Here is a 72089-nt window from a genome sequence, read left to right on the forward strand (position 1 = left end):
GGTATGATTCCTTGGGTCCTGCCTATAAAGGTGTAGCAGGTGGTTTCACTCACTGTTGGTGATATTGGTCTTTTCCCACCATCCTTGGTGAAGAAAGGAACTTGAGAAGAGTCCCGAGCAGCTCAGTCAGAATCCTGGAGTGGCAGCTATGGTGTCAGCAAGGAGTTCTTGCAAAGCTTGGAGGAGTGGCAGCTATGGTGTCAGCGAGGAGCTCTTGCAAAGCATGGTGGAGTGGCAGCTATGGTGAAAGCTGCACTCAGATGCTGGATTCTGTTGCTGGAAGAGAGTTGCACTCAGATGCTGGACTCTGTTGCTGGAAAGCTGTACTCAGATGCTGGGCTCTGTTGTTGGAAAGCTGCACTCGGATGCTGGACTCTGTTGCTGGAAAGCTGCACTCGGATGCGGGACTCTGTTGCTGGAAAGCTGCACTCAGATGCGGGACTCTGTTGCTGGAAAGCTGCACTCAGGTGTTGGATCCAGTTGGAGGAAAAGATGCACTCAGGTGTCGGACTCTTTTGCTGGGAGCATTAGCAACAGAGCAAAGCTAAGTGGTGTTTCCCTGTTTGTCACTTTCCTCAATGTGTGTTTTAGTGCAGTGGTGGCATTAGTTTCTGCACCGTCCACTTCACTAGTAAGGGATTAGTTCAGGGCGAGCTAGGGATTTCAGGTATCCTGATCGGCGCCCGGTGCGGAACCGGCCTAGGGATCGGTAGGAGTGTAGAGACACTGACTCAGGGGAGTGCAGGAGGTCTCCATGTCCCCATTCCCTATCGCAGGGCCACCATTGTAATTGTTTTCCTGGTTTTCCCCCTTTATTCTGAAATTCGCCCTGCTGGAGGCGATGTATCCAGACATATGTGTACTACTGAAATTCGCCTGCTGGAGGCGGTGTATCCAGCTGCATGTTCTATTATTTAAATTCACCCTGCTGGAGGCGGTGTATCCAGGGTCACGCGTGTCACATAAATTTGCCCTGCTGGAGGTGGTGTGTCCAATCACACGTGACCATGACACTAAGTCAGTTATGAATCCACCTACCAGTTGCCTTGTCCATTCCATAGTTAGCCATTTTTTCAATAAGGATCTTGTGAGATACTTTATGATAATAATAATAATAATAATACTTTGTTAAATGCTTTGCTGAGGTCAAGATATACTATATCTACAGCATTTCCCTGATCCACTCAGTGATTCTGTCAAAGAAGGAAATTAAAATAGTCTGACATGACTTATTAGTTACAAACCCATGCTGACCCATGTTTAATCACTTCATTCTTGTCCAGGTACTTACATACATGTTGTTTAATAATTTGTTCAAAGATCTTTCCTGGTATAGAAGTCAGACTCACCGACCTATAGTTGCCTGGGTCCAATTTCTTCCCCTTTTTGAAGATAGGAACAACATTTGCTCTTCTGCAGTCTTCTGGGACTTCTCCTGTTCTCCAAGAATTTTCAAAGATTTTGGAGAGGGGTTCAAAAATTTCTTCTGCTATCTCCTTCAGTACTCTGGGGTGTAATTCATCTGGACCTGGAGACTTGAATTCATTTAGGTTAGCTAAGTGTTTCCTCACTATCTTTCTGTTTATAGATATCCTGGATTCTTCTATTCCCTTAATAAGACAGTGAAGAACAGTTGATGCTACATTTCCTTTCTGAGAGAAAACAGATGCAAAATAGGAATTTAAAAGTTCGGCCTTCTCAACATCCTGTCTTACCATTTCATCATTTTCATCCTGTAAAAATCCTATAGCATCTTCGACTTTTCTTTTACTTTTGATATATCCCCAAAATCCTTTATTATTGCTTTTGACATCTCTTGCAAGCCTCAATTCATTGTCAGCTTTAGTAATCTGATTTGTGCCCTGCAAGTTCTGGAGACAGCATTATATTCTTCTTTTGATATGCCTCCCGCTTTCCATTTTATAAACATTTATTTCTTCCATTTTAGCATGTGCTTAAGTTCTTTGTTCATCCATCCTGGTTTCTTTAAATGCTTCCTATTCTTCCCTCTTTTCGGAATTATTAACAATTGTGCTTTGAGAATGTCATTTTTCAAGATTTCCCATCCTTCCTGGACATTTTTGTCCTTAAGGATATCCAGCCATTGGATCCCTCCAATTCTCTTTCTGAATCCCTTAAAATCTGCCTTTCTGAAATTGAACCTTGACGTCTGAGTCTTCACAGGTCTTCCTCCTCTAGTTATCCAAAATTCTAAAATAGCACGGTTGCTACCTCCTAGGGTTCCAGCCACTTTTACCTCCTCAACCATTTCCTCCCTGTTTATAAGGATTAGATCCAAGGTAGCAGTTCCCCTTGTTTTCTCCCCTACCTTTTGGAAGATAAAGTTGTCAGCAAGAGAGGATAAGAATTTGCTTGACCTGTTAGTTTTGCCTGAGAGTACTTCCCACAGGTGAAACAAAATACCTGGTGAAAACATCACGGACTTTAAGCCCTGTGGGCTGACGACAGGGGTGGAATAACAGGGGGTCTAGGGGCCAATAAATTGGGAAACGCAAGTTCCTCACCATCAGAAGCTGCACAGTCATGTATTCTGGTGAAATTGTGCAGGATAACACATGCTTGTACGACCAAATTAACATTCTTTTCACTCAGCTGAATGGCCGACTGGAGAACTCGCCATTTGGCACAAAGAATACCAAAGGTGCACTCCACCAGTCATCGTGCACGTGAAAGGCGAAAGTTAAAGATCCTGCGCTGGTGGTTCAGGGATCTACGAGGATATGGCCTCATAACGTTCCTGGTTAATTGGAAGGCCTCATCTCCAACAATCACGTAAGGCACCGCATCCATTGTAGACCCTGGGAGCTGACGTGGTGGTGGGAGGTCCAATTGATTATTGCGCAGCCGCCGACCCATAATGGAAGACTCTAGAGTCTCCAGTTCTTCCATAGGCCCCAATATCTACAATTACAAACCTGTAGCGACTGTCAACCAGGGCCAACAGCACTACAGAGAAAAAATGCTTATAATTATAGAATTGGGACCCTAAGTTCAGTGGCTTACGCACACGGATGTGCTTCCCATCCAAGGCTCCAATTCAGTTTGGAAACTGACGTGTCCTGAAATCCCTGGGCTATACGTAACCAGTCCTCCATTTTGGGCTCTGACATTACATCTTGATGGAGTCGGGACCAGATTGCGGAGCAAGTAGAGGGACAATGCCGGAGATGGTAGATTGTCCTATTGAAAACTCTAAATGCAGTGCAGCATAGGACAGCCCAGTGGAAAGGAATCTAAAAAAAAGAAAGTAGCCAAATGTGAAGCCAGGGCAACTAATATCTGGTGACGCTTTGCACAAATCTATAATATTCACATTTAAAGGCAGACATTACCAACCAAAAATTCCATGCTAGGTTTTGTGGGTTTAGTGAACATTCATATAATGTACAGGGTTAAATGTTGCTGGCGAAACATATTCCAAATGTTAACTAATAAGTTAGGGATAAGGGATTGAAAATCAGTTGGCTTGGTAAAATTTGCTAAACAGATATTTTGAACATATACCGTAAAGTAAGGAGAAGGCGCTCCTCTGCAGAAATACTTTTGCGCATCCTGGAGTCCTGAAAGGTGATCCCAGGGCTCACAATCTCCAGCAAATGATCAAAAGTACCAAGGCTCATCCGGCAATATTGAAAGAACTTGTCCGGATGGCTACACAGAGAGGAATAGAGCCGATGGAAATGTTCTTTTATGAGCCGGCGCCTCAAAAGTGGATAAACCCACATTCTTCTTCTCTGCCTCCTCGGATCCGCAATTCCTGAGTATGGCTCCCCATAATGTTGTGATAATACCCAATTGTAAAGCACCCGCTCGGTGCTGTTAAATGTCAGTCTGTAGGACGTTTGTCACAAAGATGAACTAACACCAAACAAGCACGAACTCTACTGCAAAGTGGGGAGGCTCCCACATGTTGTTGAGAAAATAAATAAGGGTCTGGATGGTGATTAAAATTGCTTTCAGAAAATCTCGCCATACGGATGTCACACGGATGCTTAGATACGAGAACATCGCATCCTCACATGACAATCGGATGACATACGGATCACTGAAACATTAGTGCGATTTTGGTCCTTCAAAAAAGGACCGATTTTTTTCATCGTTGTGTGTGACTCCGGCCAAACAGAATAACGGCGCCGACCTGACACTGTCTGTACGTTACTATGCACAATCCTGCTGACAGGTTCCCTTTAAGTTTCAGAAGGTTAAAGGGTTATTCCCACATTATCACTCGCAGCTCAGTTGCCTACAACCCCAACATAAGTAACATTGGTAAATCCAATCCATTTACAAGAGTGCTCACTGCTTCAGATATCGCCTTCTGGAAACCACCATTTTAGAAGCCTTTGCCTACCTTGTTGGACGGATACATTTAGCCTAAGTGCACACGTAGAAGAAAATTTCTGCTTGAAAACCTGACTCCCTTCCCAGAAACCGCACCTATTTTTCCGCTGCGTTTTTTGCGCGTTTTTGATGCGTTTTTTTCCGCAGCGGTTTCTAAACGCATGGAAGAAGCCAAAATCGCGGAAAAATCAGCAAAATTAATGTGCATGCTGCGGTTTTTACCGCGATGCGTTTTTTTCGCGGTAAAGACCGCACCAATGTGCACAAAAAGTGCAAAATGCATAGAAATGACTGGGAAGCTTATTTTTAGCGGTTTTATAGCGGTTTTATAGTGAAAACCACGGTAAAAACCGCTAAAAAAATGCTGTGTGTGAACACAGCCTTAATTCTTTCACATGCCGAACCCTTCTAGTCTTCATTCCAGGTGCACTAACAGCTCAGCGTTGCATTGATTTGGCTGTGGAACCAGTGATGCGGACATATCTCCAGTCTTCCAAGAAATAATTTTCAACACAACTCCAGGCCACATGGTTGCTCGTACTACTGCAAGCAGCCTGCGCAGCCTAAACCTGCTCCCATGGCTGCAGCGTCTCCGGACTTGTCTCCCATTGTGTAAATCTGGGAGATCACTGGTCAGTGATTATACAGTAGCTGCCAGCAGCGCATCTTGATGATTTTTCCATGTGCATTCAGAGTGGAAGAACATTGCTTGGACGACCATTAACCCCTTTGAGACGGAGCCCTTTTTCATTTTTGCGTTTATGGTTTTTGCTCCCCTTCTTCTCAGGGGCCATATGGCCATGTGAGTGCTTGTTTTTTGTGGGATGAGTTATACTTTTGAACAACACCATTGGTTTTAACATATCATGTACTCAAAAAAGAGGAAAAAATTCCAAGTGCGGTGAAAATGCAAAAAAAGTGCAATTCCACAACGTTTTTTTGAATTGTTTTTATACCATGTTCACCAAATGCTAAAACTGACCTGCTATTATGATTCTCCAGGTCATTATGAGTTCATAGACACCAAGCATGTCTAGGTTCTTTTTTAGATTTTTTGGTGAAAAAAAAACAAAAAAATTGCGCCATTTTCCGATACCTGTAGAGTCTCCATTTTTTGTGATCTCAGGTTGGAGGAGGGCTTATTTTTTGCAGGCCAAGCTGACGTTTTTAGTGATACGATTTTGGTGCAGATATGATCTTTTGATCGCCTGTTATTGCATTTCAATGCATTGTTGTAATTCTGGCGTTTTTACTTTTTTTCTCGTTATGCCCTTTTAGCGATCGGGTTAATTTTTTTTATATTGATTGGGCGATTCTGAACGCGGCGATACCAAATATGTGTATGCTTGATTTTTTATTGTTTTATTTTGAATGTGGTGAAAGGGGGGTAATTTAAACTTTAATTTTTTTTTATATTTTTAAAAACTTTTTTTTACTTTTGGCATGCTTCAATAGCCTCCATGGGAGACTAGAAGCTGCCATAACCCGATCGACTCTGCTACATAGAGACAATGATCAGATCGCGTCTATGTAGCAGAATTACTCACTTGCAATGAGCGCCGACCACATCGCTGAATAGGTCACGGTTCCACCCTTCAATGTATTTGGGATGCAGTTACTGGCAGCTCAGTCATCCAACCTGGTACATGGGCGTGCTGAAGGTGTCAGAGTGGTGACCAGGGGCGTAACTATCACGGTCGCAACAGTCGCCGCTGCGACCGAGTCCGGGGGGAGTTAGCGGCCCGGCAGTTCAACCCTGACAGACCATGATATCTCCCAACCGTCCCAATTCTCACGGGACAGTCCCGTTTTTGACCCCGCCACCTGTGTCCCACCCAGGACTCTATTCTTCCTGCACTGCACTGAGCCCCCCATGCACCCCATCCTTGCACTCCCAGATAGACGCACCGCAGTCAGGAGCGATGCTAATGCTATCGTACCTGCTGTAAACCACTGCCGCAAGAATGAATTCATTTCTGCGCAGCCTCCCTGGCTGAGCGGAGATGAACTCATAAGCGTGGGAGTTTCTGAACTTTTTCCAACGCTCCTGAGTTCACCTCAGGTCATCCGGGGACTCCGCGCAGCCTCTGTGATGTCAGCGATAATCAATGAGGCTATGCGGAGTCCCCACCTGACCTGAGGTTAACTGACAGCGTGGGAAAATGTTCAGAAACTTTCCCACACTAATCAGTTCATCTCTGGTCAGGAAGGGAGGCTGCACAGACATGATTTCATTCATTCTGCAGTGGTCTACATCTGGGATGGTAGCATTAGCACTGGTACCGGTTGTAAACTAGTTAACCCCTTGTGATGGATTGCAGCGGGGGACCTGACTGAATGGCGGAGAGGTATGGATATTGTTGGTTTTTTATTTTGTTTTGGTTACAGGAGAACAAGGGATTCTTTTGGATTGGCAGCATACATTTTGTCAAAAACTTTGTGTAATTATTTCATTAAAATAATTTTTAATGTGTCCTTTTTAACCCTTTACTACTATAGGATTAATAATGGATAGGGATCTTATCGACACCTCTCCATTATTAACCCAACTTAAAGGGAATCTGTCACCTCATTTTTGGCATATAAGCTGCGGCCACCGCCATCAGAGGCTTATCTACACCAGGAGCCGCGGCAGAAGTACCGTATATACTCGAATATAAGCTGAGATTTTCAGCACATTTTTTTGGCCTGAAAGTCCCCCTCTCTGCTTATATTCGAGTCATATACACCAGGGGGTCGATGAGGGAGGGGGGGCGGGGGTGTCAGGTCATACTTACCCATCCTGGCACGGTCTCTGCAGCCCCAGCTTCTCCGCGATCTCCCTTCCTTCCTTCAGCGGTCACATGGTACCGTTCATTAAAACTCATGAATATGTGCATATTCATGAGTGTAATGAGCGGTACCACGTGACCGCTGAAGGCAGGAAGGGAGATCGCGGAGAAGCTGGGGGCTGCAGAGACCGTGCCAAGACGGGCAAGTATAGCGATACTCACCTGTCTGGGGTCCATCTCTGCTTGCTGCTGTCTGGCACGTCATCTGTCAGTGACGTTCAGACAGCAGAGGGCACGGTGACGTGGTTAGCATGCGCCGCGCCCCTTGCAGTCTGAATGCCACTGACAGATGACGTGCCAGACAGCAGCAAGCAGCGATGGACCGGGGGACAGGTGAATATCTCAGGTACCAGCAGTGACACCGGCACCTGTCCCCAGCGACGGAGAGGTGAGTATGTCATTTTTTTAATTTTTAAATGCAGCAGTGGCAGCACATGGGGGCATAATCTATGGAGCATCTTATGGGGGCAGCATATGGGGGCATAATCTATGGAGCATCTTATGGGGCCATTAGTAACCTTTGTGCAGCATTATATGGGGCGTATTTTTTGTATGAAGCACCTCATGAGGTCCATCATGAACTGTATGGAGCATTATGTGGGGCTCCTGATTCAATATGGATATTCAAAAATATTTATCCTACTGATGTCTCAATTCATTTTACTTTTATTGGTATCTATTTTTATTTTTCAAATTTACCAGTAGCTGCTGCATTTTCCACCCTAGACTTATACTCGAGTCAATAACTTTTCCCAGTTTTTTGTGGCAAAATTAGGGGGGTTGGCTTATACTCGGGTGGACTTATACTCAAGTATATACGGTAAGTAATGTGCTGTGTATTGCTCTAATCCACTATCCTCCTGGTAGTCGGACCTCAGAACATTACCCGACTAGGCCTTTGTCGCTTCCTTCTGTTTATGACGTACCTTCCTGGTTTCTGACCTCAGACTCCTTGACGATCCCATCGCATGGCTTGGCCGTGAGAAGTGACTAGCGTCATCGAATAAATCCAGATCAGCGCATGTCTATCCATCCTGTGATTTTCCTTTTAGATAATGCTATTTCAATATTGAAGGGGGAGGTGGTGTGTGTGTATAAATTATATATTTTTTAAAAAATGAGACAAGGCTGTGCCCATTACTAACAATAAAAACAACCCCTTAAAGTTCAGAGTAAGTCCTCAAATGAAATTTATTGCTTCATTACTTTAAGGACCTTAAAGGGAATCTGTCACCCTTTTTTTCGACTATTTGCTGCCGGCACCGACATCCGGGGCTTATCTACAGCATTCTGTAATGCCGTAGATAAGCCCCCTTTCCTTCCTGTCATGGCTCCGGCACAGGCGCACTGCTCTGTCCTGTTGAGGGCAGAGCAGAATACGGCGGTGCGCAGGCGCCGGACCTCTCTGACCTCTCCCGGAAAGAGAAAAAGTTGTGTGTGAGGATGAATCTGGTAAGTGTTATTACAGACTCGGAGGGGATCCCATTGGCCTCAAGAAACACTTGGCAGGCGGTTAGTCCATCTTCGTGTGGGATGTTGGAATATAAGGATTCGACATCCATGGTGGCTAAGATGGTGCTGTCGGGGAGGGGACCTATCGTGGATAGCTTATTCAGCAGGTATGTGGTGTCCTGTATATAGCTGGCTGTCTTCCTTACAGGCAGCTTGAGGATGTTTTCTACCCACCCTGAGATTTTTTCAGTGAGTGTTCCCACCCCTGAGATTGGCCTCCCTGGGTTGCCTGGCTTATGAATCTTGGGAAGCATATAGAAAGTTCCCATCCTTGAATTCTCGGGTATTAAGTCCAGAAGGTTTATGGCGTCTGTACTTAGACATTTGATGACTCTTTTAAACTCCCTCAGATATTTTGGAGTTGGGTCATCATCCAGTTTGGTGTAGTACTGTATATCCATCAGTTGTCTGTGTGCCTCTTTGATGTAGTCGGTTGTATTAAGGAGAACTATGGCACCACCTTTATCCGCAGGCTTAATAGTGATCTCCCTGTTGTTCTTAAGGCCATGAATCGCCTTTTTCTCCTGCAAACTGATACTAGATGTTTCCTTTTTTTATCCAATATCGTGGACTGCATCGAATGTCTAAATGAGTCAATATATTGGTCCAAAAAGGTGTTGCGGCCAGAGGGAGGTGTCCAGTCAGAGTTTTTCTTATTCTCTAGTCTGACTTGAGTTTGGCTGCCCAGAAGCCCCAAGTCCTCTTTGACAGAGAAGAACTCCTTCAGTCTAAGTCTCCTGAAGTATTGTTCCATGTCACTACAAAGTTCTGATTTGTCTAGAGGTTTTGTAGGACAGAAAGTGAGACCTCTGGAAAGTACATTGGGTTCCAGATTAGTGGGTTTGTGAGATGACAGATTAATAACACAGCTGACTGTACCTGTGTCCTTCTGGCCGTTTTGCCCCATGCTGTAGTTTAGAAGGGTCTTGACTGGTGCTGGAATGTAATCCTGCTTTCAGTCGAAGTCTGTGGAGTTTCTTTTTCTTGTTGTATATTAGGTACGACAAATCTGCATCGGCCTTGAAATAAAAAGAGACTAAATCTTAAAATGTTTGAAAATTTCAGCTAAGTTAACACAACACCTGCATGGATTCTTACACGCGAGCACCCTGCCCAATGTGGGTCTAACCAGGTCATTCTAGATGAAAACAAGGAAGAAAATCACCAGTCATGCTGCATGCATAACATATTTATACAAAACATATAACTTCATTGACCCCCTTTTTTTTTTTTTTTTTTTTTTTTATGCAATGCGTTTTGGGAGTTTTTAAATCACTGTTAATGCAAAATGTTCTTGGCGATCAATTACGCTATATCGTAATATTTTGTTTAGGGGGTGTTGACGCCTCATTAGTGCAAAGCGGCAAATTTGATCTGGCTGGGTCTCTCCTTGTAAAGAATTCCAACTGCGTAAAGAGACTTATAGCCCATGCAATGCTCCTCTGGGAATGTAAATATCCTCTGCGGTAAGGCACTGATGTCAGGTCTTGTCTGTGGAGTAGGGAGTTCTTGGTTCTAGTCCGTAGTACCTACTAAAAGTGGTCCAAGGAAGGTCAACTGGTGGACCTGTAATAGTGTCCAGGGGTCTCTGTTCTGAGCGGGTACGAAGACTTGACAGTCTGCTCTGATCCCACAGAGGAGCTACTGTATAGCAAATTGCTAAACATTAAATCAGGACCCCTTCCAAACGACTTGTGGAATCCATGCATTGAGATATTTTGGCAGTACAATGGAGAAACACAAAATAAGGCTTTATGGTTACGGCTGATCAGTGTAAGCCCCTTACTATCACGAATGACTTTTTTTTTTTTTTAAATCAGTCTTAATAAAAGTACACTGGACTAGATGTTGGCATAAATTTACACTATAGATTGCCAGAAACTGGTTCATAAATTCTAATAAAATTTACGGGTCCAACTTTATACAAGCGTTCAGTATTAGAAACAAAATAGTTACACATTTGTGGTACAAATACGGCATGAGACATTATGAGGGACTGTTTTACACCAGAAAACGGAAGAATTCCTCCCTTGGAATCTACTCATTGGTCATCACAACAAATTGGTGACATTGTGGCTTCTGTTTCCTCTTGGAGAGATGTCTTCACTGTCCATTCTCCCGAACCCTTCACATGGTGAGCACAACCCTAGACGTGATTACTCCCCTCGATTCCTATGGTCATAAGCATTGACAAGTCGATATTGACAGAAGCTCAGACATGTATCAGGAAATAGTTTTAGAATTCCCCCCTTTAGTTCAGACTCCGCACTCAGATAAACTCACTGGAGAGCATCAAACATGTGGAGATAGCGACATTCTAGTCATGCAACAGCGTGGAAAATGAAAGCTAAAGACCCTCCTGAAGACTTGTTTGCGTCAGACATTGGCCCCTCCAGGAGTCAAGCTTCACTCTATAAACACAATTGGTTAATTACAAAATAAGGCCCCGTTCACATATTGTGGCTGCGGAGAGAAGTTTTTAAATAGAATCATGTGCAACAAAACAGCACCGTGTAAACGTAGCCTAATATTAGGCTTTCACCTGTCAATTAAAAGGATTGTCTCATAAGATGCATTAGGGCATATTGATATTGACCCCGTGCCCTTGGTTATCAAGCCAACATACCCTTCGCTCTTGATGTATATGGTCTTACTGAGCGAGGTAGAGAAAACTTACAGAATTAATGGGATCTTCGGACATCTGTCCTAACGTTCTAGAACAGGATCCCATCAGTGCGAAAGACAGCGGCCATAATAATTCTATAGTCATTACATCCCCAGGAAAAACGATTGGGATTTGCTAAAGAAAATGTATTTATTTATAATTACTTTTCCTTTAGGTCTTTAAAAGGTGTTTTCCGGAATTAAAATAAAGTTCTGGTACAAGAATCTAATAAATAACAGAAGCACAAAGTCTTGTTCTGTGCGCCAGAAAGTCAGATCTATGCAAACCGTGGGCCCGCAAAGTCCAGAAGGTTGCACCAACCACCACTGGACAGGCAACACCTAAAATATATACTTCTCATATACCACAGCTGGAGAAAAGACGAGGGTCTCCATTAACATTCTGATCAGACTGTATGTGGTCCTCTGCCATGTCAAGAACTCTTTGGTGTGTTCCCAACCTTAAAAGAGCCGTGGGGGCTTTGCCTTGCAGCATGGGCGCTGAGCGACACCAGGTCGCTCCCCTCTATGGTATCGCTTCAGCACCGCACCTTTAAATAGGTCAGGGAATGACAAGCTTATGATCAGTTTTGTACATTTTTGCTTATCCACAACGGATGCGTTTTGGATGTGCACTCAGTGACTTTCTTCCAACATAATTCTGGAACAGCAGGAACGAGGTGAGAAAACTCTGACCATCTGAGAATTTTATTTATTTTTTTTTTATTTTAAAAGGGAATCTGTCACCTGTTTTTTCATATGTAAGATGCGGCCACCGCCATCAGGGGCTTATCTACAGCATTCTGTAATGCTGTAGATAAGCCCCCAATGTTACCAGAAAGAGAAGAAAAACAAGATATTATACTGACCCAGGGGCGTTCCGGGTCGAGAGGGTGTCACGGCCCGGTCTGGCGCCTCCCATCTTCTAGCGATGACGTCTTCTTTGCTTCCCGTAATGCTGTAGATAAGCCCCTGATGGCGGTGGACGCATCTTATATACGAAAAAACAGGTGACTGACTCCCTTTAATGGACAGAGAGCTGTAATGTAAATCATCATCTGAGCATGCCAGACAGACATAAGCTCAAAAAGGTAAGAATTTTATTTTCAACAAAAGTAGAATCATAGAATTGTAGAGTTGGAAGGGACCTCCTGGGCCATCTGGTCCAACCCCCTGCTCAAAGCAGGATTCGCTAAATCATCCCAGTCAGATGTCTGTCCAGCCTCTGTTTGAAGACTTCCATTGAAGGAGAACTCACCACTTCTCGTGGCAGCCTGTTCCACTCATTGATCACTCTAACTGTCAAAAAGTTTTTTCTAATATCTAATCTGAAAAAGCAGCTGTCAGAAGTGGGATTTGAACCCACGCCTCCATTTGGAGACCAGAAAACCCAGCTCTGTGTGGGGAAAGAAATCATTCTTGAGTCTGGCGCCTTAGACCACTCGGCCATCCTGACCAACTGACCAAGTAGAACAGAAAAGGAAAAGACTAGGGGCATGGCCTGGCTATGGAGGAGTGAAGTCGCATGGATAGCTGCTCCTGACCCCGAACATGCCTAATTATTAAAACCAAGCCAAAACACAACCAATAAAAAGGAAGGACAACGCAGACTGACGAAGAAGCGAAACGTGCGTTGGGGCGACGGGGAAGCCATTGAGCCTATCTTGTATCATGCCCTCTTAGTTTTGTTCTTATATGTCATGCCTTGTAAATGGAGCCGGTTTCACACTTGTGACAGCTTTTATGATCAATTTGCAGTATTTAGTTTGCTCCAGAGCTATTGGTTTGGGACATATTTGTATGGTTATGATTGCAAGCTAGACTTGCTATAATTAAATATATATTTATGCCATATCCATTTAAAAATGTATATTTTGGGCAATATGTAATATGGCTCCCTATTTTGGTAGCAGTATCCCTGTCATTGGTACTATGTATAAATGTTAGTTAAATTATATTTAATAAAATTCTTTGATTATAACGGCAATTTAGATTGTGGTTCTTGTGGTGTTTCAAGGAAAATTATATGTCCAGACTGGAGTCCTCTTACAGGGCTGAAGCAGCTTCCATTAGAGGAGAAATGCAAGAGCTAACAAAAAAAAGTGTCTGCTACTGAATCACATACAGCGTCCATCGCTCAACAAGTCAATACTCATGAACAAACTGTCTTCTCATTCATATCATTTGGAATATCTGACAGATTTGATAGATGATATTGAAAACAGAGGAAGGCGCAATAATATTAGGATCAGGGGACTCCCAGAAGCAGTCGAACACCACAAACTGGAGGAGACTCTGCAACACCTTTTTAACTCAATCATGGGGCTACCCCCAGAGAATGAGATAGAGATGGATAGGGCATATAGGTCCTTGGGCCCCAGATCCTCTGATATAACAAAACCTCATGATGTGATTTGGCGAGTTCACAAATACAAAACGAAAGAAAGTATTTTAGTCAAAGCCAGAAAAATGGACTCTATTGTATATCAAGACCACCCTGTTCAGCTTATGTCTGACCTCTTGCGCCACACCCTGCAGAAGAGGAGGGCACTAAGACCTTTATTGGAAGTACTGAGACAGCAGGGCATTCTATATTCTTGGGGACTCCCTTTTCGCTTACAGGTCCACCATTCGGGGACTGTGCATGTGGTACGCTGCCTGGGAGACATTCCAGCTTTTATTGCAGGTTTGGAGATTCCCCATGTTTCTATATCATCAGAGAGCTGGCCGAGTCTCACAGAAGGCCCCGGGCTGGATCTCAACGTACGACCGCAAAGAATGTCAAAGACAAGCTCAGAGGAGAACATGGGAGAGAGCGACAGAAATCAAGTCCCTCATCCACCGGACTGAACTCCTTCCTCATAAAGGGATCCTGTGGTTAACACAATAGCCATTAGAGCTAGTCCATTTTACAATAGTCTAATGTTCATATAGGAAATCTATATCTTTAGTGGTGAGTATAATAGCCATTACGATAATTCATCTATATAATCAGATCATAATACTGAGTTCATATTCCAGTATGTCGATAATATTGGGTCTTTGGTTGATAGTAACAATTACTTAGCAAGGATATTTCATTTATATTTAACTCGATAAATGAAAAAGTGTATGTTATTTCCAGAAAGGTTTTTAGGCTGCCAGTCTTTCTAGAGATTAATGCAAAGTGGTATGGCCTGATGTCTGGTTTGGGGGGCTCCTCAGTGGAAAGTCCGTCCTTACAAGGGGTTTACACTCTGCTGCACAGGTTTAAAATTTCTATATTCCCCCTCACTAGATTGTTATATTTTGTTACATAAGTTAGTTTTAATTTTTTCTTTTTCTTCTGTTCTTGTGTTTGTTTTTCACCTTTCCTACGCCTCACCATCCAATGACCAATCATGTCCTCTGTCAAAATAGGCTCTTTGAATGCAAGAGGCTTTAATGTCCCACAGAAGCGCTCACAAATTTTGTACTCGATGCACAGAGTCTAAATTCTTATGCTACAGGAAACGCGTTTTAAAGACGGGCACACGCCGGCCTTGAGGGATAGATACTCTCGGTGGGTTCACAGCGCTGGTCCGGATTCGCGCTCTAAGGGTGTGTTCCACAGCAATTCATAAGTCACTGGCCCATACTCTCATAGATTCTCTTATAGATGATCAAGGCAGATATGTTATTCTCAAACTCAAAATAGCGGAATCAATATGTACATAGCAAATAATAAGACTCAGATTCCCACACGTCGGTCTTTTCTAACATCTCCATCTGATTTTTCAGAAGGAGTCATGATTGTAGGTGGAGACTTCAACTTTACATGTAATCCCCTGCGGTAGATTCCTCTTCAGGTAGAGGCGCCATTCCTCTTAGACAACTTTCATCACTGAAACGGGTGATCCACGCCCTCAAGTTGACAGATGTTTGACGCATTTTGAATCCTCAGGGTAAGTATTATACATATTTTTCGCCTGCACGTGGCTCATACAGTCGTATATATTTTTTTCTGATGCGTCATCTCAAAAAAAAAAAAAAAAAAAAAAAATGATATCATGTAACAGCTGCACGGTAATCGCACGCTACTGGAAATCAACTCAAACCCCTCACATTTCAGAACAGTATAATGAAATGGTTAATATCGACCAAACCGCTGCACGACCAGCTCTACCCTCGCCTACTGTATTATCACCCATCCCTTGAAGATTGTGAGCCCTCGCGGGCAGGGTCCTCTCTCCTCCTGTACCAGTTATGACTTGTATTGTTTAAGATTATTGTACTTGTTTTTATGTATACCCCCCTCACATGTAAAGCGCCATGGAATAAATGGCGCTATAACAATAAATAATAATAAATAATAAATATTTGCAGAATGGAGGAACTCTCTGCTGACTAAGGGCCGTGCCGACAAATTTAGAAGGACGTGGAGTGAGTGGATTCTGTTTCGGGATTTACCTTAGTTTCATAGGCTGTTGGAGTAGGGGGCGGATCGGCGCTGGGGACTGATTAGAAAGCAGAGCAGAGCCTTAACATATACTTCCCTTTCCCCAACCTCTATATATATATATATATATATATATATATATATATATATATATATATATATATATATATATATATATATATATATATATATATCTCCCCCCCCCTTTTCTTTTTTATTTATTTTTCTTTCCTTTCTTTTGTTTTCTTATTGGTCCATACAGGGGTCTGCAGTACTGGTTACTTGAAAGTGTTTGTCTCATTATCAGCTAAAAGGTGGAGGAGTCTAATCAGGAAATATTAGAGAATGTGGTTTATTATTTACACTATGTACGTCACTTGTAATACATGTTTATATGTTAAGTTGTTAATGTCCTTTTCTCTGAAACTAATACAATTATAACAGAAAAAGAAAAGACTATACACAAATATTACACACCTATTTTAATAGGAGACAGTTAGGAGACTTTGTACACAAACGTGATGACGTCCATTTTGACTGTCTGCTAATTTCACACTGGTGTAACACGGGCGCATTTCATCCCCTGCTCACCGACAAGGCACAGTCTGGGTTATCCGATGAGACCACAACAATGAGGCAGAAATGCGCCGCCCGCATTACACTGATCAGAAACTGATCACTGGGGTATAATCAGAGAGATCACAATACATAAGGTAGTGCTGCGTACAGCACACAAAGTAGATAGATATATATATATATAGCACTTCTATGTGCCTTACATCAAACACGCCTATAAAAATGACATATAACAAAATGTATTTTCAAAATCCAAAAGAAAAGTTTTTTCTAGAAATAATACAGACACAAAAATAATATTTCAGGGGAAACATCTACAAACATTGCGGTTATAGAAAATAAAAGATCTGGGTGACGTGCAGATAGAGGAGTCAGGATGTGGCCTGTACATACACAGCGGCACGTGACCACATACAAACAATATGCTGCGGAATCCAAAGCCAAGTAACAAGGACCTGTAACTGTGCGGTGCGATGATAAATGTCAGTGTATGCCGCGCGTCATGGGTGGGATGTACAGCAGATTCCATGCAGATCGATACCCATCGTAGGAATCTAGCGCGCACTCGCCGATGGCTTTGACCTGATCCGCAGGCTCGAGCAATATAGGATTATATATGGGCACAGGTCACTATGAATTCTCTCAGGTTTTCTTGGACAGATCTTATTCTCACGCGAGTTGAGCGGAGTTTTCAAAATTCGATTCCGACCGGCGATGATTATTATTTTTGCATTATTCGCCCAACGTCATTGTTGTCAATAGGAGTAGAAATGACCGAATATGTTTGGAATTGATCGTCAAACATAAATTTGGCACAAATAGGGGATTCGGTGACCGATTCCAAACATATTTGTTCAACTAATTCTGACTGAGTCATCTCTTACACCTTTATTGCTTTTATAGTCCATGTTTTACAATCCATGTGATCACACCGCACGTTTCCAGTTCTTTCTGCCATGTTGCTCTGAAATTTTTTTGCATAATGTGACTATAATATACGTATTCAAATATTACATTTGCATGTGGCCACACGCCACTTTACATGTACAGGTGACACTGACTCTCCAATATGTACATTTCACCCAGATTTCTGTTATATTATATGACAGCAATCCTTTTTATAGGATTTTACAACTTTGCAGCCTTTTAGATTCTCACTCATCCCTTCACTTTGGGAGCTCAACATTTGAGGAGCTTTCCCCGGTTATGTTACTTTTGTGTCTGTAGAATTTCTAAAACTTTGGATTTGGAATACACATTTGGTTACGTGTCATTTTCATAGGTTTATAGGACTCCACATGAGTCAGAATCAATACAAACCCTATGACTTTCTATGGAATGCAGAAATTATAGGGCTTAAAAATATATATAAATGTTAACGTTTAGTTAGTTTTGAGTTCGCTAACCGTGTGACAAGGCTCAAGCTTCACTTTTCTGCAGCATGGTGCTTACTTCACATAATATATGTGTAAAATTCCTTTGACCCGGAACCTTGCAACAATATGACGGGCCCTCCAGAGAGAGAAGGCACAACCTGCTGCCCAGCATGGAACACACGATCCCTCCAGAGACAGGCGGCACATTCGGCTGCCCAGCATGGAACACACGATCCTTACTGAAACAGAGGAAGAGCCCGGCCACAGAGTAGAAAAAAAGACATGCGATTCCACATGAGGCTGAAGATTGTCAGGCACATAAATCCAGCTCATGATAGTAAAGGACTTCAGTATACTAAGGAATCTCCCATTCTTTACCATAGATGCCGGATTAAAGGAATTTCAGTGTAAATGTGTGTACTCTGTGTATACTTCAGTGCAGACAATAAAAATGTTCAAGATCATCTCACCCACAACACAATGGACAGTGAGACAATGGACCCGCAAAGTCCTTTACTTGGGCAGATGCCAATGTTTATATGCAGAAGCCTTCATGCCTCTCCTCTAGGATATTTCTAGAACATAAGATTTTTAGGAGACTGAAAAGTTATAAGTGGATTTTTAACATATCAGTCTACATATGGAAATCTTTCCAATTCACAAAAAAAAAGGAAGCATTTTACAAATCCATCATATAACTTCTCATGACTTGTATTCAAAGTTATTTATTTATTTTTTTTTTTAAATGGTGGTCAGCCTAACGAGCCACGAAAGGTGAGCAAGGATTGGCAGCCAGGACCCCCTACTAAAACATCTTGGTGAGGGATTGCACATGACGGCCATCCTGCCCTCAACCATTATCCGGCAGTTTACCTTCACGGAAAACACCAGAGCTCACATAGCCCAGAGGACCCCGACACGTCCGGGTACAATGGGTAAATTAATTATTTTGCAAAACTTTCCCTTCCCAAATATCATGGAAATTCTAAAGTTGCAAACGGATTTGCAGAACACAACACAGAGATGGAGATGGTGATGGAAGCCGATTACCTGCGATCTCTGTCGCACAAATATTTCATCCTTTTTGGGACTCGTCAGTGCAGAGTAGCCCACTAGCCGCCATATTCCTGCGTATAGAGGAGGCATGAAGGCATCTGCATATATCTGTGTACTCGGTCTCATAACGCCTCCTACTAAAAACGAGGATTCGTGGTCTGAGCGGCCGGTTTGTTACAGATCCAGTGTTTGTCCGAGTAGCACGAAGCGCTGGCGATGCGGCCACTGTTCACCAGCACACAGCTCGAATAGCCAACGATCGAGAACCTGGAGGGAGAAGAGACAAAAAAAAACAACAGTGTGAGAATGTAAAAGTTCACAAATCCGTTCATCCCCTTAGCACAGGTGCACATAATGTGCGTTGGTGGTGCGCATGTGCGGCCATCGCCAAATAAGGGCAATCCCTTTAACTAGAAGGTTTCTGGATGTTTGCATGCGGATTCCCATACAGAGAACATTTTCTCCATTCAATGGGAATAGGAGAAATCAGCAGACTACTCTATGGAGAATCCAGAGGACGCGTTCAAAAATCCACAATTGGGCGTTAAGGCCATGTTCACACGCAGCATTTTTTTCTGCAGCCAATTAGGTTCAAAATGTATTTTTTTTTCCACCATTTTTGGTGGATTACGTGCGATTTGTCCACGGTACTTATTTAAATAAAGTTACATTTGTTCACCAAAGGCAGCAAAGCTTGTTGGCTGAGGGGTTTTTTTTGTTTATTTTTTTTTGCACCATCTCATTGCCTTCCATGGGTGAAACAAAAACAAAAGTACGTGCATGAGATTTCTGAAATACTACTTGTCAGGAGAAAAAAAAATTTTTTCTGTGTTCCCCAGAGAAGTAATAATATTTACATAAATTAAATCACTATCATTCTGGGAAACTTCTCGCATATCCATGACGGCCGGGTATCAGCTTGTAGGGAGGTTTCCTCTTACATGAGCCTCTGGGTCATCTGATCAGTATCATTGGTTCCCAAGGAATAGATTACAGTAGATTACAGAAATCCAACGCGTTTCAATGTCACCGACACCGACTGGTGATTGCACTTACAGGTCATTGAAGTTGGAGCCGTTCGTCCAAACCCACGGCTGAGTTTCGTTTTCTCTTTTTAGACCGATCCAGTGATCAGAGGAGCCTTTAAATCGGAGAATGAAGTCCTGCAGAATAAAAACCATCGTCAGAGACTTCTAGCAATCCACAACCATCACGACCAGGTGAGATTATATTTTTGCATTTTTGTTTTTTCTGTCCCCTTCTTCCAATTTTTTTGTCCCCATCGCCGTATGAGGTCTTGTTTTTTTCCAGGACGATTATGGCAACACCGAACTTAATTTTTTTTTTTTTTTTTTTTTTTTTACATTTGGTCTCCCACAGAAATTAGAAAAAAAAAAAAAAAAAAAAAAACAGCAAATGAGTTGTGTCTCCAAAAATGGTACTAATGACAGCTCAAAAAAGTAAAAAAATCAATTTGAAAAAAAATAAATAGCTTTTTTGTGAAGGCAATAATGTAGACCAAATGCAATCCACGTCCATAAAAGCAACAAAAATAAAAAAAAAAAACCTCGGAAACCAGGTAAGCTTCTGGTGTGGAGAAGCCCGGAGTCTCATCTCTGACAGGCATTGGAAGGAGTCCAGCTTCTATCCATGAAATGAAATACTTTATTTCATGATTAAAATACACAGAGTTTAAGAAGGCATCAGTCGTTCAAAATGTGCCCGGTTTCAACTCCTTGCACCTCTTAGCCCCCATCAGGTCTATGCCTAGGTATATTGTAGTGTCGCCATATCCATTTTAATCATGAAATAAAGGATTTGATTTTATGGATAGAAGCTGGACTACCATCCTTCACACAATACCCATTGGCTTGTGAGGTTGCTCTTTTAGGGTCCCGGACCCCTGCATCCCACAGGTACCTACCAGCTCGTATGTCCAGTCTATAATGGCCAGAGACGCGTTCCTGGAGGCACAGAAGCTCTGGCTCTTCTCCCATTCACTAATATTTGGAGAGAAATAATAACATTTTCTCTTGTACCAGATCCAGTCGTCTTCACAGGGGTCACGGGAGACGGGTATTATTTTGGGGTCGGGCGTCTGACATTTACCTGTAAAGAAAGACGTTACATATCGACCTTTCCACAGTCTGCTCTTACGAGAGCGCTCTTCATTGCAACGATGGACGGTTCTCTCAAATATGTGCAAAATCCATGTCCGGATTACAGGAGATCGCGCCAGCATTCTGAATTATCAGCCGGCCATAAAAGTCTATGGTACATTGCAGATCTATGCCGGATCATCAGATGCTGGAATACTGTATGTATAAAAGAAGACAGCCTTCTGCTTCCTGCATTATTTCATTTTCTACATTTGTGACCGGCTGTGGTTGTTATCTCTACCACACCGCCATATCAACCCTCCGTGTATCAGGCCCAGAAAACATGCCCGAGTTACAGAGGAACAGAGCCGCACCAGGGAGCAAAATGTTACAAAGTGCCAAGATAGCAGCGACCGCACACTACCCCGGTAATCATTGCTGTCTCCCCCTATCACCCATCTTCAGTGTAACATTATGTCATGATTCTTCTATCAGGACATGAGACTTACCTCCAGCAACTACAGCGAGCAACACAATGATGAGGACGACGGTAATGACTACTACAGATATCAGGGCTGTGAGTAGTAACATAGTTTTCTTTTTGCTTCCTAAAAAATAAATAAATAATAATCAATCACTTGTCATTGTTTAAAATGTCCCTGCTGATCGCATGCAATGTAAATTAGTGGTAACAGTTGCTAAGTTAGATGGCTGTCGGACACAACGGCCGACTCTTCCACACACAGGAACACTCGCTTGGCCAAGTTCTCCCACGTTCTGTACGAGAGCGCACTGCTCCTACCCCGCTCCATCAACGCCTCTCTTGTAGAATAAAAGTATAAGTTGTCCGAAATCAGAGACCGGATCGTTTGTCGCATTTGTTGACTTTTTTGCGACCAAATTCTTCAAGAAAGAGAGTGGGGAAAAAAATCTAAATGATGCCTTTGCGCAAAAAATAGACTTTAAAGAGAACCTGTCTCGTGATAATTTAAAAAGCTGCCGGGGACCGAGCCGCACATGACACTAGTCAGGCAGTCAGGTCACTGGCAGCTTCTATCCACGAGTGACAGGTAGCTCCCAATACACCCACGCACGGAGAGACCTGTCAGTCACCGGCAGCAGGAGGGGAGAAGACACAGGGACCTAACTGACTGGTGTCCGCTGCGGCTCAGTCCTCCCGACTTTTAGGGTATGTGCACACGCTGCGGATTCTCTGCTGCAGATCCGCAAACATTGTACAGTATAATGTTATCCAATGGGTTTTCAAAACCGCTGAGGATTTTTCTGTGCGGATTTCCTGCGGTTTTAAATCCGCAGCATGTCAATTCTTTCTGCGGATTCTGCAGCGGTTTGACACCTATTCCATTGTCCAGGTGTCAAACCGCAGGCCACTTTACCTGCAAATCCGCGCAGAAAAATCCGCACTGTGTGTACTCACCCTTAAAGTATTTTTAGGGGAAGGAACGAAGGGTGCGAGGGGGGGGGGGGGGGGGGATGTTTTCTGCACCCTACGTGGCTCCTATACCAATATATTTGTGGCCCACCTAGTTCGCCCACTTATGAAGCAGTTTCCGCTATGGCAGAAGCACAATGCATCACACACAAGGGGGCTTATGGTAATGGGACTCAGTTGACCCCATATTGTCGCATTATGCCATGGATAAATCATGTCTAAGCACAGACAATTCCTAAAAAAAAACAAAAAAAAAACAACACTAGACTCCAAGTATATGAATATATTTATAAAAACAATATACCATTCTTTTCAGAGAACAGATGAATTCAAATTACACAAATGTGATTCCTATGGCCTTTAAGGGAAATCTTTCAGCAGGTTTTGCTCTGTAATCTGAAAGCAGCATGACATTGGGGCTGAGACCCTGTTTCCTGTGATGTGTCACAGTTACTGGGTGTAGCTGTGAAAGTCTTAGTTACCCACCGGTTAGGCTGAGTTCACACGTAGCGTTTTTTTCGCGTTTCCGCGGCGGTTTTAACCGCGCGATTTTGCCGCGAAAACGCGAAAAATAAGCATCCCATGCATTCCTATGGGATTCCGCAATGCTGTGCTAATGCTGCGGTTTTTACCGCGGCGGAATCGCTTCGCGGTAAAAACCGCAGCATGCTCATTAATTTGCGGAATCGCGGCGATCCCGCACCCATAGGAATGCATTGTTCCGCTTATTTTCCGCATGTGGCTGTGCACACCATGCGGAAAGTAAGCAGAACATTTGCGGATGGTACCCACGGTCCGGAGGAGAGGAGACTGTCCTCCGGGCTCTGGGTACCATATTCCTGTAAAAAAAAAGAATTTAAAAATAAAAAATATTGTTATTCTCACCCTCCGACGTCCCGCGCAGCATTCCCGCTTCTCTCCACGCTCCCGGTCCCAGTAGTCCTTTGCGAAAATGCCCGCGATGACGTCCGTTCTCGCGGTCATCGCGAATTACCGCGAGAAGTCGCGATCCCGCGAGAACTGACGTCATCGCGGGCATTTTCGCAAAGGATTACTGGGAACGGATGCGCGGGACGTCGGAGGGTAAGAATAACAGTATTTTTTATTTTTTTTTTACATTCTATCTTTTACTACTGATGCCGCATAGGCAGCCTCAGTAGTAAAAAGTTGGTCACACTGTCAAACACTGTGTTTGACGAGTGTGACCAACCTGTCAATCAGTTCTCCAAGCGATGCTACAGATCGCTTGGAAAACGCTAGCATTCTGCAAGCTAATTACGCTTGCAAAATGCTAGTTTTTCCGCGGGAAAATCGCGGGAATTTAAAATGCGATTTTCCCGCGGACTGGAATTCCGGAACTCTCGCGGTAATTTCCGCGAGAGTTCCGTTACGTGTGCACTTAGCCTTAATGGTATTTTTCTCAGTCCATGACAGCACCACCTGAGAGAGGGGATCTGCCCTTCAGGAACAGGAAACCTACAGATACAAAAAGGGCGGCACCTCTCCCACGCATCAGTTGGATTACAGAGCACAAGAGGACCAACAAGGTTAATGGCATGATTTATGTACAATACTATTACTACTTAATTATTTATCACCAGTGGACATATACAAGAGGAAGACGTGCACACCCAAATTAACTGCGGGAAGGGAATATACGGGTGCTGTCATGGACTCCGAAAAATACCGTTAACCGGTGAGTAACTAAGACTTTATTCGGTTGTCCATGACAGCCTGCAGCACCCTTACACCAAAGGAGAGGTCTGCGGAAGCACCAAGGTCTAGCCTATAATGACTATAAGGTGCTCGGAGAGGACTACGTAGCCGCCTTACATATCTGGTCAATGGAGACTTCCGATCTTTCGGCCCACGAGGTCGCCATGGCTCTGGTGGAATGCGCCCTCCCAGGTGCCAACCTGCCTTTTGAGGTGTATGCTATTGAAATAGCCTCTCTAATCCACCTGGCTAGCGTATTTGACGCACTAAGACCTTTCCTAGGGCCTTGATGGAAGACAAACAGGGCATTCTCTTTCTTCCAGGGATCGGTAACTGTAGGTGTTTAGTTTCTTTTCCTTCTCGTTAGCTGGATTGGGGAGGAAGGATGGAAGGACTATTTCCTGTGTCCTATGAAAGCTAGAAACTACCTTAGGTAAGTACGCTGGATCAGGCCTAAGTATTACCCGATCGTCTCTGAACTGTATATAAGGTGGACGCCTAGATAATGCCTGGATGTCGCTTACTCTACGAGCTGACGTCAGCGCTACCAGGAAGGCTACTTTGAGGGTCAGGTTCTTTATGGAAGCTGATGAGATAGGTTCAAATGGAGCCTCTGTCATAGCCGTGAGGACTAGGTTCAAGTCCCATGGCATGAATCTATCCTTCACTACTGGTCTGGATCTACCTGCCACTTTAATGAATCTACTGACCCAGTAATTACCCGCGATGTTGCAGCTAAAGAGGGCCCCCAAGGCTGATACATGTACTTTAAGGGTACTGGTGGAAAGCCCCATGTCCAGACCTTTCTGTAGAAATTCTAAGATTTGAATTGTAGGCACTGAATCCCCCGCGACTGCTCCTGAGTTCTGAAGGAATTTTTTCCTAATTCTGACGTAAATCTTGGTCGTAATGATTTTCCTACTTAAGTAGGGTGTTAATCAGGTCTGGGGAGAAACCTTTATCTTTTAGCAGTGACCGTTCAAACTCCACGCCGTCAGATGTAGGCCAGCCACCTGAGGATGAAAGACTGGGCCCTGGGATAGGATATCCGGGATGTCCGGAAGAACCCAAGGTTCGGACACCGACATGGTCCTGAGGCATGAGAACCATGCCCTCCTGGACCAAAATGGAGCGATAACTATAACCCTTGCCCTGTCTTTTCTGATTTTCCTCATCACCAGGGGTAGTAGAGATAGGGGAGGGAAGGCGTAGGCTAGCCTGAAGTCCCATTTTATCAGAAAGGCATCTACCGCCAGAGGATTCTCTCTGGGATTTAGGGAGCAGAATTGTCTTATTTTCCTGTTTTCCTTGGTGGCGAAGAGATCTACCTCTGGTTGTCCTCACCTTTGTACAATCAGGTTGAAGATGGAGTTTTTTAGGGACCATTCTCCTTGCTTTAGCAGATTGCGGCTTAAGAAATCTGCCGCGATGTTTTCTTTCCCTTTTATATGTAGAGCTGTTAAAGATAGAAAATGTTGCTCTGCTAGTTGGAACAAACTCCCTGCTACATTCATCAGGGGTTTGGAACGAGTCCCGCCTTGGTGATTGATATAAGCCACGGTGACCTGATTGTCAGAGAACACTCACACGTGATGGCCCTGTAGATACACAAGGAGCTTTTTAGCTGCCTGCTCCACTGCTGTCAATTCTTTCAGGTTAGATGACATTTCTATCTGATGATGCTCCCATAGGCCCTGGACCACAACCTCACCCATATGGGCCCCCCAACCGAAGGGGCTTGCATCTGTGGTGATTATGTGGGTTATGTTATACTCCCAGGGCACCACTCTTGATAAACTATCCTTCTCTAGCCACCACTCTAGGGACTCCCTTGTGCTTCAGGACAAAGTTAGCTGGCCCTCCAAGTAACCCCCAAGAACTTTTTGATGTAATAAAACCTCGCCCTGTAGTTTCCTTGCATGAAACTGGGCCCACTGGACTGCGGGGATACAGGACGAGAGAAAACCCAGAAGGGACATGGCGGGGTTATTGGAAGCGTTCAGGACCTGGTAGTGGAGGCGAACAAGCTTCTCCGGAGGCAGACGGCATTCCTGTTTCTCAGAATCTAGGATTAGGCCTAAGAATTGCTGGACTCTTCGGCTGTAACCAAGATTTTTTGATGTTAAGCAGCCATCCTAACCGCTCTAGGGCAGACATTGCCCTTTGTAGCTGTTCCAAACAATGTTCCGCCGTTTTGCCTACAATAAGGAAGTCATCCAGGTAGGGGACTACTAGACTGTCTGATTCACGTAGATGGGCCATAACCTCTGCTATAACTTTAGTAAACACCTGGGGAGCGACTGCCAACCCAAAAGGGGAGGGCCGCATATTGGAAATGTTGAACTGACCCATCTAACTGAACCGCCACTCTGAGGAAACGCTGATGAGCTGCATGAATAGGTATATGGTAGTAGGCGTCTTTTAATTCTAACACCACCATAAAGCAATTTTGAAACAACAATGTTATTGTGGAATTGTTTCCATTTTGAATGGACGTATGACCAGAAACTCATTGAGGGCCTTAAGATTTATTATAGTCCTGAAGGAGCTGTCTGGCTTACGGACTAGGAACAGAGGGGAGTATAAACCTTTCCCCCTTTCTCCCTCTGGAGCCTCTGTCAGGACCTTCTTGCAGCATAGATCATGAACCTCGGCCTCCAGGGCAGCTTGTTCTGATGGGGGGGGGGGGGGGAGAAAGACCTGAGTGGGGTGACCTTAAATCGATCTTGGGGAACCCAGGAGAATTCTAGTCGTAGTCCCGCAGCTATCGACCCCAGTATCCAGTTGCTACTAGAGATCAGCGACCAGGCCGGGTAGAAGGCAGCTAGTCTCCCTCCTACCGGAGCAACTAGTCATTGGGGCGGCTTTTTAGTGTCACATGCTGGACCTTCCTGGCGCCCCCCTCCTCCAAACATAAATCCTGTACCTTTCCTTCTTTTTTCATCCCATCTGCCATGATCTCTGGACGACCTTCTACGGCATTATCCCTTCCTGATAAAAGGACGTCTATAAGAAGGGTTCAGCAGACTGGGGAATTTCTTTTTATCATCCCCGGCTTTTTCTAACAGTTCGTCCAGGACGGGACCAAATAGATATTCCCCCTCACACGGAATGGAACAGAGTCGGGACCTGGCCTGGATATCTCCCGGCCAACACTTCAACCAGAGCGCCCTTCGGGCTGCATTAGATAATCCTGCGGTCCTGGCCGCCATCCTTGCAGAGTCCACCGAAGCATCAGCTAAAAAAGCAGCAGCATTTTGGATGATCGGCAGGGTTTGCCGGATGGATGCTCTCAAGGCTCCGTCTTTCAGCTGAGAATCCAGTTGATCTAGCCAGACCATCATGGATCTGGCTGTACATGTGGCAGATACCGCTGGTCTTAGCGCGCCCGCTGACATCTCCCATGTTCCCTTTAGAAAAGAATCCACTGTTTTATCCAACGGATCTTTTAAGGAGGCCATGTCGTCAAAGGGTATGGAGGATTTTTTTGGAGGCTTTCGCTACTGCTGCGTCAAGCTTAGGGGCCTTAACCCATCTGCTTACCACTGGGTCATCAAAAGGGTACCTCCGCTTGAAGGCTGGTGGCAAGGTGCCCCTTTTTCAGGCCTCTTCCATTCTCTATCAGGCTCTGGACTTTATCATTTAATGTAGTCCTGCGCTTCCTGGGATCTAGACCCACGAACATCATGTCCTGTGCTGAGAGTTCCGGCTTTGTGTCTGCTACCCCCATGGTGGACCTTATTGCTTTGACTAGCCTATCCATTTGGTCTAACGGAAAGCAGAATCGGCTAGAGTCTTCATCCGAAGAAGACGAAGAGGAGGCCGGGGACTCTGAGGAGTCATAGTCTTTCCTAGGGGCGACCGAGGACTCCGAGCCTGAAAAACTAGCCTCTCTTCTCCTAGAAGATTCCCCTTGTGATAGGGCTTTCATCTCTGTCCTAATTATCTCCCTCAGGCTTGTGGTGAAGTCAGGCGTCTATTCCGCTAAGAGTGTAAGGGCCTGTCAATCCACCCATGGACTATCGTTCCCTTTTTAACTCTACCGTCTGTCGCACGCATGGCTGACACAACTTTTTAGGGTGGGCATCTGGCAAGGGGCAACTACAGAGGGCACATTCCCTGTGCTTCTGTTTTCCCGAACTTTTCTTCCCCGGATCACGGAGGGAGGCAGGGGGATCCTTCAGTCTGGAGGAACTTCTACGGCTCTGCTTCTTTTGCTGGCCACTTTTATGAGGCTTCACTGTGGCCTGTCTCTGCGGGCGCTCCTGCACCTCGTCCTGCTGGTCTATGGGGGCTTCCGTTGTATCCATTGCTGCAATGGGCCTTCAGAATCACCCCAGCAGCATCCCAGCCTGCCTTATAATGCCTCCTGATATCCGGGTCAGAAGGGTTCTGGCCGAGGGCACCTCCCACCCGGGACCCTCCCGCCTCCCCCCCGGCCGCTGCGCACGCGGCCCAGGATAGCCACGCTTCTGCGGCGAATACCGGAAAGCCGGCCGGCACCCGACTTCCGGTTTCGGCATTCCCGACCCCGCCCCTCCACTCCCACCGCTCATTGGAGACCGCGGGAGCGCGCAGAAAGGAGCCGGCACGGCGCCCCCCGGCTCAGTAATGCCTCCAGCCCCCCCCATGCGCCGCCCTGCACCTGCCGACTGGGCGCCAACGTCGGACCCGGATGAGGAGAGGATTGGACCCCGGAGGAAACGCACCAGGAGGGGCCCAGGGCATAGATGCCTCTGGAGCTGGCACTCTGGAGACGGCTGTCCTCCGGACCCCTTGCCCCACCTGCTCCGCACACTGCCGTGGAGACCTGCCCGGCCTCACCGTGGTGCTTCCAGGGACCCCGCACTGACCAAGGTAGGAGACCCCCCCGCTACCTGGGCCGGTCAGCCGGCCTGGGAATATCCTCGATGATCCATGACGGATGATCTGTAGAAGTCCTGTCCTCTATGAACTGGAAACCAACTGAGGCGTGGGAGAGGTGCCACCCTTTTTGTATCTGTAGGTTTCCTGTTCCTGAAGGGCGGATCCCCTCTCTCAGGTGGTGCAGTCATGGACGACCGAATAAAAATCTGTTTTTGATGTAGCAGAGCTCGGAATACTGAGCCCTGTATAACCCCTGACCACAGCACCGACTGTCAGTCACAGCCAGACAGCTGCTAATCAGTGGTGGGGATGGACTAGACAACACTAGGCACCTAGTCATCAGCCATATTCATTATACACACATAGCAGCAGCCATCAACAATTTGTCCATTTACATTTTCCAATATTACAAAATTGCAATGTATCTGTAAAAAATAGATGCTTTACTGCGGCTCTTTATGGCATTCAATTCTTACTTTACTGCACACACAGAGATAAATGGTTGACTTGCTCTTTTTATGGAAAAAAAAAAATAAAAAAATACTAGTGCGTGCTGTGATTTTTCACACACACAGATTCAGTCAGAAAAACACAGCCCACTAAGTGACACATCACTGTAATGAGGGTCTCTGCCCCTACATCATGCTGCTCTCAGATTACATATCTGCTGACAGATTCACTGTACTCAGCAGCCCTGGATAGATGACACTGTCTGGCAGTCGGAGCTCAGTGACACAATTGGAAATAGTGAAGATTCACTTTCAGGTGATTGGGAGTTTCCGTGGCCATTACTGGATTTTTTCCCCCTCGGATTTTTCAGGTGTTTTTTGGGTTATGAAGATGAATCAGGTGTGTTGTGTTTACAGTAATAACAGGTAATGTCACAATGATCTCATCTTCATGTTTATGGTAAATACAATATACATACCGTGTGTAATCACCTATATTAATAGTAATCATTAATTATCCTGCATTACAGGAATTAACGCCACACACCGGAGTTAATCCTGCATTATTAAAATGGTTGGATGCATAGAGGTTTCTTGGAAATGCACAGTCCAAGGACCCCAGGCCTCAGCTGTCAGTGATGAGGTTGTCAGCAGCTGTCAGTGATGAGGTTGTCAGCAGCTGTCAGTGATGAGGATGTCAGCAGCTGTCAGTGATGAGGATGTCAGCAGCTGTCAGTGATGAGGTTGTCAGCAGCTGTCAGTGATGAGGATGTCAGCAGCTCTCCATTTCCCCGGGGGTCTCTCCACACTCATCAGCTGCCTGCACCACGTGCACATGTTGAGTGTTTGGGAAGTTTTTCCATTTCAATATTTTTAAACCAAAAATCAGAGAGGAAAAAAGTATAACAGAGACACGTGCCCCACATCTGCATTTTTTTTTTTTGCCCACACACTTCTGAGGATGGGTCATCGGTCCTGGGATCGCCGGGGGGGACGGGACACACGTCCTCATGAAACTACATGGATTTCCCGTAGAATTAGACAGAAGTTTCCCCACAGGTCAGACCCTCCGTGTGAACACAGCCTGAGCGATCAGGTGTTTTGTCCACTGCAGACCTTATCTACGCTGTACGATACCCCGATCTCTATAGGGCGCAGAAACGGGGATTTCTGTACAGACAAAAGCCAGGGACGAAATCACCAGGATTGCAGCGTTACCCCCACATGAGTGACAACAACATAACTCAATGTTTTATCAGGTTCATCGTCATCCGCCGGCTTCCTTCTTTCATTCTTTTTCCTGTTTGAGCACAACAATCGCGACCTCAGATGCAACTGTTTGTTTTTTTGCATAACATGAAAATGGCAAAAACCAGAAAAGAGCAGACATGAATCTGCTTCATCCAGCTGGGTCCTGGAGCGCTGCTCATACAGATCCTCCAAGTTCATGAATATAATGCTCAGATGCAGCGAAGACTGACATGGACAGCCACCTCTCCTGCTGCGCTGAGCGGGTGCAGTAATACAAGTCCAACATGTATTATATTAATATGTTTTCTATTGTAGAAAATGCAAAGATGGATAAATGGCGAAAAAGAACAAAAAAAAAAAAAACAAAAAAAAAAAAAAAAAAAACACAACCCAATAACGTTTCTACATTAAAACAGTAAAGACTATGGGGAGATCCGCAGATTCGTTAATTCGCCAGTAGTGCGGATTATCAATGTCTGTCCTTGAGATTTAGTGAAAGTATTGTGAAGCTATAGGGCGATGTTCACACCTACATCCGTACCATAAGCTGAAATGCCGCTGCTTACAATACACAGCTCTGGTGACAGATCGGTCACTATCAGTATTGGCTTTCATGGGGATAAATTTTGTTCCACATCGTCGGACATCACAACATGAAGGAATGAAACTCACCACAAAACTTTAAGGCCAAGTCCTCTGACATCTGATAGTTTTTGTTTCCTTTCAGTGGTATTGTGTTTTCTGCATCAATCTGAAAAAAAAAAAAAAAAAATGATAAATACTAATAACATCAAGGGGAAGCACATCTTATAATGCAGATTTGTTACGTGAATTTATTTTTACCAATTTTTATATTCACATTACAAAAAAAAAAAAAAAAAAAAAAGGATAATAATTTTGCTATTTGCACAGTGGCCATTGGGCCATTTCAGACTCAACCTGTGACTTTTCATGAAGAGTTTTCAGAAGTCTCATTATCATCAGAGGCAGGAGTGGAAATGATGACGCCTCTATACACCAATCACAATAGGAGACATCACAGACTCACCCACGCTCAATAGTTACGGTACTTCAATAAAAAAAATAAAAGAAAGGATCAGAGTCCGTTCATTGCTGATAATGTGCATGCAAATGTCCTGAAACTACAGGATTGCTTTGAGAACCTGAAAAAAACCCCACTACTTTCATTACACAGATAAGTGAAACTCCATCCAAAAATTTAGATTTTATCAATTCAGAATATAATTCTCATTTAAAACAAAAAAAAGTAAGTATAGAATTCAGGGGTAACGAACAGGACGCAGAACAAGATCAGACGGCGTATATACAAAAACTCCTAATAAGGCCGGTTTCACACGTCCTGATATTTACTGTACCGGAAATATCAGTGTCCGTGTGTGTACTACGTGTGCCGCATCAGTACCACACGGACGGCTGCCGGGGAAGTAACACTACTGTAAAGCGCTGTTCCCCAGCGACCGGTGCAGAGCGCGGCTGTCATTCTCCCCTGCTCTGCCAGTGATCAGTGCGAGCAGGGGAGAATGAATGAAAAACCCAACGTGGGGCCCCCGCTATGTTTTTAAACCAACCCGGTAAAACTCACAGGTGCGGGCTGCTATTCTCAGGCTGTTAAGGGGCCATGGATATGGGCACCTCCCCCAGACTAAAAACAGCAGCCCGCAGCCGCCCAGAAAAGGCACGTCTATTAGATGCACCAATTCTGGAGCTTTGCCCCACTCTTCCCACTTGCCCTGTAGTGGTGTCAAGTGGGGTTAATGTCACCTTCCTATTGTAAGGTGACATCAAGCCCACGGCTTAGTAATGATAGGTGTCAATAAGACCTCTATCCATTACAAATCCTATAGTTGGCAAAGGGTTAAATAAACACAACACAGTAAGAATAAAGTATTTTAATGAAATCATACACCACACAGTTTAGCCATCTTTATTGTTCTGCTAATCCAAACAATGCCCTCTAAACCAACAATATACCAACCTATCCCGCGGTCAGTCCCACGCCGGAATCCATATCTGGGGAATGTACAGCTCACAACCGAAGCAGTGCTAATGTGACCGCCCCGGCTGTAAACTACTGGGGAATGAAAGGGAAGCAGTGGGCACAGGCTCAGTGACGAGCGGTGACGTCACAGTCTGTGCTCGCTGCCACCATGAACTCCTGTGACCTCAGGGACGTGGAAGAATGCAAGTGATGAGGTCACTGTTACAGAGCTTGAACTCAAGCCATTTCATCCACCTATCAGCGTGTGAAACAGCTGACGCGATGACGTCATTTCATTGCGTGCTGCGGTGCGGAGAGTGAGTGCACTGGAGGCAGGGAGACAAGCAGAGCGCCAGGGAATGGGACCGAGGTGTTCATTTTTTTTCATGTATATGGGATGTTTGGGTGCACATGGGGAGGCTATTGGGGGTGACATGGTACACATGGGGAAGTGTTGCTGCTCAAGGGGAGGCTATGGGGGCTCATGCAGTGCATATATAGAGGCTGTGTGGGGCTCATGCAGTATACACTCCCTGACAGGCGTTATGTCGCTTATCCATGTTATGTAAATAAAAGCTTATAACCTGACGTTAAATTCATCCATTGGTTGTATAAATTATTCTTTAGAAAGCTGAAATGTGGTTTAGCTTAATAAAATAAATTGGCATCAATGCAGAAATATTGATCATTTAATGGACACAGAATGGTCAGATATTGGCAAGACAAAAGTTTTGTCGCCGCAGAAAGTAATGTGATATTCAAAAAATACTGTATTTTTCGCTTTATAAGACGCACTTTTGTTCCCCCAAATATTGGTGGAAAGTGGGGGGGTGCGTCTTAGGCTGTGTGCACACGATGCAGATTTGCAGTGGTTCCGCAGCGGATTTTACCGCGCAGAAATGTAGCATATCCGCATTGTGATGTACAGTACCATGAAAAGCAATTAAAAAAAAACAAAAAAACCGCTGTGCAGACGATGCGGATTTTTCCGCGCGGTTTTCCCACGGTACAAAATCCGCAGCATGTTACTTCTTTTGTGCGGTTTTCTATCTCCCGTCACCAAATCCGCAGGGGGAAAACCGCATGAAAAATGGAAGAAATCCGCAGGAAAAATGCAGGTCATTTGACCTGCGGTTTTCTTCCATTCTGCACGGAAAAATCCACAGGACCAAAAAGTCCGTCTGCACTCAGCCTTATAAAGCGTATCTGTGTGCTGCTGTGCTATAGAGTGGGGGGGGGGGCGGCTCTGGCGTGGAGTCAGGGGGATGGGGTGAGCTGGACGGGGGCTGCAGAGACAGCGGGAGGTCCTGTGCTCCCGCTCGTTAGGCTCATGTAATATTCACTGCACCCGCTGTCCATCACCTCGGTGCATATTACATGTGCCTGCATTCTCCCCCGTCACTATAGACACTTACTGATGATCGCTCCTGCTCCCAGCTCCCCTGTGGCTTTCCTGTGTCGAGTCTGCTGTCATCCTCCTCCTGCAGGGCGAGCGGCGGCAGCAGCTCATTCAAGCAGTTCATCGCTTCAGGACTTTGCATGATGTGACCAATAGGACCTGCAGTCACATGACTCCCAGTGTGCACTGCAAGTCACATGACCGCAGCTGACCAGCTCCTATTGGTCACATCATGGAAGGTCCTGTAGCTACAAAGATCTGCCTGAATGAGCTGCTGCGTGCGCCCTGCAGGAGGAGGGGGGACAATGTGTGCCAGCAGGGGGGAATATATGGAGGGGGGAGGGGACAATGTGTGCCAGCAGGGGGGGGGGAATATATGGACGAGTGGCCGTGTGAGTACCAGCAGGGAGGCACATAGTGACCGGGGGGGGGGTCATATCCAGGATAGGATGGGGGTGCTATGTGCCAGCACAAGGAGGCAATGTGCCAGGATGGGAGTTATAAATACCAGGATGAGGGACATATACGGTATATGATTTGAAAGACGGACACTGGCATTATAAGACACACCTCCATTTAACATAAAAAAAAACCTCTCTAGCACATTTTGGGGTGCGTCTTATAAAGTGAAAAATACGGTAATTAACTTAAAATACAAATATATGTTGCATAACATTGGTGAATGAAGTTCTGGTGCTATTAGAGTCATATTTAATATTTTGTGTGACTTCCATGAGCTTGAAGGACTGCATCCATGCGGTTCAACAATGATTCATACAATTTACTAATGAAATCATCAGGAATAGCACAGAATGCAGTCTTACATGTCTCCCAGAGTTCATCTAGATTCTTTAGTTTTGTCTTCCAAGCTTCCTCTTTCATCCTACCCCAAACCTGCTCAATGATGCTCATGTCTGGTGACTGGGCTGGCCAGTCTTTGAGCACCTTGATCTTTTTTTGCCTGGAGGAACTTTGTTGTAGAGATGGATGTATGAGATGGAGCACCATCCTGCTGCAGAATTTGACCCCTTTTATGATTTGGAATATAAGAGGAAGCTAATACTTCTTGATATTTTAGGCTATTGATTTTGCCTTCCACCTTGCAAATGTTTCGCACACCCCCATACTGAATGTAACCCCAGACCATGATCTTTCCACCACCAAATGTAACTGTTTTCTGGGTGTATTTTGGATCCATACGGGCTCCAGTGGGTCTCCTGCAGTATTTGTGGCCGCTGTGGTGTAATTCTACTGAAGATTCATCAGAGAAATCCACCTTCTTCCACTTTTCCAGCATCCATCTGTTTAGCAGGCTGTGGGACTTTGCAAACACCACACGTTTTTTTTTTTTATTTGCCTTTTGTTTAGTGCTGGCTTCTGGGCACTGATTCGACCATGGAGGCCATTTCGAGCCAGAATCCTACAAACTGTTCTAGGTGACACAGGGACTTGAGGTGACCAGGCCTGTTGGACCCCTGCTGCAGTGGAAGAGGGGCTTGCTTTGGATTTTGTAACCAACAAACGTTCTTCCTGAGCAGTTGTCTTGCGGGGTCTGCCGGACCTGTGCTTGTCAAACACATCTCCAGTCTCTTCGAATCTTTTTTTAAATTCTTTGTACTTGATGCTGAGACACATTTGGTCGCAGGGAGTCAGAGCTCAAGTGAAGGTCTGGAGTGCTGGGTTTCTTTTTATACACAACCACTAATTAACCGATCATTTACTGAGCACAGGTGAGGATGTAAACTAGGATTGGGTGCATTATATGACCAGGCGACAAAATCTGACCATTCTGTGTCCATTAAATGATCAATATTTCTGCATTGATGCCTATTTATTTTCTAAAGCACATTGCGTTGCTCCGAGGGTCTCAGGGAAGCATGCAGGGAGCCTCCTCCCTGCATCATTCTTCCCTATGCCCCCGGTACACTTTGATCATGTTTGATCGCAGTGTTCCAGGGGTTAATGTGCTGGGGGCAGTCCATGACCGCCCCTTACACATAGTGCTGGGTGTCAGCTGTGATAATCAAAATCACACACACATTAGGTATTGCCGCGTTCAGAACCGCCAGATCAATATTAAAAAAAAAACAAAAAAAAAAAAACCTCTGGCGATGAGGGGGTTAAACAACAACCACTAGACGGATTTCATCACCAGGTATCCTGGTAATCAGTATATCGGCGCCGACCTGACACTGTCAGTAGGTTACTGAGTACAATCCTGCTGACAGGTTCCTTTTAAAAATTACAATTAAAAAAATTTAAAAAAAAACGAGCTTCAGCCTCATCTCTTGTCCATCACATCCCCACAGACCCCAGCTGGAGGCAGATGAATCCCCCCTTCCCGACATTTTTTTTTGCCTCCAGTGATAACAATTCTGTAGGACAAAAGTTGGTTGTAAACATATAAACAACAAGGTGCACGGTGATAACGCGCTCTACAGCAGCAAAGCGACCCATAGATATATACAGCTGTATCCCTGACTCCGAGGAGGCACCGACAACCGGACAGGCAAGTGCAGCCAAGGAGTCCGGAACAACAGGTGTGCCCCATATACAGTATCTGAGCTCTGCCCCATATACAGTACCGCATCAGCCACATACAGTGACAGCATGGGAGCAGGTGGAGAGAGGACACAGGCACAGCCGGCGTCACCTGCAGAAAGGAGGGCACTCACCTGCTGCAGAGACGCCATCCTAGTAGGCATCCCTCCTCCGGCCGCGGTCTTCATCGGGCGAGTTAATAGTCTCAAGTAGTGATGGGTAGCTCCCGAAGGAGCCGGCTCTAAGAGCCGGCTCTTTATAGTGAATCATATGAGCCGGCTCCTGGCAGGGAGCCAATTGAAATTTAAACGGCTCTTTGCCAGTTCACGTTCCACAGTCAGTCCCCTCTTGCCCCGCCCCTCCCGGAAGTAGTCACTCTGATCTTATCCAGGAGACTGAGAAAGAATGCATGCTCCTCCTGCTGCCGCACATAGCACTGACTTTGCTGCAGACTGTTTGCAGCAGACAGCCCACAGCGAACTTGCGAAGTGTGAAGGTAGCTTTAAAATGTGGCACTGATAATTAGGATCTTGTTGCTATTTTGCATGTTCATTTTGTGTTTGTTAAAGTTTTTACAGCAAATAATATAAAATCTGGTTATTCTGGAAAATATTCAATACAATTCGCGACGCTATTGGTAAGAGGACACGTGACCTGACCAAGCCACGCCCATGGCTTGTGTGACCCAGGAGCGGGACAGCCGGCCGTGTGTGGCGCGGGAGCGGGGCAGCCGGCCGCGTGTGGCCCAGGAGCGGGACAGCCGGCCGCGTGTGGCCCAGGAGCGGGACAGCCGGCCGCGTGTGGCCCAGGAGCGGGACAGCCGGCCGCGTGTGGCGCAGGAGCGGGACAGCCGGCCGCGTGTGGCGCAGGAGCGGGACAGCCGGCCGCGTGTGGCGCAGGAGCGGGACAGCCGGCCGCGTGTGGCCCAGGAGCGGGACAGCCGGCCGGGTGTGGCGCAGGAGCGGGACAGCCGGCCGGGTGTGGCGCAGGGGGGGGGGACAGCCGGCCGCGTGTGGCGCAGGAGCGGGGACAGCCGGCCGCGTGTGGCCCAGGGGGGGGGACAGCCGGCCGCGTGTGGCGCAGGAGCGGGACAGCCGGCCGCGTGTGGCGCAGGAGCGGGGACAGCCGGCCGCGTGTGGCCCAGGGGGGGGGGGACAGCCGGCCGCGTGTGGCCCAGGGGGGGGACAGCCGGCCGCGTGTGGCCCGGGGGGGGACAGCCGGCCGCGTGTGGCCCAGGGGGGGGGACAGCCGGCCGCGTGTGACCCAGGAGCGGGACAGCCGGCCGCGTGTGACCCAGGAGCGGGACAGCCGGCCGCGTGTGGCCCAGGAGCGGGACAGCCGGCCGCGTGTGGCCCAGGAGCGGGACAGCCGGCCGCGTGTGGCCCAGGAGCGGGACAGCCGGCCGCGTGTGGCCCAGGAGCGGGACAGCCGGCCGCGTGTGGCGCAGGAGCGGGACAGCCGGCCGCGTGTGACCCAGGAGCGGGACAGCCGGCCGCGTGTGGCGCAGGAGCGGGGACAGCCGGCCGCGTGTGGCCCAGGGGGGGGGGGGGACAGCCGGCCGCGTGTGGCCCAGGGGGGGGACAGCCGGCCGCGTGTGGCCCAGGGGGGGGACAGCCGGCCGCGTGTGGCCCAGGGGGGGGGACAGCCGGCCGCGTGTGGCCCAGGAGCGGGACAGCCGGCCGCGTGTGACCCAGGAGCGGGACAGCCGGCCGCGTGTGGCCCAGGAGCGGGGACAGCCGGCCGCGTGTGGCGCAGGAGCGGGGACAGCCGGCCGCGTGTGGCCCAGGGGGGGGGACAGCCGGCCGCGTGTGGCGCAGGAGCGGGACAGCCGGCCGCGTGTGGCCCAGGAGCGGGACAGCCGGCCGCGTGTGGCCCAGGAGCGGGACAGCCGGCCGCGTGTGGCCCAGGAGCGGGACAGCCGGCCGTGTGTGGCCCAGGAGCGGGACAGCCGGCCGCGTGTGGCCCAGGAGCGGGACAGCCGGCCGCGTGTGGCCCAGGAGCGGGAGGGTTATTTATTTACCACGTTCACTAAAACTGACCTGGAGATTTGTTTCTCCAGATGCACAAGTATAGGTTATTTTAATTTTTTTTAATTTAAGTGGTGAAAAAAGCTCAGATTTGGGTGAAAAAAATGTATCTTTTTGTCTCCATTTTTCGGGATCTCGGTGTTGGGTGAGGGCTTATTTTTAGAGCGCTGAGCTGGTGTTTTCTTAATACCATTTTGGGGTAGATAAGATGTTTTTATTCCCCGTTATTGCATTTTATTGTAATGTTGCGGCGGCCTCAAAATTCGTAATTCTGGGGGATTTTTTTTTTCTCGCTATGTCTTTTACCGATCGGATTAATTGATTTTATATTTTGATAGATCGGACGATTATGAACACAACGATACCAAATAGGTGGGTTTGTTTTTTAATACAAAAGGGGTGATTTGAACTTTTGTGGGGTTTTATCTCAAATTATTAAAAACATCATTTGCTTTTTTAAAGTGACAAAGGATTAGGCAAATACATAATGGTGAACATTACAAAAAAAAAACAGGTGAACACATAAATTAGTCTTTCACCCCTGGGCCTGTTTTCACCTTCCTGACCGGGCCAATTTTTACAATTCTGACCATTCACTTTATGAGGTTATAGCTCTGAAACGCCTCAACATATCCCGCTGATTCTGACATTGTTTAAGGCTAAGTGCACACGTACCGGAACTCTCGCTGAAATTACCGCGAGAATTCCGGAATTCCAGTCCGCGGGAAAATCGCATTTTAAATTCCCGCGATTTTCCCGTGGAAAAACTAGCATTTTGCAAGCGTAATTAGCTTGCAAAATGCTAGCGTTTTCCAAGCGATCTGGAGCATCGCTTGGAGAACTGATTGACAGGTTGGTCACACTCGTCAAACATAGTGTTTGACGAGTGTGACCAACTTTTTACTACTGAGGCCGCCTATGCAGCATCAGTAGTAAAAGATAGAATGTAACAAAAAAATAAAAAACGGTGTTATTCTCACCCTCCGACGTCCCGCGCATCCGTTCCCAGTAATCCTTTGCGAAAATGCCCGCGATGACGTCGCGCGAATGACCGCGAGACTTCGCGATCCCGCGAGAACGGACGTCATCGCGAGCATTTTCGCAAAGGACTACTGGGACCGGGAGCATGGAGAGAGGCGGGAAGGCTGCGCGGGACGTCGGAGGGTGAGAATAACAATATTTTTTATTTTAAATTCTATTTTTTACAGGGATATGGTACCCAAAGCCCGGAGGACAGTCTCCTCTCCTCCGGACCGTGGGTACCATCCGCAATTGTTCTGCTTACTTTCCGCATGGTGTGCACAGCCACATGCGGGAAATAAGCGGAACAATGCATTCCTATGGGTGCGGGATCGCCGCGATTCCGCAAATTAATGAGCATGCTGCGGTTTTTACCGCGAAGCGATTCCGCCGCGGTAAAAACCGCAGCATTAGCACAGCATTGCGGAATCCCATAGGAATGCATGGGATGCTTATTTTTCACGGCAAAATCGCGCGGTTAAAACCGCCGCGGAAACGCGAAAAAAACGCCACATGTGAACTCAGCCTTATCGTGACATATTTTACTTCATGTAAGTAGTAAAATTTCTTCAAAATGACTTGTTTATTTATGAAAAAAATGGAAATTTGGCAAAAATTTAGAAAATTTTTCAAACTTTTAATTTTCATGCCCTTAAATCAGTCATATCGCACAAAATAGTTAATAAATAACATTTCCCACATGTCTACTTTACATCAGCACAATTTTTGAAACATAGTTTTTTTTTTTGTTAGGACGCTACAAGGGTTAAAAGTTGACCAGCGATTTCTCAGTTTTGCAACAAAATTTGCAAAACCATTAAGGCCATGTGCACACGCTGCGGTTTTTGCTGCGGTTCTGCCGCGGTTTTGGCCCTGCAGAACTGCAGCAGTTCCACAGACATGGTACTTCACCATGTTAGCCTATGGGTTTTCAAAACCGCACTGCTCACGCTGCGTTTTTTTTTCCGCAGCATGTCAGTTGTTTCTGCGGATTCTGCCGCGGTTTCACACCTTTAACATAGTAGAGGTGTGAAACCGCAGGGCAAAACCGCAGGTCACTTTACCTGCGGTTTTACCTGCGTTTCCACAGGAAAAAACCTGCAGGTGAATCCGCAGCGTGTGCACATACCCTTATTCAGGGACCACATCACAACTGAAGTGACTTTGAGGGGCTCAATAGAACAGAAAATACCCAAAAGTGACACCATTGTAAAAACTGCACCCCTCAAGGTGCTCAAAACCACATTCGAGAAGTTTATTAACCCTTCAGATTCTTCACACGAATTAATGGAATGTGGAAGGAAAAAAAATAAACATTTTACTTTTTTTCACTAAACTTTTAGACCCATTTTTTTACTTTCACAAGGGTAACAGGAGAAACTGGACCATACATTTTGTTATGCAATTTGTCCTGAGTATGCTAATACCCCATATGTGGCGGTAAACCACTGTCTAGGTACATGGCAGAGCTCCGAAGGGAAGGAGAGCCGTTTCACTTTTTGAATGTAACAAAGAGAGCCCCTGATGTTACTAAACAGTGAAAACCTCATCACAAGTGACATCATTTTGGAAACTAGACCCCTCAAGGAACATCTAGATTTGTATTGAGCACCTTGAAACCCCAGGTGCTTCACTGAAATTTATAATGTTGAGTCGTGAAAATGAAAAAAATCAAATTTTTCCCCCAAAACCTGGTTTTAGCCCCAAATTTTGCATTATCATAAAGGTAACAGGAGGCATTGCACCATGCAATTTGGTGTGCAATTTCTCCTGAGTACGTTGATTCCCAATTTGTGAAGGAAAAGGAGCGCCTTTTGACTTTTTGAATGCAAAATCTGCTGGAATAATTAGCGGATGCCATACCACATTTGGAGAGCCCCTGATGTGCCTAAACAGTGGAAACCCCCCATCAGTGACACTATTTTGGAAATTAGATCCCTCAGGGAACTTATCTACTGTATATACTCGTGTATAAGCAGAGTTTTTCAGCACCTTTTTTTTGCTGAAACAGACCTCCCTCAGCTTATACATGAGTCACGGTCCCACTTACCTGTTCTCTGATGCAGTGCGGAGGTCTCCGGATCATCTGCGCGCTCCCCTGCAGCCACTGTTAGGGTACGTGCACACGCTGCGGAATGCTCTGCGGATTTTTCCCCACGGATTTAGTAAAAATCCGCAGGTCAGAAGACCTGCGGTTTATCTGCGGATTAGCCTGCGGTTTATCACCTCCACAATGGAGCAGATGGCAAACCGCAGCGGAATCCACAGAAAGAATTGACATGTCAATTCTTTCTGCCGATTTGAAACCGCAGCAAATCCGCGCGGAAAAATCTGCACTACGGTTTCCATTTTCCATAGGTTATAATGGTACTGTACACCGCAGTAGAAACTGGACCAAAACTGCTGCGGATCCGCAGCAGAATCCGCAGCGTGTGCACACACCCTAAGTATTCCCGTGGCTGCTGACAGGGCCAGCAGTCGGTGTTAGCACCGGGACAAGTGCCAGGGTCCTGAGCAAACGGGGACACCGGCTCAGGCCCCTGGTACTTGCGATATTCACCTGTCCCCGTTCCACGGCCACGCTGTGTCTTCTGTGTCCTCTGACTGTGATGTTCAGGTCAGAGGGCGCGATGACGTGATTAGTGTGCGCCCTCTGCCTGAACAGTCACTCCAGAGAGCCGGCGACGCTAAAGAGCAGCAGTCAGCGACGAGAGGTGAGGATGACATTTTTTTTTTATTGCAGCAGCAATATAGGATACAATCCTATCAGCATAAACTGCATAAGGCTATGTGCACCCGCTGCAGTTCCGCAGACATGGTACAGTACCATGTAACCCTATGGGTTTTCAAAAACGCTGTGCTCACGCTGCGGTTTTTTCCGCACGGTTTTGCTGCGGTTTTTTTTCCGCAGCATGTCGATTGTTTCTGCGGATTCCGCTGCGGTTTCACACCTTTAACATAGTAGAGGTGTGAAACCGCAGGTCACTTTACCTGCGGTTTTACCTGCGGTTCCGCGGGAAAAAACCCGCAGGTGAATCTGCAGCGTGTGCACATAGCCTTATATGAGCATCTTATGGGGTGTAAGACAGCGAATAATGCATGAGTTGCGGGATACTCGCTTGGCAACAGGATGAAGGCACACAGTTTTCTCCACAAAACAGTCTATTTGGGTTGTATTTTAGGCTGCTTTAACACATCCGGTTTCAGGGTTCCGGCGGCGTGCGGCAAAAAGCTGTGCCGCCGGAACCAGCCTGTAGCGGTGACACCGGATGTGGATGCGTCGCCGGATGAGGCCTGGATAAAATTAAAGGAGCCGCAGCACCGGGCGACGAGAGCCAGCTGTAGAGAAGGGAGCCGCAGTGATGAGAGACATCTGGAGAGAGCGGGGGGACGAGTGAGTCAGACAAAGAAAGGTATGGAGAGAGAGAGAGTCTTGTGCTTGCCGGGCACCTGTGGGGTTAAATCACACAGTGTCCAGGCATGCGCACTTTAAAAAGCCGATCCGGCGCTGCCAAAAAACGTTGCAGGGAACGTTTTCTGCAGACACCGGACGGCGCATTTTTGCCGTATCCAGAAAGAACCGGGGCCGCCGCATGTACATCCGGCACGATGCGGCGATCATTACTTTCTATGTGACAAAACCGGATCCAATTCCGGATCCGGTTTTCACACTTTTCGCCTCATCATGCTGGATTCAAAAAGACGGATATGTGAAAGCAGCCTTACTTAGCATAAACCACCATTTTACACATCACCCACATAGTCCGTAGAACTTCCTAGTACACGGCTTAACTCCCAGTCCCTAAACACGCCAGACTTCTTTGTCCAGTTACCGTGGGCGATTGCACGCCGAACAGTTCATTAATGTCCACGGAAAACAACAGGCAATGTATGAAATTAAGTTGCAGTCTCTAACATGCTGGACCTTACTCCGTCAAGTTGCCATGGGTGATCGCACAGTTCATTTACATCTATAGATTATCATAGGCACTAACAGTCTTCCAATAGCAGATACTTGTCTGCCCAAAACCCTCTTGTCTGGAGTTACCTTACCGAAGCTCCTGCTCCACATGCTGACCCTCCAGAAGATCCAAAGCTTCTTCAACACAGTGCTGTCACAGACTGCTCACACATAGTCTCACCCTGTGCTCCATTTGCTCTTCAGGAATCCAGTCCTACTCCCAGGATCTTCCAACACACGCCATCCAGGACCTTACACACTGACCATGTGACCAGACCTCAGTCACATATCACTGTAGCCACCCCCATAGGTGGAAGGTGTGTGTGGTTAGCCATTCCCGCTCAGCTCACCGACTAACTCTGTAAGCACCCCTTAAAACTAAATACTTGTGGGACTACAGGTCCCAGAACAACAACATTTCGGGCTTACAGCACAGGACATCCTCCGGCTCTGCACCTTGTGTATAAAGAACTTGGCACTCAACTTCAGAAATAATTATAGTGTAGTTTAATGCAGCCAAAAACGTTTCGCCCAGTCATGGCCTTCATCAGTTGCAGACTGCAATAAAATGCTGGATGTCAGATCAAAAAGAGGTGTGAAGAAGATTCACCAAATCACTTTCAGTGCAATATAGAAAGTGCAGCGCACTCGGTATCCCCCGACAGCTAACTAGCTGGGGATACCACGTCACTGCAGGCCACGCACGATTCCTACTACGTCCAGAGGGACAACAGCATTGGCGTTCTGACCAGCACTGCACTTTCTATACCGCACATAGAGTGATTTGGTGAGTCTTCTTCACACCTCTTTTTGATCTGACATCCAGTGCTCACTGTTTAGGGGTGGCCGAATAGTAGGTTTATGCACCACAGCAAGCCTTTGAAGGATCCTACACCTTGAAGTTTGAGGGACTCCAGAGGCACCAGCAGTAATGGCTTTTTAGCAGCTGCTCTCTTAATCTGATTAACTTGCCTGGCAGAAACCTTCCATATTCTGCCTTTATCAGCACGAACACGTCTGTGCTCAGAATCAGTCACAAATCTCTTAACAGTACAATGATCACGCTTAAGTTTTCGGGAAATATCTAATGTTTTCATCCCTTGACCAAGGCATTGCACTATTTGATGCTTTTCGGCAGCAGAGAGATCCTTTTTCTTTCCCATGTTACTTGAAAACTGTGTCCTGCTCAATAGTGTGGAACATCCAGTTTTCCTTTTATTGGGCTCACATGGCAAACTAAATATCACAGGTATCGGAGATTGATTTCAGTGATCCAAAGAACCCTGAGACACAATACCATCAATGGGTTTCATTGACAAAAAAAAAACGCTATGACACAACCAATTTGCATAATAATTTGGAACATGGTGTATGTAGGTCTTGAGCTTTAGCCCCCGAGTCACAGTCTGTCTGTGTCACCAGACCCTTTTTCTCCATATTTCTCACGTACGCCCCTTTACCCAACCTTTCTCTCCATGGCTGCCACCATCGGTTGGTGCAGTCATAAGTCCCACTTACAGTCGAGCCTACTGTTTGGTCTGAGTCTGACCAATCTAATATGTTATATAGACTACTGTCCATGTCCCTTAGCCTTGTACTGCCACTTGCAGATTCTCAATGTACCTAGCAGGAATATAGAGTGCACATAAGGTCTTATCCAAGATAAAAGGAATATTCGTGAGGGATAATCAAATTCACTCACCTATTATGGTTGTGTGAGACACAGCCACTGCACTTAGCATTGACGGCTGCTGCAAGCCCCGATGTGATGATCTTTTGCTAGGTGAATAGAATGGGGCATCAGACTGCGCTGCTCGCCTGCCAGGATGATGTACCAGAGGAGTCCAAGTGGATGAAATAGAAAATAGACTTTATTTCTACGTGTTTCGTGGTGATCAAACCACTTTCTCAGGAAAGTCTATACACATACAGGATAAATAACACTAATGCCACAGATGCAGAGAAAAAATGGCACCGGGAATGTGAGGTACAAATATAAATAATTTTATTCTCACTGAAATTCATATATCATACAATCACATATAGATGCCTCAGATTATCCAAAAATCGCTGGAAGCCTGGACAGAAAATCACTTCATTATCCACTTTATATAACCCGCCCCCGGAAGAAGAGGCGAAACGCGCATCGGGGTAGACCGCTGTGGTAGCTTGGACACGCATACAGGTATCACTAACCTTTTATTCAGTAGCACTATTATGGTTTACCCTTCATGCTGTTAGAACTTGGTTCGCTGTATTGAATTCCAGTAGTTTTCAGCTCTTTCCACAGATTCTCGATTGGATTCAGGTCTGGACTTTGACTTGGCCATTCTAACACCTGGATACGTTTATTTGTGAACCATTCCATTGTAGATTTTGCTTTATGTTTGGGATCATTGTCTTGTTGGAAGACAAATCTCCGTCCCAGTCTCAGGGCTTTTGCAGACTCCAACAGGTTTACTTCAAGAATGGTCCTGTATTTGGCTCCATCCATCTTCCCATCAATTTTAACTATCTTCCCTGTCCCTGCTGAAGAAAAGCAGGCCCAAACCATGATGCTGCCACCACCATGTTTGACAGTGAGGATGGTGTGTTCAGGGTGATGAGCTGTGTTGCCTTTACGCCAAACATATCATTTGGCATTGTTGCCAAAAAGTTTGATTTTGGTTTCATCTGACCAGAGCACCTTCCTCCACATGTTTGGTATGTCTCTCAGTTGGCTTGTTGCAAACTTTAAGCGACACTTTTTATGGACATCTTTGAGAAATGGCTTTCTTCTTTTGCCACTCTTCCATAAAGGCCAGATTTGTGCAGCGTACAAGTGATTGTTGTCCTATGGACAGACTGTCCCACCTCAGCTGTAGATCTCTGCAGTTCATCCAGAGTGATCATGGGCCTCTTGGCTGCATCTCTGATCAGTCTTCTCCTTGTTAGAGATGAAAGTTTAGAGGGACGGCCTTGGTCATCATGATGCTCTCTGTGCTTCAAAGAAAACACTGAGACTATCACAGAGCAGGTGCATTTATACAGAGACTTGATTACACACAGGTGGATTACATTTATCATCATTAGACATTTAGGACAACATTGGATCAATCAGAGATCCACAATGAACTTCTGGAGTGAGTTTGCTGCACTGAAAGTAATGGGGCCGAATAATATTGCACGCCCCACTTTTCAGTTTTTGAATTTACACAAAAAATTTTAATAACCAATAAATTTTGTTCAACTTCACAATTGTGTCCCAATTGTTGTTGATTCTTCACCAAAAATGTACATTTGGTATCTTTATGTTTGAAGCATGATATGTGGGAAAAGGTTGAAAATTTCCAGGGGGCCGAATACTTTCGTAAGGCACTGTATACACTTTGATATTGAGTGTATATTTTTAATGTTTTTTACTTAATTGTTGCACTAAATTGTTAACATGTGCACCCTTTATATACTTGTACTATTTCTATACACATTGCTTGAAAATGATTTCATATCCAAAACGTTACCATGCCATTGGGCATTAAAGTTCACCTTTTTTTTACTTCATGTGTTGTTTCCCTGTTTTTTGCTTCTTATCCTGCTATGCCAATTGAATACTGGTTGGGGAAGCGTGCACTTCAAAAAGGAATCTTTTTTGGTGCTGTTCCACTTTTTTCTTGTTATATATATATATATATATATATATATATATTGTGATGCAGTGACCACTGTGACCGCTAGGGGGCGCTGTATGGGCTTCCCAGGACATGCATGCAGGCGTTTCCTTTATTGTGATGGGGAAATGGTGAGCGGCAGGATTGTAAATGGCCAATATGTATCACAAGGGTGGGTGCCTTGTGATGGAAGCTGGAACGTGTATTGATCAGCGGAGGTACTGCTGAGGGTTTGTTACTGTGTGTAAGGGAAGCTTCCAGGTGACTTGGTGAGATGGGTGGGACCAGTCACCTACAAACCCACCCAGGGGCATGTGTCTGAATGCCCAATGTAAAGCCAGTATGTGTGTGGATGTGTGGAATAGGACCTGTAGTGAGGTCATGACCATGTGATCCATACCTCACCTGTGGGTGTGGTTATGTACCATATAATGTGCCTGAGGTCTGGTCACAGAGAGTGTGTAACTGAATGGTTCAGGGTGCATGGTCCTGGAGGGTCAGTGTTGGGAGATTCTGGGACAAGAATCGGATCCCTGGAGCACGTGGTGCAATATTGGACCTGGTGAGGCATGAGTGTTGGATGATCTCAGGAGGGGACGGACATCCTGAATAGCACCCCCTGAGGCCCTGGACCTGGTGGCCGGTGTGTTGGGGGACCCTGGGTGGAGGGTTGGATCCCTGAATAGCACCTGGTGAGGCCTGTGTGTTGGACGGTTCCAAAGTGGGGACGGACGTCCTGAACAGCACACAGACAGGCCACGTGTGTTTGCAGAGTCAGTGACGGCACTGCATTGGGGGATCTACCGTCCGTCTGTGGATCTGGACTGTAAGGTGCTCTGGTGAGCAAGGCGTTGTCCGGGATGGTGATCCCAGTTCGGCAGCTTCCCTGAGAGAGAGTACTGACAGGAGTTAGCGTGCAGGGCAGGATCTCCTAAGAGGTAACCCCGGACAGGGGGAAATAACTGTTGGTGCTTGTGAGGTTCTATGAACGTTACTGAACTGTTTGGAGTGTGGTTGCCCATGGTCACTGGACAGGAGGTTCAGCGTGTTTAGGGACTGCAAGGAAAAGCCATATGTTGAAATGTTATGGACTATGTGTAAGCCTGTGAAGTATAACATGGCTTACGGTGCAGTTTATGATGCTAACGCACTCAGTGAGCGCTACCTTACAATATATATATATGTATATATATACACACATACATACACTGTAAATGTGTGTGTATGTACTGTAATGCTGCAGAATCACGACCCCCCCAGGCTGCCCACCCTTTATTTCTGCAACTTGCATTTTACTGCCCTGTGTTGCTGATTTGTGGAAACAAGTACATTTTTAAAGGGAACTTATAACCAGTGTTTGAGTCTTTCAACAAATGCAGCCACCTTTATCTGCTCTGTCCTGCATTACACCAATATATACCGTATATTGACTCCTGACCCCCTGTTTACCACCAAACAAAACATTTGAGTTGCTCCCACGCTGTATTTAAGTGAGGATGGCCGGGCATCATCTTTGTAGTGTGAGTGCCTCCTTTCTGCTCCTAAACATCGTCCTTCGGCTCTGATAATTATGGATGACTTGTCATCCACATAGCACAACAAAATCTTACGCCTGCACAGTAGCATCGCTGTCCCACGCAGGCGCACTTTTAAAGGTGCTGGAATGACATTTTTTGCTGCATATGGAATAATGTGCCTTGCTCCACCTGCTGGGCAAAGTGGACGGTCCGGCCATGCTACTGCACAGGTGCAAGATTTCGTTGCACCATGTAGATGACGCAGGACGAGTCATCCACACCAATCAGTGCTGGAGAGGATTAGGATCAATGGCTCCCTTACGGACTTGTTTCAAATTCATAACAGGACAAGGCAGAGCTCCCCTTTGTCCCCATTACTTTTTGTAATGGCAACGGAGCCTCTCCTACAAGCTGTCCAGCAATGTCTCGAGGTGGAGGGCTTGCAGATGACCTTTCGCTTGTGTTATCAAACCCACTGAGAGGATTACCTGCTATGATGGGAATTCTGGGCAGATATAGCAGACTCTCTAATTTTAAAATGAATGAAGCTAAATCAGACATACTGAGCCTGGGCTTGTCTAAACGCACAATGGAGAGACTCAGACTTGATTACCCCTTTGCCTGGCAATCTAGGAGTTTAACATATTTGGGTATTAAATTGAGTGCTTCAGACAAAGACTTCGATCTTAAACTCAAACCATTATTAGATTCTACGAATACCTGTAAGGCCTCTTTCACACATCAGTTTTTTGCCATCACTCCCAATCCATTGTTTTTTGATAAAAACGGATCCAGCACTGGATCCGTTCTTTTCTCATAGACTTATATTAGCGGTGGATTGTGACGAACGGCCACACGTTTTATCCATCGTCTGACGGATCCGTTGGAAAATCTTTGTCCGTCGGGCGGAGACGACATACAAAGGAACGTTTTTTGTGAACGTCAAAAAGTCGGACAGCGACGGATCCAGCGCCATCCGTCGTTGGCTATAATGGTGCCTATGGATGCAGGATCCATCGCTATCGGTCAAGACGGAATCCAGCAACGGATTCCGTCTTTTAAAACTGAGCATGCCCGGAAAATCTCTTTTCCTTTAATTTACCCCCCATAGCTGCATTTTCCTTTTTTAGGTGCCCTAAAAAAACTGTCTCTCTCTCTCTCTCTCGAATCCTGTTCCTTTAAATTCCTACAGCTCCAGCTTCGTCGGAAAACGGATCCAATTTTTTGGAATCTACATAGGATCCGTTTTTTCAACACTTTGACGGATTGTGACTGATGGCAAAAAATTGATGTGTGAAAGAGGCCTATTCGCTCATGGAAGGACACATTTTTATCCTGGATAGGAAGGAAAAATATCTTAAAAAGCTTAATTCTACCGAAATTTATTTACATTTTCAATATGCTTCCCATTCAAATTCCCACATCATTTTTAGTAAAAGTTCACTCCTTGTTTTTTAAATATATCTGGCAAAAATGCAAACCCCCGTATCAATTTTACAACGCTCACCTTACCGAAAGACATGGGAGGGATGGGGGCACCAGATATTGTAAAATATTACCAGGCTGCACATCTCGCTGGAACAGTTGACTGGATCAGAGGCACAGTAGACAAACAATGGCTTAAAATAGAAGATGTCTCCACTCCCCTTACGATCTATCTTGCTGGGTCATACTACCTTTCCAATACCACTTAACTGCAACAATATCATACCTCCCACCTTTTGAAGACGGTAAAGAGGGTCAAAGGCTGAAAATATTAGGCCAGGCGCTGACCACACCCATTTCACAACTAGTCACACCCATGTCCATACCCCAACCGCACTCATTTAGCACTGCTGATTACACTGACTGGTACTGAGGGCACAGTGGCTGGCATTATGGGCGCAGTGGCTGGTACTGTTGGCACATTGACTGGTACCGAGGGAAAGAAAGAAAGAACAGAGAGGAAGAAAGAAAGAAACAGAAAGGGAAAGAAAGAACATAGACAGAAAGAAAGAGGGGACAGAAAAAAAGAACAGAGAGAGAAAGAAAGGAAGAATGGAGAGAGAAAGAAAGAACAGAGAGAAAGAAAAAGATTAGAGAAAGAAAGAGGGGAAAGAAAGAACAGAGAGAGAAAGAGAAAGAAAGAAGGGGAAAAAGAGAGAGAGAAAAAAGAGGGGAAAGAAAGAACAGAGAGGGAGAGAGAAAGAACAGAGAGAAAGAAAGAAAAAAAGAAAAGGAACAGAGAGAGAAAGAAATAGTGGACAGAAAAAAGAACAAAGGGAAGGAAACAAAGAACAGAGAGAGAGAGAAAAATAGAAAGAACAGAGAGAGAGAGAGAGAAAAAAAGAAAGAACAGAGAAAGAAAGAAAGAAAGAGGGGAAAGAAAGAAAGAACAGAGAGAAAGAAAGGGGACAGAAAAAAAAACAGAGCGAGAGAAAAAAAGAAAGAGGGAAAAGAAAGAACAGAGAGGGAGAGAGAAAGAAAGAACAGAGATAGAGAAAGAAAGAGGGGAAAGAGAGAACAGAGAAAGAAAGAACAGAGAGAAAGAGGGGACAGAAAAAAAGAACAGAGAGAAAAAAAGAAATAGAGGGAAGAAAGAACAGAGAGGGAGAGAAAGAAAGAGGGGAAAGAAAGAACATTGAAAGAAAGAGGGGACAGAAAAAAAGAACAGAGAGAGAAAGAAAGGAAGAATGGAGAGAGAAAGAAAGAACAGAGAGAAAGAAAAAGATTAGAGAAAGAAAGAGGGGAAAGAAAGAACAGAGAGAGAAAGAAGGGGAAAAAGAGAGAGAGAAAAAAGAGGGGAAAGAAAGAACAGAGAGGGAGAGAGAAAGAACAGAGAGAAAGAAAGAAAAAAGAAAGAAAAGGAACAGAGAGAGAAAGAAATAGTGGACAGAAAAAAGAACAAAGGGAAGGAAAGAAAGAACAGAGAGAGAGAAAAAAAGAAAGAACAAAGAAAGAAAGAAAGAGGGGAAAGAAAGAAAGAACAGAGAGAAAGAAAGGGGACAGAAAAAAGAACAGAGAGAGAAAAAAAGAAAGAGGGAAAAGAAAGAACAGAGAGGGAGAGAAAGAGAGAAAGAAAACAGAGATAGAGAAAGAAAGAGGGGAAAGAGAGAACAGAGAAAGAAAGAACAGAGAGAAAGAGGGGACAGAAAAAAGAACAGAGAGAAAAAAAGAAATAGAGGAAAGAAAGAACAGAGAGGGAGAGAAAGAAAGAGGGGAAAGAAAGAACAGAGAGAGAAAGAAAGAGAAATAAAGAACAGAGAGAGAAAGAAAGAGGGGAAAGAAAGAACAGAGAAAGAAAGGGAAAGAAAGAAACAGAGACAGAGAAAAAAAGAGGAAAAAAGAACAGAGAGGGAGAGAGAAAGAAAGAGGGAAAAGAAAGAACAGAGAGAAAGAAAGAAAGTGGTGAAAAATAGAACAGAGAGAAAGAAAGAACAGAAAGAGAAAGAGGGGAAAGGAGAACAGAGAGAGAAAGAAAGAACAGAGAAAGAAAGAAAGACGGAGAAAGAAAGAACACGTCATACACACATGGTTCTGCTTTGTATGCCTCATACACACACGGCTCCGCTCTGTACATCTTGCACACACACGGCTCCACTCTGTAAACCTAGCACACATGCGGTTCGCTGCAGCAAAACAAACCTACTTCTCATCTCTCATATCCTCCCTGTCTCGCAACCCTAAACAGTTATTCAACACCTTCAATTCTCTCCTCCGCCCCCCAGCACCTCCTCCCTCTCCACTCTTCTCAGCTGAAGACTTTGCCTCATTTTTCAAGGAGAAGATTGATAACATCAGAGACATTTTTGGTCAACAACCCCCCAGTGCCCTTCCTCCTACCTGCCCTCCTCCCCCTAAACCAACTTCTCCACCATTACAGAAGATCGACTCTCCACTCTACTCTCAAGATCACATCTCAGTACCTGTGCACTTGACCCGATCCCATCCCACTTCATCCCAAAACTCACCACAGTCTTCATCCCAAACCTAACGCATCTCTTCAACCTATCCCTAACAACTGGTATTTTCCCCTCAAGCTTTAAACATGCCTCAATCACACCTATCCTCAAAAAGCCCTCTCTTGACCCATCCTCTGTATCTAGCTATCGCCCTATATCACTTCTCCCCTATGCCTCAAAACTACTGGAACAACACGTCCATCTTGAACTATCCTCCACCTCTCTTCTTGCTCCCTCCTTGACCACTTGCAATCCGGCTTCCGGCCACACCACTCCACTGAAACTGCCCTAACTAAGGTCACCAATGACCTACTAGCCACTAAGGTCAAGTGACACTACTCTGTCCTCCTCCTCCTGGACCTGTCCTCTGCCTTTGACACAGTGGACCATTCCCTATTACTACAGACCCTCTCATCTCTTGGAATCACAGACTTGGCCCTATCTTGGATTGCGTCATACCTAGCAGACCGGACATTCAGCGTCTCCCATTCCCACACCACCTCCTCACCGCGCCCCCTATCCGTCGGAGTCTCGCAAGGTTCAGTCCTAGGAACCCTGCTGTTCTCTGTTTACACCTTCGGCCTGGGACAGCTCATAGAATCTCATGGCTTTCAGTATCATCTCTATGCTGATGACACACAGATCTACATCTCAGGACCAGATATCACCTCCCTACTAAACAGAATCCCTCAATGTCTGTCTGCTATTTCATCCTTCTCTGCTAGATTTCTAAAACTTAATATGGACAAAACAGAATTAATCATCTTTCGCCCATCTCACGTGACCCCCCCAACAGACCTATCCATTAAAGTAAACGGCTGCCCACTCTCTCCAGTCCCACAAGCTCGCTGCCTCGGGGTTATCCTTGACACTGATCTCTCCTTCAAACCACATATCCAAGCCCTTTCCGCTTCCTGCCGACTTCAACTCAAAAATATTTCACGGATCCGTACATTCTTCAACCAAGAATCTGCAAAAACCCTAGTCCATGCCCTCATCATCTCCCGCATTGACTACTGCAACCTCCTGCTCTGTGGCCTCCCCTCTAACACTCTCATACCCCTCCAATCTATTCTTAACTCTGCTGCCCGACTAATCCACCTGTCCCCCCACTATTCCCCGGCCTCTCCCCTCTGTCAATCCCTGCACTGGCTCCCCATTACCCAAAGACTCCAGTTCAAAACCCTAACCATGACATACAAAGCCATCCACAACCTGAGTCCTCCGTACATCTGTGACCTAGTCTCCCGGTACTTACCTGCACGAAACCTCCGATCCTCACAAGATCTCCTTCTGTACTCCCCTCTTATCTCCTCTTCCCACAATCGCATACAAGATTTCTCCCGCGCATCCCCTCTACTCTGGAACTCTCTACCACAACATATCAGACTCTCGCCTACCATGGAAACCTTCAAAAAGAACTTGAAGACCTACCTCTTCCGACAAGCCTACAACTTGCATTAACCACCGATCCACCAAACCGCTGCACGACCAGCTCTACCCTCGCCTACTGTATCCTCACCCATCCCATTGTAGATTGTGAGCCCTCGCGGGCAGGGTCCTCTCTCATCCTGTACCAGTCGTGACTTGTATTGTTTAAGATTATTGTACTTGTATGTATTATGTATACCCCTCCTCACATGTAAAGCGCCATGGAATAAATGGCGCTATAATAATAATAAATAATAATAATAATAATAATAATAATAATAATAAATACGGAAAATAGCAGGACTATCAAACCTTACATTCCTGCAACACGGAAAGCTTTCCTATCTCCTCCAAAAGCAAAATTATCTAGTGAATCTAGATAGACCTCTAACACCCTATGAAGTCTTGTGTGCCAAAACTAAAACACCCACTAAAATTCTCTCAGTAATCTATCGATCTTTACTCAAGTTTAATGTGCCCCTAAAACGAGCATACTATTTAGCTCATTGTGAAAGGGACTTGAATACCTCCTTTTCTGAAACACAAGTTAAACAAACCTATAGGAACTCCCACGGTCCCTCACACTGCATATGAATTCAAGAGAATTCATTAAAAATTATCACCAGATGGTATATTACTCCCGACCGGATCCATAGGTGACACCAAGCTTCAGCGAATATTTGTTGGAGGTGTGGAAAAAATGAGGGCAGCTACATTCACATAGGGATAGCTAATACTAGAGAAGAGAGAGCGAGGATTCAAAAAGATTTAAATAAACTGGAAAAGTGGGCAGCAACTAACAGAATGGTTTTTAACAGGGAGAAATGCAAAGTACTACATCTGGGCAATAAAAATGAAAAAAGCATATATAGAATGGGAGGAATAGGGCTAAGTGACAGCACATGTGAAAAAGACTTGGGTATACTAATAGATCACAAACTGAATATGAGTCAACAGTGTAATGCAGCAGCAAAAAAGGCAAATGCAATTCTAGGATGTATTAACAGAAGCATACAGTCTAGATCACGTGAAGTCATTATTTCCCTCTACTCCTCTTTGGTCAGACCTCATCTGGAATATTGTGTCCAGTTTTGGGCACCACATTTTAAAAAAGACATCAACAAATTGGAGCAAGTTCAGAAAAGAGCGACCAGAATGGTGACCGGTCTGCAAACCCTGTCTTATGAGGAAAGGTTGCAGGATTTGGGAATGTTTAGTTTGCAAAAGAGAAGACTGAGAGGAGACTTAATAGCTGTCTACAAATATCTAAAGGGCTGTCACATTGTAGAAGGATCAACTTTATTCTCATTTGCACAAGGAAAGACTAGAAGCAATGGGATGAAACTGAATGGGAGGAGACACAGATTAGATATTAGAAAAAACTTTTTGACAGAGTGACCAATGAGTGGAACAGGCTGCCACGAGAAGTGGTGAGTTCTCCTTCAATGGAAGTCTTCAAACAGAGGCTGGACAGACATCTGACTGGGATGATTTAGCGAATCCTGCTTTGAGCAGGGGGTTGGACCAGATGGCCCAGGAGGTCCCTTCCAACTCTACGATTCTATGATTCTATGGTGGTCCTGTCAGATCCTTCGACCTTTTTGGGAGAAGCGATCCACAGTTTTTATAAAAGAGGTGTTGGGCAAACGTGTTACCTTAAAGCCAGAAAATATATTACTAAACCTTCCACTATGGCAGAACAATAAAGATGATAACAAACTAGCACAATATATCCTAGCAGCTGAGAAATCCCTGATCCCCACTAATTTGAATTCTTCAACTCCACTCTCTTGTCAGCAACTCAATACTAAAATAGACCAAATTTTCCACATAGATGAATTAGCGGCAAAGGTAAATCACAATACTAATAACTTTCAAGACATTTGGAAACACTGGATCCACTTTAGGACTCAATTATCCATCTACTCAACAATTGCGCCATAATTTTATTCTATACGCATATCCCAAGGTGCTGCCCCCCCACCCCTCCTTCTCTAGCTTCATTCCCTTCTCTCCCACCCCCCTTCCTTCTGCTTTCCCATTTATAATGAATATTGAATTTTTCTGTATTCTCTAGACCTGAAGTGATCAAGTGTTGCATACAAAACTTACTTAAATATATTTTGACTGGAAATATTTGTTAAAAGCTACTGTTATTGCCATCAGTCATATCTCACTTCATTGTTTGTATCATTTTAATTTGTTCAATAAAAAGAACATTGAAAGAAGAGAGGAGGCGCACACACCGCAGATGGTTTGGGGGCTATACAAGGGAGGGCAGGAGTCAATATACACATTTGTGTAATGCAGCACAGAGCAGATAACAGTGATGACATTTGTTGAGGGACTCAAAAACTGGTGACAAGTTCGCTTTAAATTTGTAAATAGCTTTAAACGCTTTTTTTTTCTTTTCAATCTGCTTTTTTTGTGGGGTAGGTGGGGTGGTCCTATGCCTCCGTCTACCTTTTTCTTAAAATGCAGCAATTTTCAAATCATTTACGTGTGATTTGGTTTTGTTCTCATATCGATATAGTTGGCTGGATTTTGTTGCCATTTTTGTCTAGTAAACCTAGTTCTGGTATTCTGTTATTTGTATTGGTGTAATAAGTTTGTTCTGTGGCCAGATCACATTTTTATTCGTGTAGTGTTGGGGCTTGTGCTGATGCCATATTATCAGTCCAAGTGCAATCTTTGAGAAAAAAAACATTGGATCTCACTCGGACCAATGTTAGTGTATGGGGCCCTGCACATGTTCAATATTTTCCTCAGACAGAACAGGCCAGTCTGAGGAAGCCATTGCTGCATGTCTGAGTTTGATCTGATATTCCGATCACATTCAGTAATGCAATTCAATGAATGCAAGGAAAAAAAAATCGGACTGCACTTTGATGACACAATGGAGAATATTTTGTTATCCATCTTTTCCTCAGTGCTCTCTAATTCTGTCATCCTACACAATCGGACCACACTATGCTGACACTCGGGTCAGAGCTTTATCCAAGTGTCAGATGTACAGTATAATTGGCCGATTCTCTCAAATGAGAGAATATATATGGCCGTCTGCATTGGCCCTTGGAATGATTCTTGTATTCAGCATTTGCAGGGTGCTGTAGCCTAGTGTTTGTATTTAGGGTACGTGCACACAGCATTTTATTTCAGGTGGCAGAGCTGCTTCAGGAAAGCGTCTCAAGTCTTTTTCCTGAAGGCGCCATGTTTTTCTGTGCCACCAATGTCTTTTCTCAATAGTTTCTATTATAATTGCAAGTGACTGAATGTGTTACTTCTTTTAATGACCTAATCAGCAAAAAAGTGAGTTAAATACCCACGTATTCTCACGATACAAAATACCAAATCAGCAATCGAGAAATAACATAAAACATAACTTTTAATAGTAGATAAAAAAGCTACCAAAGATAGTAGTGCCGTAGATCACTAAATCCAACACCACAAAAAATAAAGGAGGTAACTGTATTTAATCTTTCTAACAGTTAACGACCATTATATACATGTGGCTATTCCAAGTCCAAAATTTTTTGATGGATTGGACCAGAAAAACTTGGACTAATCAATAAAGAAGGCCAAGTGAAATGAACAGTTTCCTTATCAGAGGAACAAAAGAGGCCTCTACCCTGTAAAGGTTATCAAGGAATATGCCTATTCATATATATAAAAAAGACATCATAATAAACCCATCAACACAAAAAAAATGTGAAAAGGAAAGATCTCACCACATGAAGATGGAAGATGTCCAGGGTCAGATGTCCCATCAGAGTCATGTCAGGAGGAAGGGAATTAACCCTAAACAAGCCCTATTTAAACTACAACTGACACCCATGACTCCCGCCCTAACAAGGGCAGTCCACATCTAATCCCTGTAAACCAAAGCCCTAACAAAGTCCCTGTGCATCCCAAATGCACAGGGACTTTGTTAGGGCTTTTTTATATATATGAATAGGCATATTCCTTGATAACCTTTACAGGGTAGAGGCCTCTTTTGTTCCTCTGATAAGGAAACTGTTCATTTCACTTGGCCTTCTTTATTGATTAGTCCAAGTTTTTCTGGTCCAATCCATCAAAAAATTTTGGACTTGGAATAGCCACATGTATATAATGGTCGTTAACTGTTAGAAAGATTAAATACAGTTACCTCCTTTATTTTTTGTGGTGTTGGATTTAGTGATCTACGGCACTACTATCTTTGGTAGCTTTTTTATCTACTATTAAAAGTTATGTTTTATGTTATTTCTCGATTGCTGATTTGGGTTCTTTTAATGACCCCAGTTTCCGAACACTGAAGCAGTTGCAAGAAGTAACAACAGACGGAGCGTGTAGAGCAATGTCATTTTACATTGCTGTGCACTAAGTTCATGCTTAGCGGCAGGTTTGTGGCTCTCAGGTGGGGGTGCCTGCCACAATTCGCCTGAAAAAGATGTTGTATGCACATTCCCTTACATTGGTTCTGCAGCCACAGAATACATGTGTGGCGCCCCTGAGGGTTCAGTCGCCACAGAGGTACTGCACCTCTTCCTGACGTGTGGTGCCCCACCATCTAGGTAAGGTGGAGCCCCTGACCACGCTCCAACACCTGCATCCCACACAACATAGTAGTGTAGCAAAGCACCCTTTGGTAGTGATGTGTCATTCACGAACAATCCGACACAAAGAGCTGGCTCCCTGCTGTAAACAATGGGAGCCGGCACCCCAGTGAGAGCCACTAAAATCCCTGAATGGCTCTCACTGGGTGTAAAATCCTGGTGTTCAGCAGCTGTAACTCCGCCCACCCGAACAAAACTCCGCCCACTCAGCAAATTCATTGGTTCCTAGAAAGTGGGTGGGGTTAATGTGGTAGGTGGGAGGGGTTTCGGACGCCCGAACACATATGAAATAGGGATCCATTTAGGATCCAAAACGAGCCGGCTCTTTTTGGTGAGCGGAGCCATCAGAGCTGGATCACCAAAAAGAGCCGGACTGCCCATCACCACCCTTTGGTGGCTCCCTGCTTGGAACACGAAGCGTGCTGGGAGGCGGGTGGAGTTTAGTTTGCACTAAAAGAGCGGGAAGAGGATAGGATTTAGGCAGTTAGTCACAGGAGTCTGACGAGGTCAGTCTGTGAAAGGAGATCCCCTGAGTGGGATGGATGAAAGAAGTGCTGCAGCTGACCTCAGTGATCTGGGTCCGCTGGCACAAGAAAGGAACATCGATAGAAAGCCTGACTCTCCATAAGAAAGAAAGGATTGATACGGAACGTGAGGAGAATAAGAGAACAAGGACCAGGGTTAGAGGAGAACCCTTCCCAAGTTCTAAGTGCAAGGCCGGGGTCCAGTCCCCGAGGTTGTATGGATACTAATGGTCCTGCAGCAGACATCGGAGGAATAGAAATAGTGACCACTTTATTCACACACCAGACTTGGGAGCACAACAGCAACGTGTGTGAGCCGGGACTAGGTAGAAGGAGTCCCCGAAGCAGGTTACAGCTGTCTGCCATACAAGTAGAATTCTTAGGAACATCTGACAGGAGGAACTCCAGTGTAACTCAGTACTGTGAGTACTTCACTAAAGGCGCTAAGAGGGAGACGTTCAGAAAAGGCACATATGTTGGCGGAGTATTGGAAAGGAGTGCTTCATCTTGCCTGGAGGTTGGCTGAGCTCCTGACCTGGAAGACACGGCACAGATGCGGGCACCTGTATGTACAACAGACTGAGTAAAGCTTTGGAACTACAAGCCCTGGTGTCCTCCACTTATTCCGGCGCCAACCTGCCCAGCACTGCTACATCCCTTGCGCCGAACACTACACCATCTACGTGTCACTACACCTACACTGCCCTGGGACTACAGCCCTGCCTGTGGAGGGCTATAACATCATTGCTGCACCCCACCATCTGTCCCAGAGGATCTGTCTGCAGCGTCGGCTTAACATCTTCCTTGTCGAACACCACAGGTGACGTCACAAATCACTTATAAACTTTCACCACCATAAGCACACTGAAACAACCCCTTTTACAATGGAGCCCCAGGGCCACGGACCGGGTCACTGCTGCCGTGACATGGTTTGGGAGACCCCACCCCTCTCCTGTGTGATGTGCACAAAAGAGCTGTCTCAGACCATAAGCCCATACTGTGGAGTGGCCTGTCTGAATCCTGTTCATATTAGACATTGTTCAGATGTTCAGGTTTTAAATACATTAGATAGGGACTGCTTCAATATGGGTTACCTTGACGTTGGTGAGGCAGCTTGGTATATTTTTTTTGCAAAAAAACGTATCGACTAAATACCCCGTGTTTGTTCTCCAGCACTTGCTGATCACTGCCATATTTTTGGCTGCAGAGAATTTTTGCAAATCTGTCATTCTGTGTTCTCTTGTATCTTAGTTAATGGGTGGTGTGAGCGTTGTCTGACCGACGTGTTCACATTTGTGCATTTCACATGTGTTTTTAATCCGTTTTTTCCTTGCTTAGCATGGTTTGGGAGACCCCACCCCTCTCCTGTGTGATGTGCACAAAAGAGCTGTCTCAGACCATAAGCCCATACTGTGGAGCGGCCTGTCTGAATCCTGTTCATATTAGACACTGTTCAGATGTTCAGGTTTTAAATACATTAGATAGGGACTGCTTCAATACGGGTTACCTTGACGTTGGTGAGGCAGCTTGGTATACTTTTTTTTTGCAAAAAAACGTATCGACTAAATACCCTGTGTTTGTTCTCCAGCACTTGCTGATCACTGCCATATTTTTGGCTGCAGAGAATTTTTGCAAATCTGTCATTCTGTATTCTCTTGTATCTTAGCTAATGGGTGGTGTGAGCGTTGTCTGACCGACGTGTTCACATTTGTGCATTTCACATGTGTTTTTAATATATGCTATAGGTAGACAGTAGCAGCAGACAGTAATGGAATGGACCCTCTTGATGTATGCAATGATATCTACATACACACATACAGTGCCAGCAGGCCTTGCACTGATATATATAGAGCGACATACACTCCCCTGCCTACCTAACACTGCAACCTATATACTCCAGAATTAGTCCTTAGAAGGACTGTTGTTTTAGCTGGATCTGAGTAGTTTAGGATGGTAGACCCCACACTGACTAATAAATCTCCAAATCTGACCCTATCTCAGCAGCAGCTCTGCCTACACTATCTCAATCCAGAGCTGAATGCGCTGAGCAGAGCGGCGTCCGGTCTCTTATACCCCGATGATGCTGTGCCTTGCAGACAATCCCTGTATGGTGATTGGGTCTCTAAAGACTGCCAAAAATGCTGGGTGGAGACCCGAGTTCCCACCGAGTAATCCAGGAAATGCTCGGTGCTCGCCGAGTACACTGAATACAGTAATACTCGGGCGAGTAACGAGTAGCGGCGAGCACGTTCGCTCATCACTAGTGACTATACAACGGCAAAGATTAAAAGAAACAATAACAGCTGAACATGGCTGTGTTAACACAGTGCATTTTTCCAAGCGGAATTTGCCCAATGACACTAGGAAATCCTTATGCCAGCAAAGTCAATAAGAATTCTGAAGTGCTGTGTGATTTTCCTTTCCGGATTTGTGCTGCCTTTAAATCCACAGCATGTCAATTCTTTGTGTGTTTTTGCAGCATTTTTCAACCATTGACAAAATTGTGTCAATCAAATCCGTAGCAAAAACGCAGGTGAAAAAATGTTCAAGGAGTTTCTGTCACGATCCATGCTGGATTGTGACAGATAAAAGCACATGTAACCTTTTTTTTTCCTTTAAGCTGTTTGCTTAAAGTTAGTTTTGCCACCGGTGGCCATTAGGGTCATTACACAGTGGTGTCTTTAGTTCTAGTTTTGCCCCCGGTGGTGGCTAGTATTATTACACGGGAATCACTAGCAGGTGTGATTGCTCTGGCTCTTGCCTATAAAGGAGAGTCAGGTGGTCTCACTCACTGTTGGTGATATTGGTCATTTCCAACCATCCTTGGTGGAGGAAGGAGCTAGAGAAGAGTTCCTTGCAACTCAGTCAGAGTCCTGGTGTGGAAGGAGCAACAGTGAGGAGTTCCTTGCAGCTTTGACAAAGCTTTGGTGAAGTAGCAGCTATTCAGGAGGAAAGCTGCACTCAAGTGCTGGACTCTGTTGCTGGGAGCAATAGCAACAGAGCAAAGCTAAGTGGTTTTTCCCTGTTTGTAACTTTCCTTATGTGTGTGTTAGTGCAGTGGTGGGATTAGTTTCTGCACCGTCCAATTCATTAGAAAGGGATAGGTGCAAGGCGAGCTAGGGTTTTTAGGTATCCTGCTCGTCGCCAGGTGCGGAACCTGCCTAGGGACCATCATGAGTGTAGAGACTCTGACTCAGGGGAGTGCAGGAGGTCTCCACATCCCCATTCCCTATTGCAGGGCCCTTCATTGTATCGGTTTCCCTAGTGTTTCCCTTAACTCTGTAAATTCGCCCTGCTGGAGGCGGTGTATCCAGATACACGTGTAATTATTGAAATTCGCCTGCTGGAGGCAGTGTATCCGGCTGCACGTTACATTGTTTAAATTCGCCCCGCTGGAGGCGGTGTATCCAGGGTCACGGGTGTCATAGAAATTGGCCCCGCTGGAGGCGGTGTATCCAGGGTCACGGGTGTCATAGAAATTCGCCCTGCTGGAGGCAGTATCCAGTGTATCCAGTCATCCGTGATATCACAATTTCTGCGTTTTTTGCTCAAAAAAACTAATTGGTGGTAAAATGAAGCGATGTCACCAGGAGGAAGAGGAAATTTCTTACTGTGCCAGCTGTGATCTCAGGGACCCAATTGGGATCGCAGCTCTAGTGACCGGCAGTAACCTCGATGAAGTTACCACCGGTCACTGATGCTGGTATCGATATCCTCTCCTCAGGACCGTATCTCCTCCAGTGTACCAGATACTGAAGCAACCGTCAAACTAAGCGATAATCAACGATTTTGGCTATTTGAAACTCCAAATTTCCCTCCACAATGACTGTAGATGGTGGTAGCAGTGATGGTACAGAGGACGCAACGTATTTTTGGAGTAGAGATCAATGAAACACATTATGGATCCTAAAAGTGAGCAACAAAGCAAGGTGGAATGCTACAGGATTGACGACGGTCACAATCTTATAAGGACCATTGAACTTGAGACCCAGTTTTCAAGATGAAACCTTCAACTTAATGTTCCTAGAGGACAACCACACCAAATCACCAACACACATGTCCAGACCCACCAAACGTCTCCAATCACTCTTATATTTGGACTCCATCTTCCTCAGGCTATCAATAACCCCCTGCCACACAGATGTACTTGAGGATGAAAATTATTCCTCTCCAGGTATTCCAGAAGAACGATTCATATTAAATGAGCTGAACTAAGGATGTAACCCAAATACCCCGAAAAACAGGGACTTACCAGTAGACTCATGACAACGACAACCACAAATACAGCTAGAGGTAAGTAGGTAACTCAATACTCCTGATTCTCAGACACAAAACACCTAAGATAAGTCGCAAAATTCTGGTTAACCCGTTCAGTTTGCCCATTAGACTGCAGTAAAATGCTGAAGAAAATGACAGGCAGATCTCCAAACGAGTGCAAATCGCCCTCCATTTGGAAATAAACTGCATCCTCCGGTGAGACACAATATCGGTAGGGATCCCATGTAATTTTACAATCTCACTGATGAAAATTTGCACCACGGTCTTGGCATTAGGTAAAGCGGGTAGCGCAATAAAATGTGACATTTTACTGAATTTGTCCACCACCATCAAAATTACAGTATTCCAATGGTTGGAGAGACCCATATGGATGAGTATGACAGGTCTTAGAACGCGCACAGACACTGCAGGCAGCTACATACTCCTGGACATCCTGATGTACCCCTGACCACCAAAAACACAGAGTAAGAAGATCTGTGGTGGCTTTATTACCAGGATGTCTGGCCAAGACCGAATCATGATGTTCACTTAGGCTATGTGCACACGGTGTGGATTCTGCTGCGGATCCGCAGCGGATTTGGCCCTGCGGATCCACAGCAGTTTCTGCTGCATTGTACAGTACCTTTATTTTCTATCGAAAATGAAACCGCTGTGCACATGCTGCGGATTTTTCCGCGTGGATTTCCTGCGGTTTCAAATCCGCACCATGTCACTTCTTTGTGCAGAATCCGCAGCGGTTTTACACCTGTTCCATTGTACAGGTGTCAAACTGCAGGCTAATCCGCAGATAAACCACAGGTCTTTTGACCTGCGGATTTACCTGCAGATTTTGCAAAATCCGCAGCACAATCCGCAATGTGTGCACTTACCATGAGGACTCTCAGACGGAGATTCAGGCCGGAGTCACACTGGCGAGGAATACGGGTGCGTGAGAGGCGCAAAAAGCCCGCATTAGACACGGACCAATGATTCTCTATGGGGTCCCTCGCACCAGGCGTATATTTCTCCTCCGTATTCTACGCTCCGTGCCACTCGCAGCATGCTGGGCCTGTCAGTGTACTACGCCCGTAATACGCCAATGCAAGTCTATGGGTGCGCAAAAAATACAGATTACACACGGAACACACATGTGACTTGCGAGAAATACGCACCCGGTGTCTTTTAGAAAAGCCGGCAATTCAGTGCGCTGTACAGTAAACTCACACTGACAGGTTTAATAAAGAAATGAAAGAATAGATATAGACACATAGAATACATATATATATATATATATATATATATGCATTCTATGTGTCTATATCTATTCTTTGGTTTGTGTTATAAACCTTGTCATAGGGCTCCATTATATGTCCATTTTGCAAGCCTGCGAGAAAATCTCGCCATACGGATGCCATACGGATTGCATACAGATGCTGACATGCGCAAAATACGCGACCACACGTTGATTACGGATGACATACGGAGCACTATTTAGAGGTCTGTCATCCGTATTACGCATGTAAAATACTGACCGTATTTTGTGCAGGTTAGTGTGACTCCAGCCTTACAGGTACAAACAGTTTACCTAACAGACAGGCAGCAGGAGTGTCAATAATCTCTTTCTCAAGATCGGAGCATACCGACGCAATAACCACCCCTTTTTGTAGTATAGGAACCAGTTCACAATTATCTCCACCCACAGGAAAACAACGAGATAAGGCATCTTAAGGCAACTTAATGGTCTTGTTCCTCGGCCTATATGTAACAAAGACTGTATTGTAGAAAAAAATAATTATTTTTGCATTGCTTTATTCTGAGAGCTATAAGGTTTTTTTTTTTACTTTTCTGCTAATAGAGCTGTATGGCGGCTCATTTTTTGTGGGACAAGATGTTGTTTTCAGCGGTTTTATTCCACATTTTGTTTGGCGGTATGATCATTAAGGATAATTTTTTTGCCTTTCTTATTGTGTTCATTAAAAGGGTTAACTAGTGGGACTGTTTCATAGGTCGGGTCGGTCCAGACGGCGATAGCAAATGTGTACTTTTATTTATTTTTTTCATAAATATATTTATGTATGGGTACAATATATTTTGCTTTTTTATTATTTTTTTTTATTTGTACACTTTTTTTAACTTTATTTTTACTTTGTCCCACTATGGGACTATCATTTTTTTGCAGGCTGATGGCTTGTATACTATGAGGATGCAGCAGCATCCCCATGCTTTGCAAACTGTCAGGGCTGCACTGTCAGGGAAAGTTGCTAATCATGCTCTGAGCATGATCAAGCAACTTTTCTAGCTCTAGTGACCCGGATGTCATGATGATGACATCGAGTAATCATGGCAACGATCAGGACCTGTGATGTCGTGGGGTTTCCGATCCAAGGGCAGAGGGGCTTTCTTCCTTCTGCCTGCTCTGCAGTGAATGCCGGGTGTCAGCTGTCAGAATCAGCTGACATCTGGTTGGCAATCACCTGTGCACAGTGTCTGCGAAAAATCACCGTGATGTATCCATATGTCACAGGTCAGTAAGTACCAGGCCACAGGGACTTATGGATATGTCTAAGGTCGGAAAGGGGTTAAAGGGAACAATTCAGGTTCCTCAAAGCCTCCAAGTTGTCATCAGTATCGTAAAGAACCTGTTTCATGCTTTATTGTGTTCTTTAAAGGTTTGGCTGCATACGAGACAATAATTTTTACTATACGATAGAAAAATAAAAAATGCAATAGAAAGCAATCAAAATGTTGTACACACCCCAAAATAGCATCAATGAAAACTGCACCTTGGAACAAAACAAGCCCTCATAAAGCTCCATCGCTGGAAAAAAAGTGAATCACAATGGCAGCCTGGTATGTTTTTCTGTGAAACACTCTAGCTTTTAGAAAATATGCTTTAGGCCTCTTTCACACGTCCGTTTATTTCCAGTACCGGAAAAAAACGGTACTGGGGATATCCGTGTTCCTGTGTGTATTACGTGTGGCACACATGTGGCAACCGTGTGCCGCATCAGTACCACACGGACAGCCGCTGGGGAAGAAGCACTAGAGTAAGCGCTGTTCCCCGGCGGCAGATGCTGAAGCCGGCTCTCATCATTCTCCCCTGCTCTGCCGGTGAGCATAGTAAAATGATGAGCATTACGCGTATATTAAAGTCCGAACGACAGCAGGTGGGAGCTTTTGGGACTCTTACCCCCATCATCCGACACCTGCTGCCACTAATAACAGTGACAATAGCTGAGGATGATGAGGGTAAGAGTCCATAAAGCCCCCACCTGCTGTCGTTCGAACTTTAATATACTGTTCATCATTCTCCTCTGCTCGCCGGCAGAGCAGGGGAGAATGATGAGAGCCGGCTTCAGCACCCGCCACCGGGGAACAGCGCTTACAGTAGCGCTTCTTCGCCAGTGCCTATCTGTAACGGAGACCAGGGAGGTAGTCGTCGCTGATGGTGGTTGCTCTGTCACACCCTGGTCTCCCGCCACATACACACAATGTTCCAGCGGTAGCGTACCTTTTTGTCCACTTTCCCGTCCGTCCGGATCCTCTCTGGTCCACTGTGGGTTTCTTTCTTGGGGTTCCATACAGAAAGAAACAGAGTCAAATTTGAGCTTAAAACAAACGACTTTACTTGGTTCTTTTCTCAGCTTGTCCAGTTCACAATTAGGTACAGCACAAGATACTTCACAAAACACAACATTTTCTGTCCCTGTGCTGTCTGTCACTTCTTCAGGACTATCACAGGGTCGCATCGTTGTCCCCAGTACTGCAGCAATCTGTCTGACCAGTCTGACTAACTGTAGGAGTTCCCGGTCCGTTTCACCCCAGACACGCAAGCGTCTTCCTAAGTAGCTGACCGCCATCATGACAAAACTGCCCTGTATTCCATAGTTTCTCTGGCAGATGTTACTTCCAGGCCCTGGACGAGCTGGGCTCCTTTACTTGATCATAATGTAACAGGTCTCAACTGTCCTGTCCGGGCTGCCAGGCCCTACTGACTAAAAGCCAGGAAGCTCACTAGCTTATCCCAGTTGGCCCCTCCTATGTTAACTATTTCCTAACCTATTCTATGTGTGCTAATGTATCCCCCTCTAGTTGGCTAACTTCATCACTACACTTTTTATCTACATACAATCACAAGTACATGGTATTACACATAGCAACATATATACATATCACACATATATACCAGCTGAAACCATGATGTGCTTAAGGGGGTGGGGAATAAACCAGTCTCTGTAACCCCCTACATCCTCCCTCCTTTAAACATGGTTGTCCCCGACCATATGGTGCTGGTAGAACAACTTTATTAGTTACACTAAGATACACCACACAGGGAGGTAAACAAGTAAAATGGAATAAGAAGTCTTTTTAGCTCAGCAGAGGGTGCCGGAGATCACCCACCGCAGTCGCAGAAAGTTTTATGACTCCATAAGAGTCCGTAAAATACACCTCTATTCGTTACAGAAAAATGGTTTGTGACCATAGAAAGGTTTTTTTTTCACAAACAAAAGTCCATTTTCCTATAGCATCTTTAACAGGTGCCTGAGAACAGTCTTTCCGTTGGCACCACAAGTCCATACTTAAAGCATCCAGACCCTCTCACCAGGTCCTTAAGTCGTTGGGGGTTTCTTCCCTCCCTCGTTTACATGGAGTACTGCCCTTTTTCTTTTTACCGTATGCGGGCTGCCTATTCCTAGAAATAAATTCAGGGCAAGCTCAAAAAGCAGTCTATTACAGCAGCCGCACACGATCCGTTTCTCAGTCCAAGGGCCCATAACTCCATAGGGCCAAAGTCCTACCATCCAGCAGAGGAGGCGCAACAAGCGCATCAAAACTTGGGGTAAAGAAGAAACAAATAGTCAATGTATCCACCGTGACCCGCACCGGCCACAATACACCCGATTTTGGGGTGCTCCAGGGCTTCTTTGCTCACAGGGACATGGACAGTCCCGTTCTCCATACCTTTAGATGCAACAAGCACAACTTTGCCTTTAAACTTCAGGCATCACTTCAGTGACACGCCTCCTGTGCCGCTTTATCCCACATCGGGCTCCGTGCCTGTGCTCCAGCTAATGCCAACTCTGCAGCCGCAAGTGTCGTGCATTGTAATGACAGAGCAAGGGCAGAACTGGGCCGTACAGTGTCCAGGGACAGGGATCCGACTGAGCCTGTTCTGGGCCCGCATAAAGGTCCAGGTCATCCTCCTGGTGCAGGATGACTGCTATCGCAAAATATCCCTGAGGGCTGTCATCTTTAAAGGAGACCCAATCTCCCTTCTGCAGGGGCCTCCCGTACTTTACTGAGACGGCATTCACATACACCTTAGCGTTGATGCCTACCTCGTGAATAAATCCATAGCCGTGGTCAATGTCTGTATAGACCAGCTGCCTTCTGGTGCGACGTCCGGCCATAGCACCCTCTCCTGGTCGGTGCAGCTCCGCCCAGATTTCCTTTTCTCGCTGTATTTTTTTCGTTCTATGACCCTCGCAATCCAGGTGGCCTGCCCGGGGGATGGAAAGGGGCCCTCTGTCTCCTGATAGAACCGCGACCGACAGAGGGATGTGCGCCACCAGGCGTGGGCCTGCAATCTGTGGTTTGGGACCGGAGCTCACTCACCAACTGTTCCGACATCCCAGCCGCGATGGCTCCACGGCTGTCGGATCCCTCTGCCGCAGCGACTGCGCACTCCAGAGCAGGCTTCTCCATTTCCGGCACGGGCTCCACCGGGGCAGACTCTCCTTCCTGTTCATCAGTCCTTTCCAGTTCTCGACGACAGTATTCCGTCTTCGGCATCCGCCCACTCCACTCCTCCACAGGTATGGGGGATCTGTCAGTCCAGTAGTCGTTGGCGACTCCCCTCAGCCTTCTGGGTCGGGTCTTTTCTTAGTCCTGCCGCCATCTCCATTTGATGCGGCCTACGCCGCCGCAGAACCGTGTGCAAGAGTGGTCCATCGCTGACGATGCCGTGTCTTGCAATGGCGCTGCACAGCTGCACATGTGGTCTTCTGGACCCCATCTGTTCCAAGTTGGGGTTGCTTCTGGCTGCTCCACCCATTTCTCTGAGGTCTATTATAGGGGTGAGGTCTTCTTCTCCTCCATCACACCCACCATGGGTGGACCCGGGGATGTATCTTAGGCCTATTACTTTGCCTCTGCCAGGCGGAATTTCGCCACAACTTCAGGTCAGTACACCCACGAAGGGTGGGGTTGCAGTTGTCCTCCATCTTCGCACTATTTTCTGCCATATTCAGAACCACTCACATCCAGGGTATCAGTCACATTAAAGGCATCTTCACGTTTCAGGGTATCAGTCATCACGCTAAAGGCATCCCCACATTGCAAGGTTACTGGATCCTGTCGAACTACACCAAGTGTAATGGAGACCAGGAAGGTAGTTGTGGCTGATGGTGGTTCTGTCACACCCTGGTCTGCTGCCACATAAACACAATGTCCCAGTGGAAGCATAACTTTTTGCCCGCTTTCCAGTCCATCTGGATCCTCTCTGGTGCACTGTGGGTTTCTTTCTTGTGGTTCCAGAGTCAAATTTCAGCTTAAAACAAATGACTTTACTTGGTTCCTTTCTCGTCCAGTTCACAATTAGGTATAGCACAAGATACTTCAGAAGACACAACATTTTTTGCCCCGTGCTATCCCTCACTTCTTCAGGAATATCTCAGGGTTACACCTTTGTCCCCGGTACCGCAGCATTCTGTCTGACCAGTCTAACTGTAGGAGTTAGCGGTCCGTTTCGTTAGCGGTCCGTTTCGCCACAGACACGCCATCATGACAAAGCTGCCCTGTATTCCTTGGTTTCTCTGGCAGATGTTACTCCTAGGCCCAGGATGAGCTGAACTCCTTTACTTGATCATAACGTTAGGGGACTCAACTGACCTGTCCGTGCACCCAGGCCCTACTGACTAAAAGCCAGGAAGCTCACTAACTTATCCCAGTTGGCACCTCCTATGTTAACTATTTCCTAATCTATGTACATGGTATTACACATAACAACATACTGTAGATACATATATATTGCTCAAAAAAATAAAGGGAACACTAGACACTCTTACTGAGCAGTCACACGGATGTTAGTGACCTTCCTATCATTTCTACCTGTTGTTTAATCCATTGGCACAACAGCAGGAAAAATCGAATCACAATTAGTGTTGATTTCACAGAAGTGTGACTGACTTGGAGTTACATTTTGTTGCTTAAGTGTTCCCTTTATTTTTTTGAGAAGTATATATATATATATATATATATCAAACATATATACCAGCTGAAACCATGATGTGCTTAAGGGGGTGGGGCATAAACCAGTCTCTGTAACCCCTTACAGATGCGTGTCACACGGAGGACATCAATGTGTGTTCTCCGTGTGCACGGGTGCAGGACGTTTTGTCATCCGTGCTGACGGTATAAAACGGACAAGTCAGCGTGTTTTGCCCATGGACACACGGTCCATGGAAACACACAGAAATGTGCATGGACTCACTCATTTGAATGGATCTATGTGTGTACGTGTCTCCGGTACGCGTGAAAACTGTCACCATACGTACCGGAGACATGGACGTGTGAAAAAGGCCTTAGAGATCCGGCTAGGGACCATAGAGAGACGAGACTAGACAGAACGATCTCTTCCATAGAGAAAGCTGTCAATCACCTGCTGCAACTTTGGGAGAAGACTCTTGAAGGCGTTCTGTCTGAGATATACCTGGCCGCAATCATGGACTAAGGCTCTGATTCATGCAATAAAAAAATGAAAAATGCAAATAACCTAAATTACTTAATAGTTGCAGAAAACCTGCAACATCAAAAATTCATCATGGGAACGCAGTCTGAAAACCTGATCGCTAGGAGTGCTGGGTATCGGGTCCCTACCTACCAATAGGTCATCAATACTATAAATCTGGACATCCCTTTTAAAGAGAATTTGTCACCAGGTTTTTGCTATGTAATCGAACAGAAGCATGATGTAGGGACAAAGACCCTTATTCCAGCGATGCATCACTTAGATTACTTTATGCTGCAGTTGTGAGAGAATCACAGTTTTCTTTGCTGCTGATCTGTATAACTCCGCCCACACAACTGATTGGCTGCTTTTTGTGTACAAAGCTGCCAATCAGTGGTGGGGGCGTGGTTTGACCAGGATAAAATTTTGATTTTATTGATAGAGCAGACCTGTAAGGCCTCTTTCACACTTCAGTTTTTTGCATCAGTTCAAATCCGCCAAAAAATTCAGACAAGCGGATCCGTTCTTAACTGATGTGAACGGATGGCACAGGATCCGTTTTGAGACGGATCCTGAAAATGAGGAAATTTAAAGGAAACGGAGAGAGAGAGAGAGAGAGAATTTTTTTTTTTTGTCCGGCACACAGAAAGAATTTCGGGTTAAATGAGTGTCTGGAGGATCCGCCAGAGAAAAAAACGTTACAAGCTCCGTTTTGAAATCTTTGAGGATGGTGACGGGCAGCAACTTTTGGCGGATCCTCAAAAAAAACGGATGCAACGGACAGCAATCCGTCACAATCCGCCATTAATGCAAGTCAATGGGGAAAAAAACGGATCCTCAAAAAAAAATTGAGGATCCGTTTTTTTTCAAAAC

The 72089-nt window shown here is 45.5% G+C and overlaps 1 protein-coding gene and 1 non-coding gene across 5 annotated transcripts; both read right to left on the reverse strand.

The window, feature by feature from the left end:
- Nucleotides 1-7602: 7602 nt before the first annotated feature.
- LOC141056203 (C-type lectin domain family 2 member B-like) lies at nucleotides 7603-36929 on the reverse strand. Of its 4 annotated transcripts, none has more exons than XR_012221595.1 (7): nucleotides 34043-34185; nucleotides 31301-31379; nucleotides 21403-21501; nucleotides 20719-20903; nucleotides 19851-19957; nucleotides 18789-19061; nucleotides 7603-9724 (listed from the first exon to the last, which is right to left on the reverse strand). XR_012221595.1 is itself a non-coding variant. In XM_073552909.1 (7 exons), coding segments are annotated over exons 1-7 (726 nt in total). In that variant the 5' UTR covers nucleotides 34169-34186; the 3' UTR covers nucleotides 7603-9723. The 4 variants fall into 4 exon arrangements, 3 of the variants coding, with proteins under 3 accessions (XP_073409010.1, XP_073409011.1, XP_073409009.1); XM_073552909.1 differs by having other exon boundaries at nucleotides 18933-19061; nucleotides 34043-34186; XM_073552910.1 differs by lacking the exons at nucleotides 7603-9724; nucleotides 34043-34185 and adding an exon at nucleotides 36702-36929 and having other exon boundaries at nucleotides 16123-19061.
- TRNAL-CAA (transfer RNA leucine (anticodon CAA)) lies at nucleotides 12711-12825 on the reverse strand. Its single transcript has 2 exons — nucleotides 12788-12825; nucleotides 12711-12756 (listed from the first exon to the last, which is right to left on the reverse strand). It is a non-coding gene; the product is annotated as a tRNA-Leu (tRNA).
- Nucleotides 36930-72089: the final 35160 nt, after the last annotated feature.

Source organism: Dendrobates tinctorius, unplaced genomic scaffold (genome assembly GCF_039654945.1).
Source record: "Dendrobates tinctorius isolate UK_male_01 unplaced genomic scaffold, ASM3965494v1 ptg000196l, whole genome shotgun sequence".
Classification (NCBI taxonomy): domain Eukaryota; kingdom Metazoa; phylum Chordata; class Amphibia; order Anura; family Dendrobatidae; genus Dendrobates; species Dendrobates tinctorius.

Excerpts from the sequence above, each read along its gene's own strand:
- LOC141056203 (XM_073552909.1), bottom strand. The coding sequence starts at position 34,168 with ATGCAAAGTCCTGAAGCGATGAACTGCTTGAATGAGCTGCTGCCGCCG. Across the intron at positions 31,380-34,042 it reads GGGAGCAGGAGCGATCATCA|ATTGATGCAGAAAACACAAT; the intron begins GTAAGTGTCTAT and ends TTTTTTTTTCAG. Across the intron at positions 19,958-20,718 it reads TAGACTGGACATACGAGCTG|GACTTCATTCTCCGATTTAA; the intron begins GTAGGTACCTGT and ends TTTATTCTGCAG.